We start from the raw sequence: 72,089 nt of genomic DNA, 5'->3' as shown, positions 1-72,089 counted from the left end.
TCCATTTCCGTATTTGTAGTGTTAGTCCCTGGTAAGACAATAAACTTCCTTATAAGCAAATTTAGAAGCAATTATTTAATTCAAGCTTGCAGAATTTTCTTGAGTCCAGCACGAGTTGTTGCCACATCTAATAATAGCAAAGTAAAGGTTGCAATGCTTACTAGAGATGATTTCTTGAGGAAGAAAAATAAGTCTTACTTAACAATAGAAACCTCTTTTGTCTTGCTGCCCAAGTCATCAATTTTATATAGGGGAAGTAGTTAAAATTAACTAATTATGACAATTCCAGGGTAAATTAATTTCTTAGAAATTTTTCAGAGAATAATACTTTCTGCCTCAAAAGTATGCATTTATTATGTATCAAATAAAAATTTAAATTTAGAGAACATTGAAGAAATATGAGATCAGAGAAATCAAAGATTATTATTAAATTACATTTCTTTTGGTATCTCCTGAGATTTCTCAATTATGCATTACTTTTATTCATTCATTTATTCATCAAATACAATCTTTATCTAAAACCTTCTATGACCAAGACTGGGTGAGGAACTGGAGACATAGCTATTAAAAAATAGTATTTATATTTATAAATGATGAAACAAAAAGAAAAAATAGAAGGTGAATCTGTAGGTAAAAAGAGACAATAGACTACCAGCCAATCTCAATGTGTGAACCTTGTTTGTATCCTGATTCAAGAAAAGACATTAAAAAAATTCTTTGAAAGAGATAATTAAAAATCTGAATTCTGCCTGGATAGTTGATGATATTAAAGAGGTATTATTCATTCTTAGGTGTAATAATGACATTGTGGTTATGTTATAAAAAGGAGTCATTTCAGAAACAGACTGAAATATTTACAAATAAAATCATATGTTGTCTGGGACTTACTTCAGAATAATGTGTGAGTGTAGGGAATGGGCAGGGTTGCAGTAGGGACAGGATTGGCCATGGGTTGATGGTTACTGAGGCTGAGCGATGGCATGTGAGGTTTTATTATTTTATTGTTTACTTTCATCTATTTTCAAAAAGTTAAAAAAATCAGCCCTCCCTTTGCTGAAAAAAGAAAAAAAGAAAAGAAAAACTACAGGTTTTGTCCCTGCCTCCTGGAGCTTTCAGTTTTAGAGAGAAAGCAACACCTACTGAGAAACTAAAAGATGATATGTGTTGTAAAATGAGAGTTCAGGGTGACATTGCAATTGAGCAAGCTATCTTGAGGTAGAGAGAGAAGGTAGTCAAAGATTTCGTTGACAGTTTAGTTAAAACTAAAATTGATAGCGCCATTGTACTCCAGTCTGTCACAGACTGAGATATTATCTCTTAAAAAAAAAAAAATGGCCAGGCTCACTTTGGGAGGCCGAGGCAGGTGGATCACTTGAGGCCAGGAGTTCAAGATCAGCCTGACCAGCACAGTGAAATTCCATCTCTACTAAAAATAGAAAAAATTAGATGGGCGTGGCGGCACACACTTGTAATCCCAACTATTCGGGAGGCTGAGGCACGAGAATCATTTGAATCTGGGAGGTGGTTGTTGCAGTGAGCCGAGATCGTGCCACTGCACTCTAGTCTGGGCGACAAAGCGAGAATCTGTCTCAAAAAAAAAAAAAAGCCTACAAACTAAAATTGAGAGATGGGTGGACTTGTGGGAGAGAGAAGATAGGGGCATATGCCAAGCAGAAAGCAGCATGTTCAAACGTCTGAAGTGTATGTACATGTATGTAGTTTACATCCTATATAAGTCAAAATTGGATGTAAAGTTTAAAAGTCAGCTGAATATTTTGTTTACATATGTCATAGCGTTTATCTGAAGCTGAGAAGGGTATATCCACATTGTTCTTTGCCATGTCATCTCCAATTACATGCAAGTAAATTCAACAAGAATTGTTCTCTGTATGAGGGACGTAAAGTTGAATAACTCATGGTCACTTAAGAACCTTATAGTCCAATGGTAGAGACAGATATATTTGTCTATACCTTAGCAAAGTAAAACATGAAAAGATCTGTACTAATGGAATGAGCTGGATACTGTGGGTGTATTTAGGAGGAGTGGTTAGTTATGCCTTATTAGAACAACAAAAGGCTCAGAGAGGAGCATACCACTAGAGCTGGGTTTTAAAAGTTAAGTAGGACTTGATTAGGTAGAGAAGGGGAAAGAGAGGGCATTCTAAGCAGAAGGAACAACGTGAGCACAGACTCAGACTCAAAAGTACATATTGTATCCAAGGACCTGCAGGTAAATGATGTGGTTAGAACATAGGCTTAAAATACAATTAAAAATGGGCTGGCGCGGTGGCTCACGCCTGTAATCCCAGAACTTTCGGAGGCCGAGGTGGGCAGATCACAAGGTCAGGAGTTCGAGATCAGCCTGGCCAACACGGTGGCCAACATTGTGAAACACTGTCTCTACTAAAAATACAAAAATTAGCCGGGCATGGTGGCACGTGCCTGTAGTCCCAGCTACTCAGGAGGCTGAGGCAGGGGAATCGCTTGAACCTGGGAGGCGGAGGTTGAGTGAGCCGAGATCGCACCACTGCACTCCAGCCTGGGCAACAGAGAGAGACTTCGTCTAAAAAAAAAAAAAAAAATACATAAGTAAATACAATTTAAAACATCTGTTCAGTGCTGTGATGTCATTTGCATGTTTATATTTTTCTTTTCTTTTTTTTTTTTTTTTTTGAGACAGAGCCTCGCTCTGTCGCCCAGGCTGGAGTGCAGTGGCATGATCTCGGCTCACTGCAAGCTCCGCCTCCCGGGTTCACGCCATTCTCCTGCCTCAGGCTCCCGAGTAGCTGGGACTACAGGCGCCCACCACCATGCCCTGCTAATTTTTTTGTATTTTTTTTAGTAGAGACGGGGTTTCACCGCGTTAGCCAGGATGGTCTCCATCTCCTGAACTCGTGATCTGCCCACCTCGGCCTCCCAAAGTTCTGCGATTACAGGCGTGAGCCACCGCGCCCGGCCATGTTTATATTTTCCAAATGCTTCGCAAAGAAATAAATGCTTCCTGGTTTCCATCACAGGCATTTCAGGAAAGGAACTGTCTAACTGGATGACTACAGATAATACAAAGCAGTGAATAAAAATAGAAGGCAGTTCAGAATATGTTTCAGCTCTCTATTCGCTAAGAAATTGATGACAGGTACAACTGAGTTAACATCAAATCATCAAACCAAGCTTTTCGTAAGTGAATTCAGCCATCTTCATGGTGCCTGGGCTTCCTTGCCGGCTCCTGTCTTCCTGTTCACCTCTGGATTTGGTAGTTCCTTTAGACTTGGTCCTGATCCTTTTTCTCTTCTCATGTTACTTTTTTTTCCATGGCTTTGAATATATACTTATGACTCCATATTTAGCGCCAACTCAAACCTCTCTTCTCAACCTCAGATCCAAATACCCAAATGCTTTCAAGGCATTCTTACTTAAATGCCGCACAAATGTAAGATGTCTACAGTTGTACTTGTTCTTTTCCATCAATCCTGCCTCACCTCCAGTCTTCCACATCTTAATGATGCCACCTTCTACTCGGATATTCAAGCCAGAACCTGGATATTATCCCTGACTCCATCTCCCTCATGTTACACATTCAAACTCTCACTGAGACCATTTGGTTCTACCTAAAATGTTGTCTTGAATCTCTCCATTTCTGCCTTCTTTATTGCTGCCACCCTAGTATAAACTACCATCCTCTGTTGCAACAACTTTCCAAATGGTCATCTATCTTCCACTATTGCCTATGACAATGCATTCTCTACCTTAGAAGATGAAGATTGGGTAATTCCCCTGATTAGAATCCTTTAGTGACTTCCCTCTACTCTTTGATCAAATGCAAAATCCTAACTAAGGCTAGCAGCTTCCTGAAATATCTCTCCCTATCTCTCCATCATTTCAAATCATTTGTTGCCTGTGTTATTGTCCTATTGGTTTTCAGGTTCTTAAATGTGTCCAGAACCAGCTCACAACCTTCATGCTTGTTTTTTTGTCTTTCCAGAAAGTTATTTTCCCCTGTCTCTTGGATGGTTCTCTCTTTTTAGGGGAAGCTTTTGCTGGGACTTAGAAAGTAAAAATCTGTTCCATCACTCATCAGGCTGGATTAATAAACATTGATAAAACTAGCTGCAAAGTTTACGGGAAACTAGTTATCCCAAGGACATGCGATAAAGCTTCATAATAACCCCATTCTTTGAGTGATTACTGTTTTCTTACTTGCTAAGAAACTTTGTTCTTTAAAATTATATGCTATTAGAAAAGAAACTTTGTCGTTTGAAATTATATTATTATAACATAAAACATCATAGTGTCTTGGAGACTCTAAAACACTTTGAGACAGAGAATCAGCCTCCATTTCCATTCCAGCCACAGAGCTTAAGAAAAGGGCTTCTGGACACAATAATCCATATCTGTCTTAACTTTCTAGTTTTCAAGAAAGCAGAACCCTGGATCCTGCCCAGACCTGATGTTGACTCCTGATTTGCTTTGAGTTCATCAAAAGCCACTTAAATGGTTTCATTTAAATCTCACCCAAACTCTACTCTTCCCCCAAATCCTATAATGATTATCTTTTCCTTGTTTGGTGAGTGAGATGCCTCACAGTTCTGTGTGTGATCTCCCTCACTGCAATGAATCCATAAATATGACTTTGTCAGACTCTAAGTTGTTTCCTTGCGCTTGTAGACTGATTGAGGTAGGACATGTGACTCTTCTTCAAAAAGCCTTCTCTAAAGTTCCCATGACAAAATAGGTCCTCCTAATTCGTTGTATCATCAGCACCTTCTACTTTTCTCTCATAGTATGTTATATCCTTCAAGACCCCAAAGCAATTCGATACTTTAGTCAAAATATTTGGTTAAAAATATTAATCAGTTATATCTGCTCCGCTTTGTCGGTAATTGGGTAAAGTTGAAAACAATCTAAATGTCCAATACTTAAAGTTTGAAGCAGGTTAAATATTCCTTACCTCCCATACTACATCTCATGATGTTTGCATGGTGCATAAAAGTTTTGTAAGCCTGTAGTAATTTGAAAGATTAATTTTTGACCAATTTGCAAAAGTTTTTAAGCAAGTTGAAGAACCTTGACAAACAAGCAAAGCAGGCCTGATTAACTGAATTAGAAAGAAAAAAACCTGAAATGGTAAAAAAAATTTATTTAACACATTCTTTTTATTGTTTAGTTTCTTATGTGTATTTTTATGTATTTATTATGGTATTAAAGCAAGGAATATCTTATGACAGGAAAGCAAAAACAATACAAAGGACACAATAATTCCACCTATCTACAAGTAGTAGAATTTAACATCTTTCTTTCCTCAACACATTATCTCCCTCTGAACACAATAATTTTTTTTATTTTTTTATTTTACTTTTTATTTTATTTCATTTTATTTTTTTTGAGACAGAGTCTCGCTCTGTTGCCCAGGCTGGAGTGCAGTGGTGCCATCTCAGCTCACTGCAAGCTCCACCTCCCGGATTCATGCCATTCTCCTGCCTCAGCCTCCCAAGTAGCTGGGACTGCAGGCGCCTTCCACCACGCCTGGCTGGTTTTTTGTATTTTTAGTAGAGACGAGGTTTCACCGTGTTAGCCAGGATGGTCTCGATCTCCTGACCTCATGATCTGTGCGCCTCAGCCTCCCAAAGTGCTGGGATTACGGCATGAGCCACCGTGCCCAGCCCAACCATTTTTTATTTTAAACAGCCTTGTCATTGAAGCTTTAATATTATTAGTTTCTAAGCTCCAAAACCTGAGGGAGGAAAGGGAAGGCTGAAGTCTCGAGAAAGAACGAAGTAGTGAGATGACTGAAATGCAACTTCCTACCTCACTATGTTTGTCTTGGGTTAATTCTAAGGCCTAAAAACTACCAAGTATCCACTCAGTAAATAGCTGTTGAATAAATGAATGAACAGATGTCTCAACAAGCAAAATCGGTTTAATATGTCTATTTAGTGTTCAATTTCTCATAAGGATGTTATTTCCATGTTTAGGATAAAAACTCAAAATAGAATTTTCAGCTCCTTACATTAGCTAAGGTGGGTGTACATTTGTCTCCTGCCTGGTACTTTTCCTTTCCGACAAGTTTCTAGTCTGCTGTATTACACTATCTAAAACAGCCACTCTGAACTCACTAGCACCTTATCACTTTAGACTTTCCTCACCTGCTCTGGCCTGGCACATCTAATATTTTGTTTAATCCTAAGTACTCCAGTTATTGCTCATGTCAAGAACAGATACATTATCACTGGAATTCGGTCTGAGGGAAGAAACTCCACTGAAGCCATCAGTCTAAACATTAAGAATCAAGGAAGGCCTTTATTTATTTCTTTTTCAAATACCAGCCTTCCTTCATCTGCACCCCAAATCATCAAATGTTTTTATCAACTCTCTGTAAAAATTTTGAATTTCTTAAAAAACTGAAACAGAGATGATAAATACAAGTAGCCAGTTTTAAGTACCACTGCTTCTTACTTCAAATAATTTCCTCTAGATCTGCTCTTGTTTGCAAAATATATAGCGGTGGCTCACGCCTGTAATCCCAGCACTTTGGGAGGCCTAGGTGGGTGGATCACGAGGTCAGGAGGTCAAAGCCATCTTGGCTAACACAGTGAAACCCCGTCTCTGCTAAAAATACAAAAAATTAGCTGGGCATGGTGGCACGTGCCTGTAGTCCCAGCTACTTGGGCAGCTGAGGCAGGAGAATCGCTTGAACCTGGGAGGCAAAGGTTGCAGTGAGCCAAGATCGCGCCACTTCACTGCAGCCTGGGCAACAGAGTGAGACTCCATCTCAAAAAATAAATAAATAAAATAAATATATATAAAACATATATTAATATCTGTGCCTAATATACAATGTGGCAATGTTCATTATGAAGTTTTAATACAGAGAACATTTTTTCAGAATTTTTAAGAGAAGAAATTTTTCTTTTAAGAATACCTAAGCCTTATGAACATCTGATGTTCAAATACCCAGCAATGGCTGGTCGTCTTTTGCTTACCTAAACTCCATCTGAACAATGGCAAAGCTCTACTGAACCAACCAACATAAGGAATTGCACATCCCAACATTTCTTTCCATCTTTGTTCTTTTCTGTCAGACTTTCACTCTTTTGCTGATAGTAAGTACCCTTAATCTATTAAAAGAAATACAAAAATCATTTCTGACTTGCCTATTCTCTTTCATTACATGCATATTTACATCACCACTGTATGACACATTATTTCACCTCATAGACCCTGTTTTCTCATCTGTAGAAGTGGTTAATGGTACTTACCTAAAAGGCTGTAAGATGTTTTTAAATAAAGTATGTAAAGCTTTCAGTGCAATACCTTGTATTTGGCAAGTGCATTGTAAATGGGAGTATTATCTACATCAACATCTTCATCAAGGTTACAATACTGCTCTGACTCATTCCTGATTAAGGTCATGCATTACTTAACAAGGATATAGTCTGAAAAATTCATCATGAGGTGATTTCATCGTTGTGCAAACATCATACAGTGCACTTACACAAACATAGATGGTATAGTCTACAACACATCTAGGCTATATATGGCATTGTCTATTGTTCCTAGGCTGCAAACCTGGACCGCCTGTTATTGTACTGAATACTGTAAGCAATTGTAACATAATGGTCAGTATTTGTGTACCTAAATGTAGAAAAGGTACAGTAAAAGTAAACTATAGAAGATATAAAGTGGTACACTTAGGCCAGGCACATTGGCTCACGCCTGTAATCCCAGCACTTTGGGAGGCAGAGGTGGGAGGATCTCTTGAGCCCAAGAGTTCAAGACCAGCCTGGGCAACATGGTGAAACCTTGTCTCTAACAAAAACAAAAACAAAAAATACAAAAATTAGCTGGGTGTGGTGGTGTGTGCCTGTGGTCCCAGCTATTTAGGAGGCTGAGGTGCAAGGATTACTTGAGCCCAGGAGGTGGAGACTACAGTGAGCTTTTTTCTTTTTCGTTTTCTTTTCTTTTTTTTTTTTTTTTTTTAAGACAGAGTCTCACTCTGTTGTTCAGGCTGGAGTGCAGTGGCACGATCTTGGCTCACTGCAACCTCCACCTCCCAGGTTCAAGCAGTTCTCATGCCTCAGCCTCTCAAGCAGCTTAGGACACAAGAGTGCGCCACCATGCCTGGCTAATTTTTGCATTTTTAATACAGACGGAGTTTCACCATGTGGGTCAGACTGGTCTCAAACTCCTAGCCTCAAGTGATCTGCCTGCCTCAGCCTCCCTAAGTGCTGGGATTACAGGTATGAGCCACCGCACACAGCCGATAAGCTTTCTTCTATTTAAAAATTTTTTATTTATTTATTTTTTACTTTCAAACTTTTTTGTTTAAAAATGGAGACACAGCCAGGTGCTATGGTGCAAGCCTATAATCCTGGCTACTCAGAAGGCTGAGGTGGGAGTACTGTCCAAGGTCGGGAGTTCGAGGCTGCAGTGCAATATGATTGCACCTGTGAACAGCCACTGCACTCCAGCGTGGGCCAACATAGTGAGGCCTAGTCTCAAAAACAAAAAGACATAAACACACATTACACATGAGACTAGGCCTACACAGGGCCAGGGTCTTCAATATCACTGTCTTTCACCTCCTTATCTTCTCCCATTGGAAGGTCTTCAGGAGCAGTAACATGCATGGAGCTGCCATCTCCTATGGTAACTATGCCTTCTCTGGAATACCTCCTGAAGGACTGTTTTGCAGTTAACTTTTTTTAAGTATAAAAAAGACACTCTCAAATAATAAGACAAGTATAATATAGCAAGTACATAAACCAGTAACGCAGTCATTTATTATCATTATCAAGAATCATGTACCGTACATATTGTATGTACTATACTTTCATAGGACTGGCAGCACAGTAGGTTTGTTTACACCAGCATCATCACAAATAAGTCAGTAATGCGTTGTACCATGATCAGCTCTGACGTATCTGGGCAATAAAAATTTTTCAGCTCCACTGTAATCTTAAGGAACTACCACTATATATGAAGTTTGTCATTGACCAAAAGATCATTATGTGGTGTGTGACTGTAATATAAAAATAGTTATTGTGATAAAATTATTTTAAGGGAGGGAGACAATGGGTTTGGAAGTAAAATTAGTCATTTTGTTAGTTTTTTAGTGCTGCTGTAACAGATTATGACAAACTTAAACATTAAAATAACACAGATGGGCCAGGAGCTGTGGCTCTCCCACTTATAAGCCCAGCACTTTGGGAGGCTGAGGCAGTAGGATTGCTTGAGCCCAGGAGTTGGAGACCAGGGTGGGCAACATAGTGAGACCCCATCTCTACAAAAAATACAAAACAAAATTAGCCAGGCGTGGTAGCACATGTCTGTAGCTCCACCTACTCAGGAGGCTGAGGCAGGAGGATCATTTGAGCCTGGGAAGGTGAGGCTATAGTGAGCCCAGATCATGCCACTGCACTCTAGCCTGAGCAACAGAGCAAGACCCTGTCCCTAAAAAAATAAAAATAAAAAAACCAACACAGATGTATTATTGCATAGATCTGGAGATCAGAAGTTTCAAATGGGTTGGCAAGGCTGCTTTCCTTCTGGAGGCTCTAGGAGGAGAATCCATTTCCCTGTCTGTCTCAGCTTCTAGAGGCTGCCCACATTCCTTGGATCTAGCCCCCACATCACTCTGACCTCTACTTCACACATCACCTTCTCTCCCTTTGTCTCACATTTCCTTTTTTATAAAGATCCCTGTGATTACATTGGGGACATCAGATAACCCAGGATAATCTCCCAATTTCAAGATCCTTAACTTAATCACATTTGCAAATTCCCTTTTGCCATATAATGTAACAGTGATAGGTTCTGAGGATTTGCATATGGAAATAATGGAGGCCATTATTTAGTTTAACACAGTCATAAAAAAAAGAAACTGGGGCATTTAACCTTCTAGAAACTGAACTGAAATTTCTCCATAATCAATAGAAAACTTTCTATTTTCTCATGTTCCACACTAGAGAAACTTTGCTTTTCTTTGGTGACACCAGTTGATAAAAATAAAACTATTTCTGATTCAATATGTTGTTTTCCCCTTTGATTATCAGTATTTTAACTGAATCATTGACTACAGTTTTATGGCAAATGTGAATTCTGGGTTGAACAAACTAAATTGAGATGCAAGTAACAGTTTGTAACATTGATCCTGTGGGTGAATTATTTCATAGTCCCAACAAATGTACTTATGTTTACCAACTTGCAATACAAGGTCTTTTTAAAAGTAATTAATTTATTTTTATTTTTATTTTTTTAGAGACAGGGTCTCATTCTGTCTTGCAGGCTGTTGTACAGTGGCATGATTATAGCTCACTGTAGCCTCGAAATTCTGGGCTGAAGTGATCCTCCTGCCTCAGCCTCCAAAGTAGCTGAGACTACAGGTATGTGTCACCACACCCAGCTAAATTTTATATATTTCTTCTAGAGACAAGGGTATGTAGCCCAGGTATTTGACCCTCCAAATCTAATGTTGAAATTGGATACCCAATGTTGGAGGTGGGGCCTAATGGAAGGTATTTGGGTCATGGGGCAGATCCCTCATGAATAGATTAATGTCCTCTCTGGGTTGCAGGTGAGTGAGTTTTTTGTCTCTTAGTTCCTGTGAGAGCTAGGTTTTATGGGATTTTTTTTTTTTAGGCTGGTCTCAAACTCTTGGGCTGAAGAGATCCTCCCACCTCAGCCTCCCAAGGTGTTGAGATTACAAGCATGAGCCACCTCACCTGGCCAAGAGCTAGTTGTTAAAAGAGCCTAGCACTACCCCCCTCTTTCTTGTTTCCTCTCTCACCATGTGATCTCCATACACAGTGGCTTGCCTTCCCTTTCTGACATGAGCAGAAGCAGCCTGAGGCCCTCACCAGATGTGGATGCCAGTGCCATGCTTCTTATACAATCTGCAGAATCATAAGCCAAATACACCTCTTTTCTTTATAAATTACCCAGCCTCGGGTATTCCTTTATAGCAACACAAACAGACAAAGACATATGCAATTTGCCATTTTAATCATTTTTAACTATACAATTTGGTGGTATTAATTATATTTACAATGTGCAACCATTACCACCATCTATTACCAAAACCCTTCTGTCACCCCAAATAGAAACTGCACTTATTCAGCAAAAACTCCCACTTTCCTCTCCTTCCAGCCTCTGGTAACCTCTAATCTACCTCCTGTCTCTATGAATTTGCCTATTGTAAATATTTCACATAATGGTGTCATACACTATCCTTTTGTGTCTAGCTTATTTCACTTAGCATAATGTTTTCAAGGTTCATCCATCTTATAGCATGTATCAGTACTCCATTCTTCTTTTCTATGGCTGAATAATATTCCATTGTATGTATATACTGCATCTTGTTTATCCATTTATCTTTTTGTTTGTTTGTTTTTTAAAGACAGGGTTTTACCATGTTGGCCAGGCTAGTCTCGAACTCCTGAACTCAGGTGATCCGCCTACCTTGGCCTTGCAGAGTACTTGGGATTATAGGCATGAGCCATCGTGCCTGGCCTATCCGTTTATCTTTTGATAGACATTTTGGTTGTTTCTACCTTTTGTCTATTGTGAATAATGCTGCTATGAACATTAGTGTACAAGTCACTGTTTAAGTTGTCTTGTTGTTTTCAATTCTTTTGGGTATTGTATTAGGCCATTCTTGCATTGCTATAAAGAAATACCTGAGACTGGGTAAGTTCCAAAGAACAAAGGGTTTAGTTGGCTCAGAGTTCTGCAGGCTATACAGGAAGCATAGCAGCCACTGCTTCCGGGGAGGCTTCAGGAAGCTTCCAATCATGATGGAAGGCAAAGTGGGAGCAGGCATGTCACATGGCAAAATCCAGAGCAAGAGAGGAAGTGGGGAGGTGCTGCACACTTTTAAACAATCAGATCTTGTGAGAATTCACAATCTTGATGACAGCTAGAAATGGTGTTAAGCCATTCATGAGAAACCACTCCCATGATCCAATCACCTCCCACCAGGCCCCAACTCAAACACTGAGGATTAATTACATTTCAACATGAGATTTGCATAGGGACAAACAGTCAAACTATATCAGATATATACTTAAGAGTAGAATTACTGGGTGATAATTCTGTTTTACGTTTTGAGGAATTGCCAAACTATCTTCCTCATCAGTTAAACCATTTACATTCCCACCAGCAATGTACTAGGTTTCCAATTTCTCCACAAGTTCAACAACACTAGTTATTTTTTCTTCTAATTATAGCCATTCTAGTAGGTACAAAGTGGTATCTCATTGTGGTTTTAGCATCTTTTGAGTTGCTTATTGACCATTTACATGTCTTTTTTTTAGAGAAGTGTCTAAGTCTTTTGTCCATTAAAAAAATTGAGTTATTTATCTTTTATTTGTTGAGTTGTAGGATTCTTTATGCATTCAATTCTTTTGAGTATTGTATTAGGCCATTCTTGCATTGCTATAAAGAAATATCTGAGTATATTAGTTTTTTGTTAGATATATGATTTGCAAATATTTTCTCCAATTTTTTGTGTTATCTTTTCACTCTCTTTATAGTGTCACTTGATACACAATTTTGATGAAGTCCAATTTATCAGTTGTTTCATCACTTGTACTTTTGATGTTATATTTAAGAAACCATTGTCAAACCCAAGGTCCTGAAGATTTTTCAATATGTTTTCCTCTAAGAGTTTTATAGCATTTAATATTTAAGTGTTTTATAGCTTTAAATTTAGGTCTTTGATCCATTTTGAGTTAATTTTTGTACATTGTGTAAAAGTATAGGTCCAACTTCATTCTTCTGCTTGTGGATATCTAGTTTCCCCAACACCCTTTGTTGAAGAGATTGTCCTTTTCCCCATTGAGTGGTCCTGGAACTCTTGCTGAAAATTAATTACCCATAGATGTGAGTGTTAGTTCTGGCCTCTCGATTCTATTCCATTGGTCTATATTGTCTATCTCTGTGCCAAGTCCATGCTATTTCAATTACTATAGCTATGTAGTAAATTTTAATATCAGAAAATGTGAGTCCTACAACTTTGTTCCTCTTCAGATTATTTTGGCTATTTTGGGTTCCTCGAAATTTTATATGAATTTTAGAATAGGTTTTTCCATTTCTGCCAAAAGCGCTGTTGGGATTTTAATAGCGTGATTACATTGACTCTACATATCATTTTGCGTAACGTTGTCATTTTAACAATATTAAGTCTTCCAACTTATGAACACAGGATCTCTTCCCATTTATTTAAGTCTACTTTAATTTCTTTCCAGAATGCTTTGTAGTTTTCAGTGTACAAGTCTTCTGCCTTCTTGGTTAAATTGATTTCTAAATATTTTATTCTTTTGGGTACTACTGTAAATAAAAAATTCTTAATTTCCTTTTCAGATTTTTTACTGTTAGTCTATAGAAACACGACTGATTTTTGTGTGTTGATTTTGTATTCTGAAGCTTTGCTAAATTTGTTTATTAGCTTTAAGAGGCTATTTTTTGTATTCTTTAGGGCTTTCTACACTCATATCACTTGCAAATAGAGATAGTTTTACTTCTTCCTTTCTAATTTGGATTTATTTTATTTCTTTTTCTTGCCTAATGGGTCTGGCTAGAACTGCCAATACTATGTTGAATAGAAGTGGCAAACACAGGCATCCATGGCTTCTGATTTTAGTGGAAAAGCTTGAAATTTTTCCCCATTGAGAATGATGTTAGTCTTGAGTTTTTAATACGTGGTCTTTATCATGTTGAGACAGTTCATTTCTATTCCTGGTTTGTTGAACATTTCTATCATAAAGGAGGAATGGATTTTCTCAAATGTTCTTCTACATCAATTGAGATGATCATGAGTTTTTCACTTCTTCATTCTATTACTTGGTGTATTACATTGACTGATTTTCATATGTTAAACCACTCTTACATTTCTGGGATAAATCTCAGTTGGTCATGGTGTAAAATTCTTTTAAGGGCTGCTGAATTTAATTTCCTAGCATTTTGTTGGGGATTTTTGTATCTATAATGCATTCATAGGGGACACTTGGCTATAGTTTTCTTGTATTGTCTGTCTAGCTTTGGTATCAGGGTAATGTTGGCTTCATAGAATGACTCAGAAAGGGTTCTGTTTCTCAACTTTTTTGGGGGAGTTCGAGAAGGATCAGTGTTAATTCGTTTCTAAACGTTTGGTAGAATTCACCAGCGAAGTCATCAGTTCCTGGGCTTTTCTTTGTTAGGAGAGTTTTGGTTGCTGATTCAACCAAAATTGAATATCATTACTTTTTATAGATCTATTCAGATTTATTCTTTCTTCTGGAGTCAATTTTGTTGGTTTGTGTGTTTCTAGGAATTCGTCTATTTCATCTAGGTTATCCAATTTTTTGACATATAGCTATTATACGAATTCTCTTACAATCCTTTTTATTCCTACAAATCAGTAGTAGTGTCTTTTGTTTCTGATTTTAGTAGTTGAGTATTCTTTTTCCTTAATCTAGTTAAAGCTTTGTCAACTTTGTTGATCTCTTCAAAGAACTAATTTTTTGTTTCATTGACTCTATTGTTTTTCTATTCTCTATTTCATTTATTTTTGATTATTTTATTATTTATTTTCTAATCCTTATTATTTCCTTCCTCTTTATGGCTTCAAACTCAATTGAACATAAAGTATTAAGAAATTTGACTTTTTTCTCAAATGTCTAAAATGTAAGAATAAATATGTCTAGAGTCATCAAAGAGCAGCCTGTTTGTCAGATTTACCATTTAATCCATGTAAACAGCTTTCATATAATTCATGATAGAATATTACTATGTGCTTTGGAAGACACTGAGGAAAGACAAAAGGTCATTGGGCAGAACCACCCTAGATTGAATGTTAAGGCCATCTTCTAGTTTGCAGGACTTGTGGTAGACAGACAGAATAATATCCTGGACCTCTTGGGTGTATACAGGACAAACTGAAATAAACTCTCATTTTTAGATCATAATGTCATCATGAAACATATCAATTCGGTCTATTTCTGAAGAAAACAAGCACAATGATAAAGTTTGAATGTTTGTCTCCTCCAAATCTCATGTTGACATTTGATCCCCAATGTTGGAGGTGGGGCCCACTGGGAGGTGTTTTGGTTATGGGGGCAGATCCCTCATGAATGGCTTGGTGCTGTCTTCATGGGATTAAGTTCTCACTCCTACTTCCCATGAGATCTTATTGTTAAAAAGAATCTGATACCTTCCTCCCCTCTCTTGCTCTCTTCCTCCCTGATCATGGGACACACGGGTTCCCCTTTGCCTTCCACCATGATGGAGGCTTCCTGAGGCCCTCAACAGAAGCAGATGCTGGCACCATGCTTCTTGTACAGCCTGCAGAATTGTGTGAGCCAAATAAACCTCTTTTCCTTATATATTACCCAGCCTCAGGTATTTGTTTATAGCAATGAAAAGAGACTAAGACACATGATGAAGACCCTTTGATATCCTATAAATATCGATTTCTCTCCCTGAGAGAAGAGCATGAATTTAAGTGATGCCATTACCGTAATGTGAATTCCACAACTCTTCTCAAAGATGTGGCCCATATGTTCCTAATAATGGCTTTCTAAGAATCTGTTCTGAAGGGGTACCTTCTCTCTGATTTTCATTTGCCTTTCCTGCTTAGCTTACACACTTCACCTTGCCTACCCACCTGTCCTGACCCCAGTAACCTCCATCATCAGACACCTCATCTTACCTACCTACTTCCTACTTTTCCCAGTGCTTCCCATGCTTCATAAACCATGATCATGAGCTAGAGACACAAGGTCATAGCTAAGGAGATGGGATCAGAAAATCACATTTTCTATTATTCTCAATACGTAACCTCAACAAAATCAAGAAAAGCATGAAAGGACATCCTAAGGGGTCAGGTGAGGTTCCAGTGGGGTTAATCGGTCAATAGTTTCTTTATGCCAATTAGGATTTCTGCAGAAAACAATGAAACACTGGTTTAAACAGTAAAAATATTTTAATTCCTTACAGAAGCCCATGGAAGATACACTCCAGGTTTAATTCATCAGCTCAATAGCATCATCAACGACTTAGGTTCTTTCCACTTTCTGCTTGTCATCTCACTGTTTTGGCTTTATTTTCAAGCTAGCTCCTCCCTGGTTGCAAGATAATTGCAGCAGGTTTAGTTATCATATTCGGACATGCTAACGCCCAGGGTAGTGATCCCTTCCTTGCATTTCTCTCATTTTAAGAACAAAGTGTTTAAAAAATTATACTTAAAATTATTGGCATCTCTGTCAATTGAAAGATGTCGATCTCTTTCATTTTTCCTAATCACTAATAACATCTACTAAAAACAAAATGTCTGTGTAAAATAATTTATTCGAATAAAATTAAAGTTGTTGAGTGAGCTCGGCTTTTTAGGAGTGGGAAAGGAGGGGTGCATAGATTAGTGGAAGATGAGAAGCTAATGGGGCTCAAGTCCAGCAAGAGCAGAAGTTTGGAGCCAGGACTTCCTGGCTTCTCAGGGTTTTTTTTAAACTTCCTTACCTGAAATAATTTGTGCTATATAACTTGTCCTGGCTAAACTTTCTTAATCTCAACTGTTTCATTTAATCAACAACAACTACTGCGCCACCTTCATAATATCAATTTTCAGCATTTCATTTACTGAATATCATTTCCTTTCCTTCCAGACTCTTTTACTGTGTCAAATTCAATATTCCTTTGACTCAATAGGATCTCCAATCCAGTGACCCCATTATTTGTTTATTTCTTAGGACAAGAAAAACAAACTTTCCCAGAAACTCCCCAGTAGACTGCTCCTCATATCTCATTGGCTAGAACTGAGTTGCGTGTCTTTTCCTAAAACAAAACCAGCAAGAAAGATAGTTACCAAGATTGGTTTAGACCAAATCAGGATTTTCTCCTGAGGAGAGGATAAAGTGAGCTTCCTGGGAGGCAAATATTTACACATTCCAAAGATTCCAAAGAAAAAAAGAGAATAAATACTGGGTCATTAACTAATAGTAAGTGCTACAGTATTACAGGTAAAATTTATCCTTTTAGCCTTAGCAACAAGTGACACCTTCTGAAGCCATTATTCATTTGTCAGGAATAGAGCAAGTATCAGGAAAAGAAACACTGAAATAACTCTGTTTCCATTTATTGCATTCTAGCACTGGTTCTACCAAATATTTGTTGGATGACTTAAAGCATTTAGCCTCTCTGTCTTGATTGCCACATCCACAGTATGAGATAAATATTATTCTGCATACTTCCTGGGAGAGCTGGGAAGATAAAATGAGAGAGATCATTATACCACATAAAGCAAAGCAATAACACATACATATTTTAGCTTCCCACACTGCCTATCTGTCCTATTTTCATTTATTCATTTATACTTTTCAACAAACAGTTGCTAGTAGTTTGCTTAATGTAAGATATGGGATGAATATTTTCATGACGGGCCCTGCATCTAAGTTATCATTTAGCAGTACCTGCCTTATCTCTTGTACCGAATCAGATTAGACAGCATAGGAAGTAAGAATGAAAAGGTAAGGTGGGATAATAAGGAATGTTGTTTGTGGAAACATAATGATTGCTTCAATTTGAGTGTAAACTGTCCTTTTTACTGAAGCAATTGCAACCAAGCGTGTGAGTTCACAGGTGCCTACATTGCTTTTTTGGCTTAGGTATTGTTTGGGTTTTAATACTGACTGATATATAACACAGACAAAGCAACTCAATCAAAGAAAGATGGGTCTACATACAACAAAACTGAACAAAATCTGAAAGAAAAGTGATTCATACATGGGCTATTGAGACAACATGAAATGGACATTAATCGACTAAGTAAAAAACAGATTTCTTGAAGAATTAATAAAGAACTTTTATTTTGGAAGTTCTCTATTGTTTAAAATTAGCCAGATGTGGTGGCCTGCACCTATAGTCCCAGCTACTCAGGAGGCTGAGGTGGAAGGATCACTTGAGCCCAAGAGGCAGAGGTTGCAGTGAGCTGAGACTGTGCCGCTGCACTACAGACAGCCTCCTGCGTGACAGAGCCAGACCCTGTCTCAAAAGGTGGGGGGGGAGAAAGTTCTCTATTGTTTGAAATAATAAGGAAACATTAAAGGCTCTAAAGTCAGCCAACCAATAGTCCTAAAGATAGAATGGCTCAAAAAGATTGTCCAATTTTGGAAAACTAACATTTCAAAAAGTTGTTTCATTTTTTATGAATCCTAAGATTTCCATAGCCTAGAAAATTAACATTTCAGAAAAATGTTAGTTTTATTTTACCATCTTATTTTAAGATGGTAAAACACAATTGCTATCACTTATGCCTGTTCTGGAAAAATATAGAGAAGAAGAGAGTGTTTGGTTTTTTTAACCAGGATTTGGAAAGCCATTATTTATCTCTGTGATAGAATTAACAATATGTTTTGGATGGAGGATAATTCTGGGGGAAATTATATTTCTGAACAACAATGTTGGTTTGTGCAGGAAAATCATCATAGAACAGGACTAGAAAGTGTATAGCTACAGTTTCCCTCTTTTAAATGGGAATAGCCAAACATATAAAGAATATTGACAGGCTGGGTGCAGTGGCTCATGCCTGTAATCCCAGCACTTTGGGAGGCCGAGGTGGGCAGATCACGAGGTCAGGAGATCGAGACCATCATAGCTAACACGGTGAAACCCCATCTCTACTAAAAAATACAAAAAATTAGCCGGGCGTGGTGGTGGGCACCTGTAGTCCCAGCTACTCGGGAGGCTGAGGCAGGAAAATGGTGTGAATCCGGGAGCAGAGCTTGCAGTGAGCTGAGATCGCACCACTGCACTCCAGCCTGGGTGACAGAGCGAGAGACTCTGTCTCAAAAAAAAAAAAAAAAAAAAAAGGAGTATTGATAATTTAAACCTACTACAATTTTGCATCTAGTTTCTCAAGTAGTTCTGTGGATTTAGAACCAACATTTGCTGGGGGGAAAGAATTACCAACATCAAAGTCCCAGGATGTGTCAGGGCACCTGAAGAGAAGTTTTGTCACTGTAAAATAACTCTCTTGGAAGAGCATGATAGAGACTGTAAACAGCAGGTTACTTCAGTGGTTATGTGTGGTTCAGTGAAGTTCTCTACATTAATTGAAGCACAACTCAAGCAATTCAATGTAGCTCTAATATGCTGGAGAACAATCTAGCAGTTAGCTATCAGTGATGGTGTGGTTCCTTTTAAGCAAAGGTAGCTTGTAGTCTTCAGACTTGTGACCTGTGCAGCCTCCACATTCAAGTGAGGTTAAAGGGACTGCTGTTGGAAAGCGGATCACTCCAGCCCTATCTGTACACATGGACCCCTCTTCTGTTGGCTTCCACTGCAACAAAAAGCAAATAAACACTAAATCAACATCTGGCAATTGTTAAAAGAGGAATGATGCAACAGCAGGGCAGAAAGATAAGAAAGCTCAAACTTTCTTGGCATAGGCACAAAGTTCGTTGCTTAATGTAGTTATAATAAATATCTAGAAAAACTATTTGTCACTTTATTTGATTAAGAGAGACGTGATAATAAGAAACTCTTTAATTCTGCTTAATAAAAGCAACTGATATTTATTTGGGGGCAGGAACTATATAAAGTCTTTATATAAGCTGTTTCGTTTAATCCTCTCAACAGTCTCATGGCTAGGTGTTATTATCCCCACTTTACAATGAAAAAGAATGGTGGCAAAATAATTTAATTTTTTAAATATTTCACAGGTAATAAGAGATGAAGCTGGAATCTGAAAACCAGAAAGTCTAACTTCTGAGACCATGTTCTTAGTATTGTATATGCTTACATAGAGAGACTTGCTGTTTCCCTACAGAATTTAGCTGTTTCCTTTCCTTTGTTGTTTCATCCCCAGAAAACTATCTTAGTAACCTCTTTAAAAGTAAAGTAGATGGCTGTAACTTAAAATACTATATATGACTCCATGTAATCTTTTTTTTTTCTTTTTGAGACGGAGTTTTGCTCTTATTGCCCAGGCTGGAGTGCAATGGCGTGATCTCAGCTTACTGCAACCTCCATCTCCCAAGTTCAAGCAATCTTCCTGCCTCAGCCTCCCAAGTAGCTGGTATTACAGGCATCCACCACCACACCCAGCTAATTTTTTTGTATTTTTAGTAGAGATGGGGTTTCAACATGTTGGCCAGGCTGGTCTCGAACTCCTGACCTCAGGTGATCCACGCACCTCAGCTTCCCAAAGTGCTGAGATTACAGGCATGAGCCACCGCGCCTGGCTGACACCATGCAATCTTAAAAGCTGAATGACTATTTTTGAAGTCCTATGGATAATCTGGCAAAAATAATTGAGCTTATCCTTTAATATAGTGGATTGATTAGAAATGAAGTTCTACTCAAGACCCATTAATGTAGGACCATCAAGTTAAACTTTTTTTCTTTTCCACTCTGAAAAAATACAACAGATAATGTTTGCTTCTAAATAAAATTGCAGAACCACTAGCAATTCATTCTCAGTTGGATCTCCAGAGCTGACCATACAAACTTCTACTTGTTTCTCCCATTCCTCTTAGTTGTCAATCCTTTCCCATTACTTTCCCATTTCTCTCAGTTGCAAATCCAAACCATTTTCACATTTCAAGACTTAATTCCTATCCCCCCATCTTTCAAACTTGTCTCCTATGTTACTGTGGAAACTGAGGCCATCAGGCTTGATTTCTATGAACTCCCTCCTGCCAGATCTACAAATTTATCCCCATGTTCACCCATTCTTCTAACATTCTCTTAGAAGATAAGGTCTCATCTCCTTCTGGCCCAAATCAAATTCTTTACCTGTGTTTTTGGTTCCATCCTCTCCCATCTCTGCAAGGACCTTAAACCATTAATTTTCCTTTCTGCCTCTTGTATTGTGTTAGATTTGTCAAATATATTGCTCCCATACCCACAATTTCTTATGAGGGGAGGCGATTTTCCCATGATCTCTGCAAAGGAATAGCCATGTTTCGCACTATGCAAACTTCTCTGTACTACATGATTGGACCAAGTGGGCACCTATGTCAAAGGGCATCCAATTTACAGAGTGCCCAGATAATTCAGACATGGTCTGGCATGAAATGATGAGCACGGCCTGTGACCTTTTTAAATTTTTTCAAAAGCTGCTTAGTGCTCTAAGAATAAGATATCCATTTTAAGTGAGATGAGTGGGTTTTTATTATTAGAAAAGTTATGAAATGATCTTTGATGCATGTGTTGCCTGGGAAAGTCATTCACTTTAATGTTTAGTGGGAGTAAGTGTAATCCATGTAATTGCTAGAAAGCTAGGCATCTTAGCACAGGAATAATAACACTGAACATTAGTAATAATAAAAATATCATTTATAGCAGCCTATTATATGGATTTTAAATACATCATCTCTGATTGTCATGATAATCCCATGATATAGGTTCTAATATTACCAATTTTCAGATAAAAAAAAAACTAAGGCCCAGAGAACTTGGGTCACTCAATTAATAAGCGGCAGAGCTAATTAGAGTCTGGGTCCAAAGCTTAAGTACTCTTTGTCTTCTTTATACTATATTTGGCTTTTTCCTAGCCAAAAACATGGAGGCATTCCTTACTTTTACTTTATCATTGTTATCTTGGCATAAGATCAAAATAATTAGGAGCTGATATACCTAAGTGTATAAAACAGGATAAAATTAATTGATGAGGAATTAGGATAAGGAAAATAAAATCAAACTAGGGGTAAATTTCATGTATAAAAATGTGTACTGTGCCATACATTTTCTAAGTAGAGTCTCTAAAGATTGCTTCATAAGGAAGAAGTGAATAATAACTTTGGGAACACTTGGTAACCCCTAGGACTCAAAAGATTGGGTGTGAGAAGTTATCATTAATAAGCATATTAGGCAAAATATAGTGAGATGAACCTGGCACAAATGCTCGCTGAATGCACTTAGAAATATTATCAGGCGACTCAGCCTATAGAGCATACGGGTTAGAATGTCTATTTTAAGAAGGAGCGAATATTTACTAAATGCTAATTTGAGCAAAGTTCTACAAAAATATCACTGACCACGAATATTCAGGCATTGACATGCTACAAAATAGCATATCAAAAAGAACATCTGTTGCCCTAAAGATGGTTTCCTGCACAGAACGTCTCCAAATTTTCAGCATTCATAGGCTGGCCCCGTTTCTTCTTGGTTAACATTTAGAGGCACGCCTAAACTTAGAGGCACACCTCTCTAAACCAAGGAGACACTTAAAGAGAAAAGGAGTAAAGATGGTGATGGGCTTACAAAGAGCAATAAAATGGTGTCTTTGAAGGAAAAGCTAACTTACGAAAACGGGGTCTCAATTTCCTTAAATCTGGATCACCGTACGACTTCTGTAATACTTATTATTTCCCTAGCTGGCATATAAACTGGAGTTCAAGTGGGAAAAAACAAGGTATTGTTCAGATTTATGATTTTTGGGGTCAAAGATTCTGAGCAATAACCTATTAAAAAACCCTGCTGCTGATTTGAGTATGTAAGTACATGGGAGGAACGTATGAGGAACGTATGGATCTGGAGTGGTGGTAAATACAGAGCATGTTTGCTTCGCAAAGCAGATTAGCTCATATTTAATAATAGAGTAAATCTGTTGGGCCATGACTCAATGCACCCAAATTCTCTAGATTGCTATGTCTTTACTCGCTAAGCCTTCGGGAACAGGCAGCACAGAACTTTTAGGGTGCTGTCTCACTGATTTCCGCGTTAGCTCTGGTAGTCCAGGTCAAGATTATACCAAAGATTCAGGACTTAAATTCCTGCAGAATGTAAGCCCCTTTCCAAGTTCTCTGCTTTACTGTATCCTGTTTATTTTCAAACTCGAATGGAAAAAAATAAAACAAAACAAAACAAAAACCTTGGGCTTCAAGAGGCATCCTGCCGCAAGGCCCAGCGATGTGAATTTTCAACAACTGTCTCAGGCAGATTTCATGCTGATGGTTCACGCACTATGCTTTGAAAAGCACAGTATCACAGAGTAGGGATGGTGATGTAAGAGTCATCTGTAAAAGCTGTGCTGTTTTGGCAGCCTGGGAGGCTAAGGCTTAGTCTGGGCGACTAAGGTTTTAGTCCGGGCTTTATTCACACCCAAAACAACTAAAAAAGCGGAGGAATCTTTGAGTCAATCCCTGAAGCTCCGGCTAAGAGGAAACTCGCCCACGCTCCAGGGCAGCCACGCCGGCTCCACCTCAGTCACGGCTGTCTCAAGCTTCTCGGGGTTTTCCGCCGGCTCCACCCGAGCCACAAGTCTACAGGGCTCCTCGGAGCTTTCCGCCGGGACGCAAGACCCACCGCCAGGGGATGGTACCTCCTCGAGGACAGCGAAGCGCATCCCGAGGGCCGCCGGCCGGAAGCGCCCTCCAGACCCGCCCCCTGCCCTCCGGAGCCGGAAGCTGGGCATCGGCAGCCGGCTCGGCGCCCTCCACTGACCGCCCCGACAATGCTCCGCGCGCCCCGCTGCCTCTTCCGGACCTCCGTAGCGCCTGCCGCGGCCCTGGCTGCGGCGCTGCTTTCGTCGCTTGCGCGCTGCTCTCATCTAGAGCCGAGGGACCCGGTGGCCTCGTCGCTCAGCCCCTATTTCGGCACCAAGACTCGCTACGAGGATGTCAACCCCGTGCTGTTGTCGGGCCCCGAAGCTCCTTGGCGGGACCCTGAGCTGCTGGAGGGGACCTGCACCCCGGTGCAGCTGGTCGCCCTCATTCGCCACGGCACCCGCTACCCCACGGCCAAACAGATCCGCAAGCTGAGGCAGCTGCATGGGTTGCTGCAGGCCCGCAGGTCCAGGGATGGCGGGGCCGGTAGTACCGGCAGCCGCGACCTGCGTGCAGCGCTGGCCGACTGGCCTTTGTGGTACGCGGACTGGATGGACGGGCAACTAGTAGAGAAGGGACGGCAGGATATGCGACAGCTGGCGCTGCGTCTGGCCTCGCTCTTCCCGGCCCTTTTCAGCCGTGAGAACTGCGGCCGCCTGCGGTTCATCACCAGTTCCAAGCACCGCTGCATGGATAGCAGCGCCGCCTTCCTACAGGGGCTATGGCAGCACTACCACCCCGGCTTGCCGCCGCCCGACGTCGCAGGTGACCTCCCGGGTGGCCCGTGTGCTGTCCCGGTCCTCCCACCCGCCTTGGATCCTCTCCCGCCTCCCCCAGACCCTGGGCTTTTCCGATGCCCCCAGTTCTCTTTCCTCTTTTCCCAAGCCATCATCCCTCGGGCTACGTCCTCCCTGTCGAGGGATATTACAGACTTGGCTATCTCTTTTTCCCCTTACACGTATGTTCATTTATTCATCAGGTGTAAATTCAGCACCTTGTACACGCTGCCTGCTTTAGTAGAGTTGGGGATCCAACAGGAAAGGGGACAGACGAGGTCTCCCGCAATTTTTGCGCTCACGTTCCCAAACTGAATTGCCCCAACCCGTCCCTTCCCCCTTCCCTGGCGTCTAGTTTTACAATTGGGCGCACGTTTTAAAAAAGAGAATCTAGAATTTTCTTCCTCGGGCTATGCTTCCGATACTAGTTTTTCCTTATTTCTTTTTTTTTTTTGTTTTAAACTCATCATCTTTTTCAGATGACAGTTTTAGACATACACCCTGTTTTAGGAACCTGATCTCAAGCCTTTGTGTCCTCCTTTTTTCTTCTGTTTTGTTCATGTTTTTACTGTAGCGTTCCCATCATTGTAGCTGTGGTCCGTGGTCACAAGCAGTAACAACTCATTTATTCCATTAATGACATTTTTTCGAAATTTGAGAAATCATCTAGTAAGACCCCGTTATTTCACAGGTGAAGAACCCGAGCCCAAGAGTATGCCTTCTTAATTGTCATTCTCTAAGGTCTAGAATCCAAGTCTTCTGTTTTCCTAGAATGGTTCTTTTTCTCTTAGAAAATGTTGTAATAGTTACAAATAATAATGATAGCATACACCTCATGCCTGTTGTATGACAGGTATGCCTCACATTTATTTTACAAAATCCTTACAACCACAATCTGGACTTGATAGTATTTTCCCCTTATCTCAAAGATGAGGAAATCGATACACGAACACATTAAATAAGTTGCGCATTTTCATACAGCTAGCTGTGGACCCAGGAAATCTGATTCAGAGCTTGTTCTCTTAGCCATTATGCTATACTCCTTCCATTTGTCCAATAACATACCTAATAAGAATAAAAACATGTAACATTTTTGTATCACAGAGATGAGCAAGCATTAATAGTTTCTTGATCACTTTTAAGGCCAGAATTGAAGTGAGGATTATTGTTTAGCTTCAATGCCCAAGTGAAAAATTAGAAGTAGGCTGGTTTGTAATTTCTTCTGTAGCTGCTGAACAGTGAAACCATCTGTAAGGGATTTCTCCACTGATTCAGTGTCATGTTACTGTGGGTAATTCAGTTAGCTGATTTGTGTCTAATTATTTGTTGAATTGTGTTTTTTTTAAATATATACTTTTTCCATTAACATGAGTGAAAATTCCTCATAAATCTGTTAAATTAACAGAATGTTGAAAGCAGAACATATTTTAATATAACGCAATATCTATAGCGACTTCCTGGGACAAGTGAATTTTTGTTCTCAGATGGCATTGCGAAGACTAGCATTTGACTCTCAGTACAGAGCCAGGGATGAAAATACTACAGTTCAGAATAAGCCCACTCCTGACCGTTTTCAGTGTCAGATAGTAAACCCTTTGCCTAGCCACTTTATTATTCTCTATAGACAATAGTTTTGCCTATTATGTACATCTGGTCTTTTGAGGGAGTCTGCTGAATTAGATTTGTAGTTTTGTATAAACAGAACAATGCCTTTGTTTTTGTTTAAAGACTGGCAATAATTAGATAGTAACAAGGATAAAATACCCAGATGCACTTGGGAAATTATATTTTAGCGGCCACAGAAAAAAGGTGACAAAGTTCGCTTATTTTCCTAGTCAAGATATTTTCTTAAGAATTGCAATCCAGTTGACAAAGTGGGCAGAATTATCCATTTCAAGAGACACACTTAAACATACATATTGATTTTTTTTTTGCATACACATCCAAAGCCCAGATAAAATTATATTCAATTTTGTCACATTTTATATACAAAAATGATATACTTGATGTTCTTTTCATGGTAAATTGTTGGAGAAATGATTGAAAAATGTGTGTTTTGAATATGACTGAAAAAAACGTAAAGGGCACACCAGTAGTTGAAGCATGATTATGAATGCTTCTCCAATACATATTTGTTGCCAAATTGGGGGCATAATGTAATTTATTAAATTTTAAATAGAAAGTTATCTGGGGCTTCAGTTAAAAGATAAACCAAGTCACAGGCCCAGCACAGTGAAGCACAGGAGACCCAAAACATCAGTGCGTTTTGTGCTGCTGTCAGTAGTTTTTGTCCAAAGCAGAATCTTTGTAAAGTAACACAGAGTTGGGAAGGTTAATTGAGAAAATAAAATACTCTGTTTAGACTTTGGCTTAGAGTGAAAAAATAGATTTCATATGTTGAATTCTGTCTCACCTTGTAAGTAGAAACTTTGCTGATTTTTAGTTTGCTTTCTAAAGTTTTCCGTGCCTGACAGAAACAGTACTTATTAATGTATGATGCAGTTTCACTGCGTAGCATCTCTACAGCACATTTAATCTTCAGTCTCTATTTCTTTAGCCTTTTCTAACTATTCTCATGCATTACAGCCATTATAAATGGGGAATAATTTTACCCTATGAGGTTCCTCATCAATATGTGCTTATTTCAGCTGTGCAGATTAGTAAGATGTTAGTGTTCCTTTTTCACACTTAACATTTTCAATAATTTGAAACTGTCATTTATGTCAGTGATTTACAAATATATATAAATTTTTTTCTCTTTCAGATATGGAGTTTGGACCTCCAACAGTTAATGATAAACTAATGAGATTTTTTGATCACTGTGAGAAGTTTTTAACTGAAGTAGAAAAAAATGCTACAGCTCTTTATCACGTGGAAGCCTTCAAAACTGGACCAGAAATGCAGAACATTTTAAAAAAAGTTGCAGCTACTTTGCAAGTGCCAGTAAATGATTTAAATGCAGGTAATATGTCTGTTGTCTTTTATTTGAACTTACAGTTTAAATAATTTTGAACTGTGAAAATGAAAACATAAGGAAACAATCTTTTTAAAAGGCCCATAATTGATTTACATTAAGAAAATAATATGTTCTGGGTCAAAAAAATTGTGTATCTTGTGCTTACTATTTACCGTTTTTAGATTCATATTCTTCTTTGAGTGTTATTTAAATTAATGTACAAGATTCTAGTTATATTCTGGAGTTTTTTCGAGGGCAGAGTACTATAAAGCCTCAACTGTAGGCATTATTTTTAAAACAAATTATCTTTTCTGAATTTCCCCCTCATAAAGTGATACAAATGGAAAAATCATATAAATTCTTTAGCTTTTGTGTAAGAGGGGTAAGTTTTAGAAAGTGAAAAGCAAAGTACTATGATGTTTTTTGAGTTATATGTAGCAATGCTGAGAAGATGAGCAGTCATGTTTATCTAAGTTATTGCAGTGGATGGGCTGACTATGCAACTTACCATCCAAACTGGTGGGACACTTTCGAAAGTGAAAGGGAATGCTATTAATAATTTTGCCAGGAAAGCAGGTGGAAAACCAGGGCACATGGTCACCTAGCAATGGGAGATTAAGAAAATAAGATTTTTTTCTGTTTTGTAGGAATTTATATTCCATAGGGTAGATGTTGACAAAGATACATGCAAAGATTGTAGATTACATTATACTCTGAATTAATTTCCAAAAGACTGGAAGTAGATGTTGGGGAAAAAATAGATTAGAATTTATCAGTTACAGGGCCTGGATGCTATATAAGGATCAAAAAGAAGATACCTAGACTAGCATTTGAAATTGAATTTTTTCTCTCTCTCCAAACTGGCAGTACATTGGCATCGCCTGTGGAGCTTCAAAAATTATTTACTTTATTGGGAAATAATTCAAATATTAAGATAACAAAAAAGGCTAATGTAGTGAACATCCCTATACCCACAACTTGGTTTTACTAAATTTTAACTTTGTGTTTCAGTTACTTGCCTTAAATAAATTGAGGTCTACTGGTCCCGTTCCTGGATCCCATTCTTCTTCCTTTCTCACCAGTGGTAATTGTTGTCATGAATTGAGCATTTATATTATCCCATGCCAGTTTTTATACATAAATGGGATATTGTTTTGCAGATTTTAAAACTTTTAAGAGTGATATCAAAGTTTATACCAGTCCAAAATTCTATTTTTATGCAACTTTTTGTTTTTGATGTAATGTTTGTAATTCTAGTCCTACATTTTAAATGTATGTATTTCATTCTATGTCTATACCAATATCTAGCCATTATTCTGTTAGTAGGCAGTTAGGCTGTTGAAAAAGATTTTTTAAAACTATGTTTAGTCTCTGAATGGGCAAGAATTATGTATTTTACTGATGAAGTAACTGACAGCAACTTCTTTTTGGAAGCAATATTAAGTATAGTGGTTAAAATAATGGATTCTGGAATTGGACTATTTGCATTTGAATCTTGACTCTACTGTCCTATTGAATAACTGTGATTTTTGACAAGTTTATTAATGTCTTTATGCCACAGTTTCCTTTTCTGTAAAATGAATGTGGGAATTATTCTTGTCTTGTAGGATTATTGCAAAGATTATATAAGATTAATTCATACAAAGCATTTAGTAGCAAAACAATAAATACTTTTGCTATTTAAATACCCTTTTGTTTACATAGAGGGGTGATGCTATATGTATGTTCAGTAACTTACTATTTTTACTTAACAATATATTTGTCTCTAGACAAATATAGAACTGTCTCATTCTTTTAAATCCTGTGTTATTTCATGGGACATATGAATGACTCTATTTGTAAGTCAATGCTAGTTAAATTGTTTAACCCATCATCGAATTTTGCTGCTGTAAGAGGCTGTTGCTAATGCAGTCCAAATTCTTTTTATAGAAACCATTTTCCTACTGAAGTTTTTCTTAGTTTTTAATTCTTTCAGGTAATGCTACAGTGAACATTCTTGTAGTCTGTTTTTTACACTTGAGAGTTTATTTGTAAGATAAAATAGGTGAGGCCGAGTGCTGTGGCATAACCTATAATCCCAGCACTTTGGGAGGCCAAAGTGGGTGGATCACTGGAGTCCAGGAGTTCAAGACCAGCCTTGGCAACATAGTGAAACCCTGACTCTATCAAAGACACAAAAGTTAGCCAGTCTCGTAACCTGGTCTCCAAATAAATAAATAGATTTCTAAAAATGTTTTTTAAAGATAAACAGGTGAAATTGCTGGGTTAACACACATGAATATTTTACATCTTGACATATATTTTGAAATTGTTCTCTGAAGGTGTAGTAAAAATTTATATCCACAGTATATGAGAATGCTCATTTTCCCATATCTTCCAACAGTAGATATTATTAGTCATTTTAATTTTCGCCAATTTGATTAATGAAAAATAGTATCTAGCTTTAATTTGCAGTTCTTTGATTACTTCTGAAAGTGAACATCTTTTCATGTTTAGTAGCCAGTTGCATTTCTTCTAAAAATTGCCCCTTATAACTTTGTTCATTTTCGATTGGGTCATTTTTGTTTTCTTATGAATCACAAATGCCTTTTATGTATTATGGATATATTAATTATATCTTTTAATTCTGCCTGACAAAGGATTCACCCTTTGCTTGTTGTATGTTGCTAATATTTTATTTTTTTATTTTTTTTTATTTTTTGAAGACGGAGTCTCGCTCTGTCACCCAGGCTGGAGTGCAGTGGTGCGATCTTGGCTCACTGCAAGCTCTGCCTTCCGGGTTCACGCCATCCTCCTGCCTCAGCCTCCAGAGTAGCTGGGACTACAGGCGCCTGCCACCATGCCCAGCTAATTTTTTCTATTTTTTTAGTAGAGACGGGGTTTCACTGTGTTAGCCAGGATGGTCTCGATCTCCTGACCTTGTGATCCGCCTGCCTCAGCCTCCCAAAGTGCTGGGATTACAGGCGTGAGCCACCGCGCCCGGCCTGTTGCTAATATTTTAATTTCTTGCTTATCTCTTAGGTTTGTTAATGGTGCCTTTGACTGCACAGAGGTTTACATCTTTTACATAGCCATATCTGTCTCTGCATTATGGCTTCTGAGTGTTGTATTTTGTCTAGGAATCCTCCCACCCCAAGATTATTATATTTTCCTATTGTCTTCATTTTTTTGTTGTTTTATTTTTTTCTCAGGGGAGTGGAGGGAAAGGGTCTATTTCGTTTTTTTAAATATTTAAATTTCTTATCCACCTGAAATATTTTTGAGTTTCTGAAAGATTGACCACAAAATCAGAAGGGTCATAACAGATAAGTCAGAGCTATAACTTAAATAAGACAGTGTATCTAACCTCTTTACTTTGTAAGTGGAGAAATTGACACTAAAGAGAACTTACCCAGGATAATTAGTGGTAAAGTCAGGTCTCAGCCTGTCTTCGTCTGATGCTTTTTCTCCCTGTACTCTGAAGAGTTTTTTGGTGAATTTGTTTTTTCCAGTAAACTCTCTTCCGGTTAAAGAATATACCATGTGGACTGACTTTATAGTTTCAGAATTAGAGCTTTGAGTGTAAATAAGCCAGGTCCTTTCATCAAATATACCTGGTACTTACAAGCCACTATATTGTATCAGGTATTGAGATTATAAAACCTTTTCTTTACATAAGCGAAGTTTTGAATGGCTTTTCTGTATATTCCCAATGAAATACATTTTTTTTTTGTATTATATACTGCCTCAGAAATTCTTTAAACTCAGAACTAGTGCTAAATGCGTGTAACGTCAGTTGATTTTTGGTCCCATTTTCCTTTAGGAAAACAGGAAAGGCAGTAAAATTAAAGAAAAATCAAAGCAATGGAGGCAACCACTGCAGTTGACTTTTTTTCTCTCTAGCATTAAATATCACCCACTTCTCATTGATTAGGGAGCAGCAGTGTTTTTATTTACTAACAAAGGCTACTTTTTATAGCCCAAGCATTCATTCCCTTATCCCTTCTCTTCAATACCCATATGTATCTCAAAGTAATGTAATCAGCAAATTAGCAGTGTAAAAATGCTAGATAACTTATTCTGAAATCCACTTCCGAAATCATTTGAGCAGCTAAGTTTGAAAAACTCATGTTGGTACCAACATTTCTCTCTTTAGTGTGTGATTTTTCCCTTTTTGTGCTTCTCCTCCTTGGCTGTCTCTCCTTTCTCCTTCCCCCTCACTTACCTTGCACTTCCTTCCCTCTCTATCTCTGTAGACTTCTCTCTCCTTTTATATCTTCTGTACTTACTGCTGCTTCTTAGTTATAAAATGAATTGTATAATTTAAACTGTTTAATAAATGTACTTTGTTATTTGTAATTTTCAAGTCAGGTACTAAAACCTTTATAACCTTAGCCCCCCCTCCTTGAACCATCTAAAATCAACAAAATCATGTTAAGTTTTATACAGCAAGTCCTTGGGTTATACTTTTTGTTGATATTGCTAGGCAAATATGCTCTTAACAAGTAACTGCCTGAGGCAGGAGGATTGCTTGAGCCCAGGAATCCGAGTTTGCAGTGAGCTGTGATCACCACTGCACTCTAGCCTGGACAACAGAGCAAGACCCTGTCCAGAAAAAAAAAAAAAGGCAGAAAAAAGTTACCAATTACAGAAAATTTCTTAGTTTTATTGGACTGAAATTTATACTTCCTCATGGTTTCTTCCTGATAGTTCAGTTCTGCACCCTTAAATTATACAGAGCAAGTCTCTTAATTCTTTGATAGCCAGGAAGAAACTAAATTATTTCTTCCCCAAACTGAAGATGTCCATTTTATTGAGCTGTACAACACATGGCATTCTACAGATATTTAGCCTTTGAAAAATTGCAGAAAATAATGACCCACAAAATTTTACCTTTTTTTCCCCCCAGATTTAATTCAAGTAGCCTTTTTCACCTGTTCATTTGACCTGGCAATTAAAGGTGTTAAATCTCCTTGGTGTGATGTTTTTGACATAGATGATGCAAAGGTAAGTATTATTTTTGCAGTTTCCTTGCTTTTTTAAAAAAAAATTTTTTGGCTTGCTTGTTTGCATTTGGTTACTTGAAGCAGCTTTTCAGAAAATGAGTAATTAGGGAACATAAACTGTTTTGTGACTAACTCCTAATTTTCCTTAAATAAAGAGATTAGAAGTTCAAATTGGTCCCACCTACTTGTAAATAGTTTAGGTTCAAAAAACTCTGGAAACATTTTTTCCATGATGATTTGATTTCTAAATCAACCCATGTACAGACCTACTTTTAACCCATCATCAAATTTTACTGCTTGGAAGGGATTATAGAGCTGATATAATCCCAGATTACTCTTACGGGAAGCCAAAGCTCAGAGAGAATAAATGGGTTTCCAAAGTCCTAGCAACTATTTTATAACAGTTTTCATGGGAAATTGTGTTCTGTGTTTTACAGTGGACACTCATATGTCCTTCGCCTATATTTACCAGTTAACCTTTTTGCCACATTTCCTTTATCACTCTCTCTACTATATTAGTTTCCTATTGCTGCTCTAACAAGTTACCACAAACTTACTGGCTTAATATAAGTTTATTATCTTATGGTTCTGGAGGTCAGAAGTTCAAATTGAATCTTACAGGGCTGAAATCAAGGTATCAATAGAGCCGTATTCTTTCAGGGGCCTTTAGGAGAACATCTATACCCTGCTTTTTCTGATCTCCAGAGGCTGCTTGCATTTCTTATCACTCAAACTTCTGATGGGCACATCTCCAACTCTAACTGTCCTTCCTGCCTGCCTCTCATAAGGATACTTGTTGATTACACTGGGCCCACCTAGATAGTCCAGGATTTATCTCTCCATCTCGAGATTCATAACTTAATCACACTGGCAGATTCCCTTTTATCAGGTACGGTAACATATTCACAGGATGTCAGGGATTAGAATGTGGACATATGGGAGCCGTTTTTTCTGTCCACTGTGTGTATATAATCCTTTTCGCCCCCACCATCAGGATGCTTCACCCTTAAATACTTGGGCATGCATCTAGGACAAGAACATTCTTTTGTATAACCACAATACAGAATACTATAGTTCATATTTATGTATATCATATATATCACAATATTTTCTAATGTACAGTCAACTTTCAAATTTTCACGTCTTAAGTCTTTTATAGCTGTTTTTTGTTTGCTTTGTTTTGTAAGATTCAGGATCTAATAAGGGATCATTCATTGCATTTGGTTGCATTTCTTTTAGTCTCATTTAACCTGAAAGAGTGCACCAGCCTTTCTTTTGTCCTTCGTACATTGGCGTTTTGGAAGAGTCTAGGCCAGGTTTTTTGCAGAATGTTTTTGGATGTGTCTGATATTTTTTACTTAGGATTAGATTCAGATTAAACACTTTTGACAAGAGCACTGCGTAAGTGATACATCCTTCTCAGTGCATCATATCAGAAGGACTGATGTCCGCTTGTCATGTCATTGATTATTATTACTATTTTTTTGAGACAGTGTCTCTCTCTGTTGCCCAGGCTGGAGTGCAGTGGTGCAATCTCAGCTAACTGAAACCTCTGCCTCCTGGATTCAAGTGATTCTCCCGCCTCAGCCTCTCCAGTAGCTGGGATTACAGGCGTGTGCCACCATGCCCCGGTAATTTTTGTATTTTTAGTAGAGATGGGGTTTCACCATTTTAGCCAGGCTGATCTCGAACTCCTGACCTTAGGTGATCTGCCCGCCTGGGCCCCCCAAAGTGCTAGTATTACAGACATGAGCCACCACTCCTGGCCAGTGATGTTTGATCATTAGATTACAATGGTGCCTGCCTGATTTCCTTATTGTAGAGGTACTTTTTTCCTTGTAAATAAAGAACTTCTTGGCCGGGCGTGGTGGCTCATGCCTGTAATCCCAGCACTTTGGGCGGCCAAGGTGGGTGGATCACCTGAGGTTAGGAGTTCGAGACCAGCCTGGCCAACACAGTGAAACCCCGTCCATACTCAAAATAAAAAAAATTAGCCAAGCGTGGTGGTGCACACCTGTGATCCCAGCTACTCAGGAGGCTGGGGCAGGAGAATTGCTTGAACCCAGGAGGTGGAGGTTGCAGTGAGCCAAGATTGTGCCACTGCATTCCAGCCTGGGTGACAAAGTAAGACTCTGTCTCAGAAAAAAAAAAAGGAAAAAAAAGAACTTCTAATTTAAATGACTGTGACTTGAAAAATTTAAATACATGTTTATTAAATTAATTGAATAAGAGTTTCTTTTTACATGTGAAAAGAAATTAAATTCTTCTTTTAAAAATATAAGGTTGTCTTTTGATTGAGGTATTTTCTGTTATTTACTTCAGCGATTTGATAGAAAATAATTTATCCCTGCTTAGGACTTTCACTGTGAAATAGGTTTATATACTGAAGTATTTACAGGTGAAATAAAATGATACCTGGGATTTGCTTCAAAATAATTCAGTGGTGGTGGTAGGAGCAAAGCTGAAATGGGATTGGTTGAATGTTGATTATTGTTGAAGTTGGATGAGTACACAGAGGTTTGTTATACTACTGTTTTATATTTTTTATGTGTTTAAAGTTCTTCGTTAAGAATTTTTTTTTTTTTTCTTTTTTGAGACAGAGTCTTCCTCTGTCGCCCAGGCTGGAGTGCAGTGGCCCAATCTCAGCTCACTGCAACCTCTGCCTCTTGCGTTCAAGCAGTTCTCCTGCCTCAGCCTCCCCAGTAGCTGGGATTACAGGCATGCGCCATCATGCCCAGCTAATGTTTGTATTTTTAGTAGAGACGGGGTTTCACCATGTTGGCCAGGCTGGTCTCAAACTCCTGAACTCAAGTGATCCGCCCGCCTCACCCTCCCAAAGTGCTGGGTTTACAGGTGTGATCCACCACACCTGGCCAAGAATGTTTTTTACAGTTAAAAATTAATAGACATTTATGAAATTCTGAGATAATTAGATATCCTGGACTTTGTGTACCTTCAGCAAGCATTTTTTGAGTTTCTGTTCTGTGACAAGCACTGGTTTGGAACTAAAGACGCTAACATAAGATAGATATTGTCCTCAAAGAAAGCCACAAGGAATGAAAGACATGTAACTAAACCATTGCAAGACAATAGGATGTCTATACAGTGATAGAAGTATACGCAGATGCTCCTTAAGTTATGGTGGGGTTGCATCCAGATAAACCCATGGTAGATTGAATATCTTAAGTTGGAAGTACATTTACGATTTACAGTAGGTTTATCCAGACATAGCCTCGTTGTAAGTCAAGGAGCGCACTGAAAGTGTATTGCTTTTGAACCATTGTAAAGTCGAAAAATTTTAAGTCAAACCATCATAAGTTGCGGACTGCCCGTAAAAGGCGTAGTGGGGCACAAAGGAGAAAGTTAATTTGTAGGATAGCTTTTTTGCAATTTGTGTCTTCTTTAATAAGTATATCTAGATTTTCTCTCTCCTGGGATTAGTTTTGGTATTTAATATACCTATAAAAGTCATTTATGTTATCCATTATTTGCTGAATTAAGCAAATATATCTTTTGATTTTAAAAAGTGTTTTCCTTCTCTGAAATTATTTCTCCATAATTACTTGTGTATTTTTGCTTTCAATTTTTTCTTTATTACAGTAGTTTATTGTTTACTAATTTATTTTTTCCCTAAGAAACAGTTTAGCTTTATCTGTTTTTGAACTTTATAATGATGGAATTACTCATTGTGTATTTTTTTTCTTTTGGTATCTAGCTCTTGTTCAACATTAAGTTTTTAAGATTTATTTGGGAGCTAAATGGTGGGAACACATGGACAGATAGAGGGGAACAACATACACTGGGGCCTTTCAGAGGGCAGAGGTTGGGAGGAGGGAGAGGATCAGGAAAAATAACTAATGGGCACTAGGATTAATAACTGGGTAATGAAATAATCCATACAACAAACTCCCACGACACAAGTTAAAAAGCTTCCCACTTATAGATTGCTACTTAGAAGGCAGGGATTTGAACTGGGAGGAATTTAAAATGATCTTGATCTGTTGTGTTGTGAAAAGGTTTACAAATTTCAGGTAAATGTACCTCTTCTCAAATGGATTGGGAATTATGAGGTCACAGACATTTCTCAGGATTCTGTAAAACATGTACCTGTAGCAGAGTATTAGAGGAGATTGAAGCAAAGGGGCAAGAGGTAACTTCTTGGGGGTGATTAAGTCACTGTATTATCACAGTGAGGGCAGGTTATACAGTTGTTTATATTTGTCAAAAGTCATCAACCTGTATATTTAAATCATGTGTATGTAAATTACAATTTAATAAAGTTTTAAAAATGAAAAAAGATTTATGAGGTTGCATATAGCTACAATTTTAATTTTCATTACTGTATAATATTCCATTATATGAATATTTTACAGTTTATTCATTATCTTTTTGGTAGACATTGTTTTTAGTTTGGGGCTATTATGAACCTTGTTGCTATGAACATTATTGTATATGTTTATTGGGGTACAGGTATACCTGTTTCTGAAGGTGTATGTCTGGTAGAATTGTCGATTCTCATGCTTCAGCCTCCTGAGTAGCTGGGACCACAGGCATCCACCACCACACCTGGCTAATTTTTGTATTTTTAGTAGAGACGGGGTTTTGCCATGTTGGCCAGGCTGGTCTTGAACTCTTGACCTAAAGGGAGCCACTTGCCTCAGCCTCCCAAACTGCTGGGATTACAGGTGTGAGCCACCGCACACGACTGTTTTTTTTGCTTGTTTGTTTGTTTTGGGACAGAGTCTGGCTCTGTCACCCAGGCTGGAGTACAGAGGCATGATCTTGGCTCACTGCAAGCTCCGCCTCCCGGGTTCAAGCCATTCTGCTGCCTCGACCTCCCGAGCAGCTGGGACTACAGGTGCCCACCACCACACCCGGCTAATTTTTTGTATTTTTAGTAGAGACGGGGTTTCACCGTGTTAGCCAGGATGGTCTCGATCTCCTGACCTCGCGATCCGCCCATCTTGGCCTCCCAAAATGCTGGGATTACAGGTGTGAGCCACCACACCGGGCCCTTTTTTTTTTTTAAATATAAAGTTGTAGTAGTAAGCACGTGAGAATTTTTGAAATCTCCGGTTGCCTTCTTTTTATTTCTAATAGTAGATTTTATTATTTGAATAGATTGAACAGACTTTTATCTAATTCCTTTTTAAATTTCTTAGTGTTTACGTCTCTTTGCTAACTTCTTGATTTAATTGCCTTTGTGTAAGGACAAACTCTCTCAGGCCGTGTTTTTCCTCTACTCTCACACCACCACCACAATCATCAACACAGAAGACTTCTGTGACCAAATGTGTGGGAGCCTTTCCCCTGCATACCAAGCAGGAGACACCAGCTGGGTGTCCTCCAGTTCAGTTCTGACATTGTCTACCTGGAGGTAGTATTAGATCCCACAGGTTGAGGGCTCAGTCCCCAAGTGCCCCATCGGTACTCTTCTGCTCAACTGGCTTCAAGTTGGCGTTCCCATAACCTCTTCTTTGGGTTCAGTTAATTTGCTGTAGCAGCTCACAGAACTCAAAGAAACACTTTTGCTGGTTTATTATAAAGGATGTTACAAAGGATACAGATGAAGAGATGAGCAGGGCGAGATACGGGGGAAGGGGTGTGGAGCTTCCATGTCCTCCCTGGGCATGCCACCCTCCAGGAAGCTCCACATGTTCAGCTATCTGTAAGCTCTCTAAACCCAGTCCTCTTGGGTTTTTATGGAAGTATTCCTTCCCCCCAGGATATGAGGCAGGACCCTTTCAGGGCATGATCTTAAGACCCCCAGAAAGGCAGGAAGATTAGAGTTCTGTCTCCGCACAGGTGAAAGGGAGGCAGGAGAGAGATTCTGTTTCCTGAGGCCTGCCCTGGAGGCCTAACACACCCAGCATTATACCAAAAGACTACAACAAGGGATATGGGAGTTACAAACCAGGAAGTGTGGATGAAAGCCAATATATACATATCGTAATACCACAGGTTAGCCCCTGGTTTTCAAAGAGGGATACTTTACATCAAAAGAATATACACAATTATTAATAATTAATCCAGTCCATCATCTTGTATGAATGTCTTCCAGGACAAGGCCACTCAGGTTTGCCGGCTTCCTTTCAATCCTGTCAGGTTCCAAAACCAGGAGTGGTCTTGGCAAATATATAGCTTCACCCTTTCATGCATCTGTCATACTTGAGCTAAGAGACGGCGTCACCTTTTGCCCTGAGCCTCGTTCAAGGCGTTCATGTAATATTTCATTTCCTTCAATTTATAACCTGTTTATTCATGCCTTTACCCTCAGCTATTCTTTTCTTCTTTAATAAATATCTACACTTCTACCTTTGGAAGGGACACAAGTTGCCATTGTGCTGTGCTAGTCTAGATTGTAGGCAGCAATGCTAGTGTAGCAAGTAGCTCCTCCTCACCCCTTTATGTATTTTTTGTTTTGTTTTTATATATGGCACTGACCCACCCCTGCTCTTAAAACTTACTATGACTTGCACTTAGCTTCTCTAGGAGCTCTTTTGGGAAGAAAGGTTTGTGACTATTGCAGTCATCTTGAACCTCTTTTGGGTTACATATTTTAGTCCCCTAGTTGTGGTTTTAGCTGCAGGTTTTAGTTCTAGATAGAGGTTTTAGTTCTCCACTTCTACATGAGCAAATGATCAAATGATACGTAAGTGGAAAATTTAACCCTCAGATAAAGTCTACTTAATTACCAGCTCCCGGTTCCAGACCTTTCAGCAGAGGTTAATAAGTGTAATCAGTGATAGGTTTCAAACCGTTTTCTACACTTTTATAATCTGTATCATTCTTAGAAATATAAAAGGTATAATGTGTATGTGTGTGTGTGTGTGTGTTGGTAATAAATGGTATTATAGGGTATGTATTATTTTTAATGGGTTCTTATTCAACATTGTGTCTTGGAGATTTTTCCATGTCAGTACATGGAAATCTATAATATAGAACTTTTTGATAACTGCAAAGTATTCTGAAGTATGTGTATACCATAGTTTATTTAACCATCTACCTACTATTGGAATTTAGTTGTTTCTGGGGATTTTTTGGCTTCTATAAGCAGTGCTACTGTAAGTCATTCTTGTACATTCTCCCTGGTGTTCCTCTGTGAATATCACTTTATAAGAAATGGAATTAAATGGATCATAGGGTATGTGTGTTTTCATGGATTTTGCCAATTTGCCCTCTAGAATGTCTATACCAATATACATTCCTTCCAACAGTACCCATTTCCCCATATCCTTGGTACACTTTTATTATTATTTTTTCACCAAACTGATACATGAACCAAAGTAACTCATTTTCTATTTGACTTCTCCCTTCTCAAAATTCTTAAACATTTCTCATCCACCTATGGTATCTTTCTGTGCTTTAATGAATATTCTTCTTCTTTATTCTTCCTTCTAAATGTCAAGGATACATTTAGAAGAAAGAATAAAGAAGAATATTAATATAATGTCATCTTAATATAATGCTAGAAGAAGGGAGAGGTGAGCACATGTCCTTACTCCACTCTCTTGAGCTGTCCTGACCTTGGATGGTTGGCTGTGAGCACTTACTGGCTTGCTCTTGCACACCCTCATCTACATTCCCCCAATCCAAATTTGTGATGCAGCATAAATCTCTGTGGTATGAACCTTTGGGACCAACTCTTAAATGCTGGAAAGGACAAATACTGTATTTTGTGCAGAATGGTAATTAAACACTGTAACCATTTCTTAGAGAATCATTATTAAATCAGGGAATCTGTTATATTTTTGAAAATATATTAGAAATTATTTTTGAATTTTTTTAGGTATTAGAATATTTAAATGATCTGAAACAATATTGGAAAAGAGGATATGGGTATACTATCAACAGTCGATCCAGCTGCACCTTGTTTCAGGATATCTTTCAGCACTTGGACAAAGCAGTTGAACAGAAACAAAGGTAAGAACTTTCTAAAAAATTTGAAGTACATTTTGAGTTACTATTAAACTTCTGGAAAATTTTTTATAATGAGTAATTTTAAAAAATAGTTTTTGCTTGTGTTTTAAAAAATATTTTAATATAATGTGATACAAAAGAATTTGATAACACATATGTAAGTTATAAAACATATGAACCTTCCACTCTACCCAAGAACTAGAATATTAATAATAACTTGCATTTGTTTACTTATGTGTTCCTCAACTATTCCATTTTCCTGCCTCCTCTTGCCCTTCCCTTTCCTCCAAAACTATTCTTTGGAATTTTGTATTTGTCATTCCTTCGCCTCTTTAAAACAGTTTATATTATGAATGTATCGGTGCCCAAAGAATATATTTAGTTTTTCTTGGAATCATACTGCTTATTGTCTTTTGGGACTTGCTTTGTTTCCCCCCGTCAACTTTATGTTTTTAATATTCAACATATTATTGCATATAGCTATAGTTCATTTTCACTGTAGTACAATATTCAGTAATGTGAATATACCATAATTTATACCATCTACTCTTGTCAGTGGGCATTTAGATAGTTCCTATCTTTTGCTATTATAAATAGTGTAATTATGAACTCTATGTGGCTCCTGCTATGAATGTGCAAAATGTTTTTATTTTGAAAGAGAAAAAGCTTTTGTTAACATTTATAATCTTCAATTAAAAATAATTTTTCATGACTTGAACCTTTGATAGAAACTCAATTCCAGGCTAGTTTCAAACTTCTGGGCTCAAGGAATCCTCTCCCGTTGGTCTCCCAAAGTGTTGGGATTACAGGCGTGAGCCACTGCACCCAGCTGAGCACAGAGAACTTTGTAGGTGGCTCACGCCTGTAATCCCAGCACTTTGGGAGGCCGAGGCGGGCAGATCACGAGGTCAGGAGATTGAGACCATCCTGGCTAACACGGTGAAACCCCGTCTCTACTAAAGATACAAAAAATTAGCCGGGCGAGGCGGCGGACGCCTGTAGTCCCAGCTACGCGGGAGGCTGAGGCAGGAGAATGGCATGAACCCCGGGGGGCAGAGCCTGCAGTGAGCCGAGATCACGCCACTGCACTCCAGCCTGGGTGAAAGAGCGAGACTCCTTCTCAAAAAAAAAAGAAGTTTTCCCAAACTGGATTGTGGTGATTACACACTACACACACAGCTGTATACATTTGTTAAGATATCTAACTCTCTAATTAAAACTGATGAATTTCATGGTAGTTATGCTTCAGTAAAACTTAATCTGAGTATTTAACAAAAGTATTAAAAAAACAGAATGAAATGATTTTTTGGTAAAAGTGGAAAAAGTTTTTTTAAAGAAGACTCCATTTTTCTGAATTAGTAAAGTTTTTTTTTTTACAAGGCAACACCAAAATGCTTATGACATAATTACTGAAAATGTTTTAAAATTATTAGATCACTTCCCTGCATTGATGTGCAATATATTGGAAAATAATTGAATTTTTTTAATTAAGGATTTTACAGTGTCATAGGGTCATTATTTTTTAAAACAATTTGAGAAATAATTCACATACAGGCATGTCTCAAAGATACTGCAAGTTCAATTCCAGACCACTGCAAAAAAGTGAATATCACAATGAAGGGAGTCACACAATTTTTTTGGTTTCCCAGTGCATATGAAAGTTATGTTTACACTATAATAAGCGTGCAATAGCATTTTGTCTTAAAAAACAATACATACATACCTTAATTTAAAAATGCTTTATTACTAGGAAATGCCCATGATCATCTGAGCCTTCAGAGAGTTGTAATCTTTTTGCAGGTGAAGGGTCTTGCCTCAGGTGTTGATGGCTGCTGACTGATGAGAATAGTGGTTGCTGAAGGCTGAGGTGGCTGTGGCAATTTATTGTAAAAGAAAATATCAATGAGGTTTGCTGCATCAGTTGACTCTTCCTTTCATGAAAGATGTCTCTGTAACACATGATGCTGTTTAATAGCATTTTACCCACAGTAGAACATATTTTAAAATTGGAGTCAGTCCTCTCAAAGCCTGTCACTGCTTTGTCAACTGTCACAATCCTTTGTTGTCATTTCAACAATATTCATAGTATCTTCACCAGGCGTAGATTTCATCTCAAGAAACCACTTTGTTCATCCATAAGAAGCAACTCCTCATGTGTTCAAGTTTGATCATGATATTGCAGTAATTCAGTCACGTCTTTGGGTACCACTTGTGATTTTCTTGCTATTTCCACCACATCTGCAGCTACTTCCTATCATCCATGAGGGTTGGAATCAGCCTCTTCCAAATTCCTGGTAATGTTGATATTTTGACCTCCTCCTGTGAATTACAAATATTCTTAATGGCATCTAGAGTGGTGAAACCTTTCTGGGAGGTTTCCAGTTTACATTCCTCAGATCCATTAAAGGAATCACTGTCTATGACAGCTATAGCCTTATGACATTTATTTTTTAAATAATATTTCTCTTTTATATGAAATTTCTTTTTTTTTTTTTTTGAGACAGAATCTCATTTTGTCGCCCAGGCTGGAGTGCAGTGGCGTGATCTCGGCTCATTACAAGCTCCACCTCCTGGGTTCACGCCATTCTCCTGCCTCAGCCTCCCGAGTAGCTGGGACTACAGGTGCCCGTCACCACACCCAGCTAATTTTTTTTTTTTTTTTTTTTGTATTTTTAGTAGAGACGGGGTTTCACCTTGTTAGCCAGGATGGTCTCGATCTCCTGACCTTGTGATCCACCCGCCTTGGCCTCCCAAGAAATTTATTTCTTAAATAATTTATTTCTTAAATATTTCTTAAATTTATTTTCTTAATAATAAATTTCTTAAAATTTATAATGAAATCAAAATTACTACTTGATCTGTGGATGCAGAATAGATTTTGTGTTAGCAGACATGAAAACAACATTAATTTCCTTGTACCTCTCCATCAGAGCTCTTGGATGACCAAGTGTATTGTCAATGAGCAGTAATATTTTGAAAGGAATCTTTCTTTCTGAGCAGAAAGTCTCAACAGTAGGCTTCAAAGAGCCAGTAAACCATGCTATGTAAAAACAGATGTGCTGTCATCCAGGCTTTGTTGTTCCATTTATAGAGCACAGGTAGAGTAGATTTAGTATAATTCTTACGGGCCCTAGAATTTTTGGAATGACCAGTGAGCACTGGGTTCAATTCAATCAGGAGCTGCATTATCTACTAACAAGAGAGTCATCCTATCCTTTGAAGCCAGACATTGATGTTCTAGATGGTATCTTCTTCCAAAAGAAGGCTGTTTTGTCTACATTGAAAATCTGCTTAGTATAGTGACCTTCAGTTATCTTAGCCAGATCTTCTAGATCACTTGCAGTTTCTACATCAGGACTTGCTGCTTCAACTTACATTTTTGTGTTATGGAGATAGCTTTTTTCCCTGAACCTCATGAGCTAACCTCTGCCAGCTTCTAACTTTTCTTTTGCAGCTTCCTTACCTGTTAGCTTTTCTAGAATTGAGGAGAGTTAGGGCCTTGCTGTGGATTAGGCTTTGGCTAAGGGGAATGTTGCAGCTGTTTGGATCTTCTACCAGACCGCTGAAACTTTCTTCCTATCAGCAATAACATTCTTCCCCTTTCTTATCATCCATGTGTTCACCAGAGTAGCACTTTTAATTTCCTCCAAGAACTTTTCCTTTGCATTCATAGCTTGGCTAACTGACCCAACGAGACCTAGCTTTTGGCTTGTTTCAGCTTAGGACATGCCTTCCTCACTAAGCTTAATCATATCTAGCTTTTGAGTTAAAGTGAAAGATGTGTGAGTCTTGCTTTCATTTGAACACTTAGAGGCCATGTAGGATTATTAATTGGCGTAATTTCAGTATTGTATCTCAGGGAATAGGGAGACTGGAGGAGAGGAAGGAGGATGGAGAATGGCTGGTCAGTGGAGCAGTCAGAACATATACAACATTTATCAGTTAAATTTACCATCTATATGGGTGGCGTTCATGGCACCCCAAAACAATTACAAAAGTAACATAAAAGATCAGTGATCACAGATCACCATCACAGATGTAATAATAAAAAACTTTGAAATATTGTGTATTACTAAAATGTGATACATTACTAAAATGTGATACACAAAGTGAGCACATGCTGTTGGAAAAATTACATGGATGACCTTGCTTAACTCAGGATTGCCACAAACCTTCCATTTGTGGCAAAATGCAGTATCTACGAAGCATAATAAATCAAAGCACAAGATGAGGTAATGCCTGTATCATATACTGTTTACTTACTTAAAGTGCACAATTCAGTGTTTTAGTATATTCACAGAGTTGCACAACCATCACTACTGTAACTTTAAAACATTTTCATCACCTCAAAAAGAAACTCTATATGCCGTGCCTTAGCAGTCACTCTCCATTCACCCTCACTCTGCCATCCCCTGGCAACCACTAATATATTTTCTGTCTGCATGGATTGGCATATTCTGGACTTTCATATAAATGGAATGATACAATATGTGGTTCTTTGTGACAGGCTTTTATGATTTAGCATCATATTTTTAAGGTTCTTCCATGTTGTACATGTAGCAGTAGCATGTATCATTCTTCTTCATGGCTGAATAATATTTCTTTGTATTACTATACCATGTTTTTGTTCATCTTATTTTCTTTTTTTTGCCTTTTTTAAAATTATACTTTAAGTTCTAGGGTACATGTGCACAACGTGCAGGTTTGTTACATATGTATACATGTGCCATGTTGGTGTGCTGCACCCATTAACTCGTCATTTACATTAGGTATATCTCCTAATGCTATCCCTTCCCCCTCCCCCTACCCCACAACAGGCCCACGCCATGACAGGTGTGTGATGTCCCCCATCCTGTGTCCAAGTGTTCTCATTGTTCAGTTCCCACCTATGAGTGAAAACATGCGGTGCTTGGTTTTCTGTCCTTGCAATAGTTTGCTCAGAATGATGGTTTCCAGCTTCATCCATGTCCCTACAAAGGACATGAACTCATCCTTTTTTATGGCTGCATAGTATTCCATGGTGTATATGTGCCACATTTTCTTAATCCAGTCTATCATTGATGGACATTTGGGTTGGTTCCAAGTCTTTGCTATTGTGAATAGTGCCACAATAAACATACATGTGCATGTCTTTATAGCAGCATGATTTATAATCCTTTGGGTATATACCCAGTAATGGGATGGCTGGGTCAAATGGTATTTCTAGTTCTAGATCCTTGAGGAATTGCCACACTGACTTCCACAATGGTTGAACTAGTTTACAGTCCCACCAACAGTGTAAAAGTGTTGCTATTTCTCCACATCCTCTCCAACACCTGTTGTTTCCTGACTTTTTAATGATGGCCATTCTAACTGGTGTGAGATGGTATCTCATTGTGGTTTTGATTTGCATTTCTCTGATGGCCAGTGATGATGAGCATTTTTTCATGTGTCTGTTGGCTGCATAAATGTCTTCTTTTGAGAAGTGTCTGTTCATATCCTTCACCCACTTTTTGATGGGGTTGTTTGATTTTTTCTTGTAAATTTGTTTAAGTTCTTTGTAGATGATGGATATTAGCCCTTTGTCAGATGGGTAGATTGTAAAAATTTTCTCCCATTCTGTAGGTTTCCTGTTCACTCTGATGGTAGTTTCTTTTGCTGTGCAGAAGCTCTTTAGTTTAATTAGATCCCATTTGTCAATTTTGGCTTTTGTTGCCATTGCTTTTGGTGTTTTAATCGTGAAGTCCTTGCCCATGCCTATGTTCTGAATGGTATTGCCTAGGTTTTCTTCTAGGGTTTTTATGGTTTTAAGTCTAACTTTTAAGTTTTTAATCCATCTTGAGTTAATTTTTGTATAAGGTGTGAGGAAGGGATCCAGTTTCAGCTTTCTACATATGGCTAGCCAGTTTTCCCAGCACCATTTATTAAATAGGGAATCCTTTCCCCATTTCATGTTTTTGTCAGATTTGTCAAAGATCAGATGGTTGTAGATGTGTGGTATTATTGCTGAGGGCTCTGTTCTGTTCCATTGGTCCATATCTTTGTTTTGGTACCAGTACCATGCTGTTTTGGCTACTGTAGTCTTGTAGTATAGTTTGAAGTCAGGTAGCGTGATGCCTCCAGCTTTGTTCTTTTGGCTTAGGATTGTCTTGGCAATGCGGGCTCTTTTTTGGTTCCATACGAACTTTAAAGTAGTTTTTTCCAATTCTGTGAAGAAAGTCATTGGTAGCTTAATGGGCATGGCATTGAATCTATAAATTACCTTGGGCAGTATGACCATTTTCACCATATTGATTCTTCCTATCCATGAGCATGGAATGTTCTTCCATTTGTTTGTGTTCTCTTTTATTTCCTTGAGCAGTGGTTTGTAGTTCTCCTTGAAGAGGTCCTTCACATCCCTACAATTGTGAATGGCAGTTCACTTATGATTTGGCTCTATGTTGAATAGGAGTGGTGAGAGAGGGCATTCCTGTCTTGTGCCAGTTTTCAAAGGGAATGCTTCCAGTTTTTGTCCATTCAGTATGATATTGGTTGTGGGTTTGTCATAAATAGCTTTTATTATTTTGAGATATGTCCCATCAATACCTAGTTTATTGAGAGTTTTTAGCATGAAGGGCTGTTGAATTTTGTCAAAGGCCTTTTCTGCATCTATTGAGATAATCATGTGGTTTTTTTCTTTGGTTCTGTTTATATGATGGATTACGTTAATATCGATTTGCATATATTGAACCAGCTTTGCATCCCAGGGATGAAGCCAGCTTGATCATGGTGGATAAGCTCATCAGGGATATTGGTCTAAAATTCTCTTTTTTTGTTGTGTCTCTGCCAGACTTTGGTATCAGGATGATGCTGGCCTCATCTAATGAGTTAGGGAGGATTCCCTCTTTTTATGTTGACTGGAATAGTTTCAGAAGGAATGGTACCAGCTTGTCTTTGTACCTCTGGTAGAATTTGGCTGTGAATCCATCTGGTCTTGGACTTTTTTTGGTTGGTAGGCTATTAATTATTGCCTCAATTTCAGAGCCTGTTATTGGTCTATTCAGGGATTCAGCTTCTTCCTGCTTTAGTCTTGGGAGGGTGTATGTGTCCAGGAATTTGTCCATTTCTTCTAGATTTTCTAGTTTGTTTGCATAGAGGTGTTTATACTATTTTCTGATGGTAGTTTATATTTCTGTGGGATTGGTGGTGATATCCCCTTTATCATTTTTTATTGTGTCTATTTGATTCTTCTTTCTTCTTTTATTAGTCTTGCTAGCAGTCTATCAATTTTGTTGATCTTTTCAAAAACCCAGCTCCTAGATTCACTGATTTTTTTTGAAGGGTTTTTTGTGTCTCTATCTCCTTCAGTTGTGCTCTGATCTTAGCTATATCTTGCCTTCTGCTAGCTTTTGAATGTGTTTGCTCTTGTTTCTCTAGTTCTTTTAATTGTGATGTTAGGGTGTCAATTTTAGATCTTTCCTGCTTTCTCCTGTGGGCATTTAGTGCTGCAAATTTCCCTGTACACCCTGCTTTAAATGTGTCCCAGAGATTCTGGTATGTTATGTCTTTGTTCTCATTGGTTTCAAAGAACATCTTTATTTCTGCCTTCATTTCGTTATGTACCCAGTAGTCATTCAGGAGCAGGTTGTTCAGTTTCCATGTAGTTGAGCGGTTTTGAGTGAATTTCTTAATCCTGAGTTCTAGTTTGATTGCAGTGTGGTCTGAGAGACAATTTGTTATAATTTCTGTTCTTTTACATTTGCTGAGGAGTGCTTTACTTCCAACTATGTGGTCAATTTTGGAATAAGTGTGATGTGGTGCTGAGAAGAATGTATATTCTGTTGATTTGGGGTGGAGAGTTTTGTAGATGTCTATTAGGTCTGCTTGGTGCAGAGCTGAGTTCAATTCCTGGATATCCTTGTTAACTTTCTGTCTTGTTGATCTGTCTGATGTTGACAGTGGGGTGTTAAAGTCTCCCATTATTATTGTGTGGGAGTCTAAGTCTCTTTGTAGGTCTCTAAGGACTTGCTTTATGAATCTGGGTGCTCCTGTATTGGGTGCATATATATTTAGGATAGTTAGCTCTTCTTGTTGAATTGATCCCTTTACCATTGTGTAATGGCCTTCTTTGTCTCTTTTGATCTTTGTTGGTTTAAAGTCTGTTTTATCAGAGACTAGGATTACAACCCTTGCTTTTTTTGTTTTCCATTTGCTTAGTAGATCTTCCACCATCCCTTTATTTTGAGCCTATGTGTGTCTCTGCACATGAGATGTGTCTCCTGAATACAGCACACTGATGGGTCTTGACTCTTTATCCAATTTGCCAGTCTGTGTCTTTTAATTGGAGCATTTAGCCCATTTACATTTAAGGTTAATATTGTTATATGTGAATTTGATCCTGTCATTATGATGTTAGCTGGTTTTTTTGCTCGTTAGTTGATGCAATTTCTTCCTAGCCTCATGGTCTTTACAATTTGGCATGTTTTTGCAGTGGCTGGTACTGGTTCTTCCTTTCCATGTTTAGTGCTCTTTTAGGGCAGGCCTGGTGGTGACAAAATCTTTCAGCATTTGCTTGTCTGTAAAGGATTTTATTTCTCCTTCACTTATGAAGCTTAGTTTGGCTGGATATGAAATTCTGGGTTGAAAATTCTTTTCTTTAAGAATGTTGAATATTGGCCCCCACTCTGTTCTGGCTTGTAGAGTTTCTGCCAAGAGATCTGCTGTTGGTCTGATGGGCTTCCCTTTGTGGGTAACCCGACCTTTCTCTCTGGCTGCCCTTAACATTTTTTCCTTCATTTCAACTTTGGTGAATCTGACAATTATGTGTCTTGGAGTTGCTCTTCTCGAGGCGTATCTTTGTGGCATTCTCTGTATTTCCTGAATTTGAATGTTGGCCTGCCTTGCTAGGTTGGGGAAGTTCTCCTGGATAATATCCTGAATAATGTTTTCCAGCTTGGTTCCATTCTCCCCATCACTTTCAGGTACACCAATCAGACGTAGATTTGGTCTTTTCACATAGTCCCATATTTCTTGGAGGCTTTGTTCATTTCCTTTTATTCTTTTTTTCTCTGAACTTCTCTTCTTGCTTCATTTCATTCATTTGATCTTCAATCACTGATACCCTTTCTTGCACTTGATTGAATCGGCTACTGAAGCTTGTGCATGCATCATGTAGTTCTCGTGCCATGGTTTTCAGGTCCATCAGGTCATTTAAGGTCTTCTCTAGGCTGTTTATTCTAGTTAGACATTTGTCTAATCTTTTTTCAAGGTTCTTAGCTTCTTTGCAATGGGTTCGAACATCCTCCTTTAGCTCGGAGAAATTATTACCGATCGTCTGAAGCCGCCTTCTCTCAGCTTGTCAAAGTCGTCCTCCATCCAGCTTTGTTCCATTGCTGGCGAGGATCTGCGTTTCTTTGGAGGAGAAGAGGTGCTCTGATTTTTAGAATTTTCAGCTTTTCTGCTCTGGTTTCTCCTCATCTTTGTGGTTTTATCTACCTTTGGTCTTTGATGATGGTGACGTACAGATGGGGTTTTGGTGTGGATATCCTTTCTGTTTGTTAGTTTTCCTTCTAACAGTCAGGACCCTCAGCTGCAGGTCTGTTGGAGTTTGCTGAAGGTCCACTCCAGACCCTGTTTGCCTGGGTATCACCAGCGGAGGCTGCAGAACAGCAAATATTGCAGAATGGCAAATGTTGCTGCCTGATCCTTCCTCTGGAAGCTTCGTCTCAGAGGGGCACCCAGCCATATGAGGTGTCAGTTGGCCCCTACTGGGAGATGCCCCCTAGTTAGGCTACTTGGGGGTCAGGGACCCCCTTGAGGAGGCAGTCTGTCCGTTCTCAGATCTCAAACTCGGTGCTGGGAGAACCACTACTCTCTTCAAAGCTGTCAGACAGGGATGTTTAAGTCTGCAGAAGTTTCTGCTGCATTTTGTTCAGCTATGCCCTGCCCCTAGAGGTGGAGTCTACCTACAGAGGCAGGCAGGCCTCCTTTAGTTGCAGTGGGCTCCACCCAGTTTGAGCTTCCTGGCAGCTTTGTTTACCTACCCAAGCCTCAGCAATGGCAGATGCCCTTCCCCTAGCTTCGTTGCTGCCTTGCAGTTCGATTTCAGGCTGCTGTGCTAGCAGTGAGCGAGGCTCTGTGGGCATGGGACCCTCTGAGCCAGGCGCAGGATATAATCTCCTGGTGTGCCGTTTGCTAAGACCATTGGAAAAGTGCAGTATTAGGGTGGGAGTGTCCTGATTCTCCAGGTACTGTCTGTCATGGCTTCCCTTGGCTAAGAAAGGGAATTCCCCGACCCCTTGCGCTTCCTGGGTGAGGTGATGCCCTGTTCTGCTTTGGCTCATGCTCCGTGGGCTACACCCACTGTCTGACAAGCCCTAGTGAGATGAACCTGCTACCTCAATTGGAAATGCAGAAATCACCTGTCTTCTGCATGGCTCACACTGGGAGCTGTAGACTGGAGCTGTTCCTGTTTGGCCATCTTGGAACCTCCTCCTCATCTTGCTTATTTTCTTATAATTTTCTTATCTCACCTACAAATAAATTACAGAGGGAAAAATGTAACTAATTGAGCACTCCATTTTTGGTAGCTAGTAGCTGATGGTATCTTAATAAACTGAGAAGCTAATGAGGCGAATTTTCATGTGTGGCTTGTAGTAGCAGGTGTAGTTCTGTGGTGTAGAGGCAATATGACATAGTAGGCAGATGCTTGGATTCGGTTTGACTCCTGGTCCTGCTTTATGGATGCTGCAGTTTCCTCACTTTGCAAAAGAGGAATGAAGAATGCCTAGCCCTAATTAGAAAATTCAAAATACTCCAAACTCCAAAACTTTTTGAGTGCGGATGTGATGCAGCAAGTTGAAAATTCCACACCTGACCTCCTGTGATGGGTTGTAGTTGAAACTTTTAAAATTATTTAAAATATTGTATAGAATTACCTTCATGCTATGTGTGTAATGTGTATATGGAACATAAATGAATTTCATGTCTAGACTTGGGTCCCATCCCCAAGATTATATATATGAAAGTATTTCAAAATCTGAGAAAATTTGAAATCCAAAAGATTTATGGTCCCGAACATTTTGGATAAGGAATACTCAACCTATACCTCACCTGACTCATAGAATTGTGATAATCAAGTGAGATAATACTTATTAAAGCACTTAGTATAATATGATATACAGACACAGTATTGGTATTATATGTGATAGTTCTCTGGCCCAAACATGTCCTTAATGTCTTTTTCAGATATTCACACACCCTTCCCCTCCACCACCCTCGCCCCCCTTGGCAATTGTTCAAATAATGAAAACAAGTACTTTGTGAGACTTACTCTTTTCAAACTTTATGGCCTAATCTATTAAACTAACTTCCTTTTCATTGCAAGATGGAAAACATTTTTACTTCTTTTGGATGATTATGCCTCTTCTTGTGGCTTGAAAGGAAAATTCATTCAACAAAGCAGCTACCATGTTTATATGTCAGGCAGCGATGACTGAGGCAGAATCACTGCACTGTGGCTCTTACAGTCTAGAGAAAATAAAAACATTTTATAAAAGCCATGTATAATGATATAACTGTTTGTGTAAGATTGTGAAACAATGTAAGAAGTTGAAAAAGAGAGTTTGACCCTTTAAGACAGGAAATCGTTTTGGCCACTGCCTCTTGTTCTAACTGAAGAAGGAATCAACAAACACTGCTCAGCAGTGAGCGATGATGAAGAAACTGGCAGATGGTTTCCTGGGACTGGTTATATCTGTACTAAAAGACTGATGAGGATTTTAAAAGATGCTTATTTTGCTGAATTAAGATTAAATCTTAAAATAGGAAAGGAGAATAAAGTACAGTTTGAGACTTCTGTCAGGTTTCTCTCCTAAAAACAGATTGACTGGTGCTGTGAGAAGCACTTCTAAAGAAAATCAATATATGCTCAGCAAGGAGCAAGTAAGTTGTTTTTTGTTTGTTTGTTTTTAATTAATGGACTTTTAAAAGTAATTTTAGGTTCACAGCAAAATTGAGTAGAAAGTACAGAGAGTTCCTACTTACTGCTTTTCTCCACACATTGACAGTCAGGCACCAGTGTGGTAGAATAATAAGCTTTTAATAGGATGTTTATCTTTGTGTTTTTCCTGATCTCTTCTACCAAAACATTGGCCTTTTTTTTTTTTTTTGTACATGACTTAAAATCCTTTTTTTAAATTTGGAATTAGAGTTTATAAATGAGTATTTTGACATTCATATTTTCTGACAAAATGACTTTCACTTAATTCCCAAGTTCCCAGGCTATTTTTGCTTTCTCCATCCCACCCCTACCCCTTGTTGGAATGTTGATATGTATACAGATTGGTTTTTTTATATTAACATTAAATCAGGGACATTCTTCAGTGCCACTGAATTTTTTTTTTTCAACATAATTTTAATAGCATGGTTTTACTTCATGGAAAAAATGGAAGATTGCAAACTGTTAAATTTTCAGTTAAATATAACCGGCCCTTGAAATTCAGCTCTTTGCATTTTATTAGGAACTTGACTTTTATTTTCCTTTTTGTACCATCACTATAGTAATGGGATTAAAGTTAAAACCAGCAAATTTAAGCAGATACTTCTATTTAAGCAGCTGTGATTAGAAAAGCAGATTGAATTCACTGAAGAAATGAAGTATCTCCAGATTTTATTTTACTGTCTCCTTCCGCATATGTCTGTTAATATAATCTTTTTAGATTCGAGGAATTCAACAAGTTACTTCATGTTTTCTCAAAGTAAGATTTATTTTGGGTCTATAATTACTTGCCTCATGAGATCTTTCATTTTAAGTTAATTACTATAAAAATATTTTTTACTGTTATTAAATACCTCAACTCTCAGTGTTAACCTTTTTTTCTACCTTTTTTTTGGGTTTCAAATCATTGATATTTTCAGATTTCAGTCTATAAGGTATGGCTTTTTAAAGCTGTCTGTGTAGTCCCATATTTTAACATAAGATGGCAGCATTGAGATAAATGTGTGGTGACACCAGGTGATTTTAGTTATTTGGTCAATTAGCCCATTGTAACAGGGGAAACTTGCAGCTTTAAAATTCTTAGAACTGTATGCCAATTCTAGGTCTTTTTGCCAACTTTTGAAGTCATAGTTCCATGGAGTTTAGCCAGGGGTATCAGGAATCTTTTCAGTGCTAGGAATCTGTTTAATGTTGAAAGATACTGGCTAAATATTTTCTTTTTTTTTTTTTTGGAGGCAGAGTCTCGCTGTATCACCCAGGCTGGAGTGCAGTGACATCATTTCGGCTCACTGCAACCTCCACCTCCCAGGTTCAAGTGATTCTTATGCCTCAGCCTGCCAACTAACTGGGATTACAGGCGCCTGCCACCATGCCCAGCTAATTTTTATATTTTTAGTAGAGAGACAGGGTTTCGCCATGTTGGCCAGGCTGGTCTTGAACTCCTAACCTCAGGTGGTCTGCCTGCCTTGGCCTCCCACAGTGCTGGGATTACAGGATTACAGGGGTGAGCCACAGTGCCCGGCCACATACTGGCTAAATATTAATAAGTAAAAGTTTATATAACTAGCCTGGCTGTACTCTGAATTCATATTCAAATGTCCAGCTGCCTTTTTGACTATCACTAGATTGTAGGTCTACTAAGTAGATATTCATTATTTCTGCACAATTATTTTACCTTTGTACATTTTTTTAAAAACTATTGTTGAATTGTATCCAGTTTTGTAAGAATCACTCTTAAATATATTGTCATATCTGTTCTCGTCATAGTTGGAGAGTATACCTACTCTGTGCTGACCCCAACAGTAGAACCGGGAGGCAAATCTTGTTTCAGTTACTATTTTAAAAAAAGAAACTTCACACACAAAAAACCCCACAACTTTTTAATAACTGTTAAATCAGTAGAATAGGCTGTTTTGTGAAGTAGTAAGTTTCCTATTTTAGAAGTATGCTAGTTGAATCTGGATAACTGTGTCAGAGATTCTTTTTTTTTTTTTTTTTGAGACGGAGTCTCGCTCTGTCGCCCAGGCTGGAGTGCAGTGGCGCAATCTCGGCTCACTGCAAGCTCCGCCTCCCGGGTTCACGCCATTCTCCTGCCTCAGCCTCTCCGAGTAGCTGGGACTACAGGCGCCCGCCACCACGCCTGGCTAATTTTTTTGTGTTTTTTTAGTAGAGATGGGGTTTCACCGTGGTCTCGATCTCCTGACCTCGTGATCCACCCGCCTCGGCCTCCCAAAGTGCTGGGATTACAAGCGTGAGCCACCGCGCCCAGCCTGTGTCAGAGATTCTATAGAAGAAATGCTTCTACCACCTAAGAGGTTAGGAAATTATTTCGTGGTTCCATAACTAAAGGCTCAGTTCATTTCAATTCAGCAGGCAGTTTTTGAGCACATACAATGTGTGGTCATAGTGCTAGGCACTGGGAATGCATAAACATGGATAAGAAGTTATACCTGCTACATCCAAGGGGCTCTCAGTCTAGTAAGGAAGATGTCTTAAGAAAGCAATTTAGTCAAAAGCGAAAGGATGCTTGGGAAAATAAGTCATGTCTGCAGTTCATGGTAGTTGGAAATGGCTTCTGTGTGGATGTAAGATGTAAGGTGAGCCTTAATCATTGACACTGTAGTGTAATGGAATTTGCATTGGCATAGGATTATTAAAATTCAAATCCTTGTTCAGTGTTTCCTAACCAAAACTTTGTCATCTTTAAAATTCAGGTAATACTCATGTTTCAAGATGTTGAGAAGGTTGAGTGGAGTTCTGTGTTCATGTATGTCTGCATACCACACAAATACATGTAAAGACACATTTATCTTTTACCACTATGCTTTACACAATTATTAAGTATTTTATTAATTGTTATTAATACCATCATGACAATCATTCCAGGCAAAATTTGGCTAGTGAAGAATAAGGAAGACATCAAGGAAGAAGAGTATTGAGCAAAGGCCTATGTGGGAATGAAAATGTAAAATGCCCAAGTTAATTTGATGGTTTGAGTTAGACAGTGTTGGGAAATAAGCTGTTAGATAGGGTGTTATCTATGCCAGAGGAAAACGGTATACTTTACCTGTCATCTAGATGCTGATTTAAAAATTTTCCTGGCTGGGCATGGTGGCTCAGACCTGTAATCCCAGCACTGTGGGAGGCCAAGGCAGGAGGATCGCTTGAGCCCAGGAGTTTGAGACCAGCGTGGGCAACAGGGGGAATCCCTACCTGTACAAAAGAAAAAAAAAAAATTAGCCAGGCGTGGTGGCATGTGCCTGTAGTCCCAGCTACTCAGGAGGCTGAGGTGGGAGGATCACCTGAGCCTGGGAGCTTGAGGCTCCGGTGAGCCGTGATCGTGCCACTGTACTCCAGCTTGGGCAACAGAGCAAGACCCTGTCTCTAAATAAATAAATAAATAAAATAAGATTGTTCCTATTTCTGCTTTATTTGTGTTAATTTTAAATAAGTTCCACGTATTCTGAGGTTTACACTTAAACATCTCTCTCCTTAATTAGAACATAGACAAGTAAAATCTATTGTTATTTTTCAAGAATATTTGGACAAATCTATTGAAATAAATCTACAGCGTTTTCCAGGTTATCTTTGATAACCCACTGTGTTCAGGTTATTTGGCTGGCAACAGAGGGTATATACAAAGATGAATGCATTGAAATTGTCTCCAAACTCAAAGTTTAGAGAACACGTATAATAGCACTAAAACAGATAAAAACAAAATTACTGAGAGAGAATTAATTTGAACTCTTTGGGGTTTGGTAAAGGCTTTATGAGGAGTCTTTGAAGTAGGCTACCAAAGACTTTTCTTTCACTAATCTCAGCATATCAGCTCTTAGTAATTGTTTTGGTGTGTTTTTTAATAACTTGAGGCATAATTCTTATAAACTGTACCTATTTAAAGTGTACAGTTTGGTCAGTTTTTACATATATATATATATATATATATATATATATATATATATATATATATATATATATGCCCATGAAACCATCACCATAATCAAGATAAAATATCCATCACATCCAAGTTTCTTTGTGACCCTTTCTAATTCACTTTCTACCCCCATTTTCAGGTAACCACTGATACGCTTTCGTCACTATACATTAAGTTGTATTTTCTAGGATTTTATATAATGGAATCATAGTGAATTTTTTTTTGTTGGGCTTCTTTCACTCAGCATAGTGATTGTAAGATTCATCTGTGTTGCTGATGAATCTAATAGTTCATTCCTTTTTAAGACCAAGTAGTATTCTGTTACATAGATCCACCACCATTTGTTCACCTTTTGATGAACATTTGGTTATTCACAGTTTTAAGGCTATTGCAAATAATGCTTCTGAATATTTGTGATCTTTGTATGTTATGTTTTGATTTCTTGGGAACCTACCTAATTAGATGGAATGGCTGAGTCTTAAGTAGGTGTATTTTTCACTTTTTTTTTTTTTTGAGACAGAGTCTCACTCTGTTGGCCAGGCTGGAGTGCAGTGGCACGATCTTGGCTCACTTCAACCTCTGTCTCACGGGCTCAAGCAGTTCTCCTGGCTCAGCCTCCCAAGAAGCTGGGATTACAGGCATGTGCCACCACACCCAGATAATTTTTGTATTTTTAGTAGAGATGGGGTTTCATCATGTTGGCCAGACTGGTCTCGAACTCCTGACCTCAGATAATCCGCCCACCTCGGCCTCCCAAAGTGCTGGGATTACAGGCATGAGCTGCCGTGCCCGGCCGTATTTTTCACTTTTTAAGAAACTGCCAAACTTTTCCCACCAATGTATGAGAGTTTCAGTTGTTCCACATCCTGCCAACGCTTCATATGGCAGGTCTTTTTAATTTTAACCATTCTAATGGGTGTGTAGTAGTACTTTGTTGTGGTTTTAGTTTGCATTTTCATAATGATTAGTGATACTGAGCATCTTTTCATGTGCTTATTTACATCTGTATATCTACTTTGGTGAAGTCTTTATTTTGTCTGCTTTTTGATTGGGTTATCTTTATTACTGTTCTCAGTGTGTGTGTGTGTGTGTGTGTGTGTGTGTGTGTGTTGTCTAGGTACAAGTCCTTTGTCAGATTTATGCTCTAGAAATATATTCTCTTAGTCTATGGTTTGCCTTTTTTAAAAAATATATATATATTAATGGACTGATTTTGCCCCATTATTGAGGCATTTCACCCTGAGTATTTATATGTACCCTGTGTATTTTGAGGTTTTCCCACTCTGGCTTATGTGAAAACTATTCTGTTTTTTTGTGTGTGTGTTAGCTTTGGGAATTTTTTTTTTCTTTTTTTAGACGGAGTCTCACTCGGTTACCCAGGCCAGAGGACAGTGGTGCAATCATAGCTCACTACAGCCTCAACCTCCCAGGCTCAGGCAATCCTCCCACCTCAGCCTCCCAAGTAGCTGTGACCACATGCATATACCACCATGCCTGGCTAATCCTTAAAAAATTTTTAATACATGGAACTTATTTTTATTTATTTATTTATTTTTATTTTTTTCTTGCTGTGTTGCCCAGGCTGGTCTCCTGGTGGGCTCAAGCAGTCCTTCCCCTCTGCTTCCGGAGTCACTGGGATTGTAGATAGGAGTAATCTGTAATTAGCTCTGCTAATTTTTTTTTTTTTAATCTATTCCTTTTCAATGTTTTTTCTCTGGGATTTGGATAGTTTTCCCATATGCATGTGCTGTTCAATGCCAGCTGAAAATTTGAGGGAGCCCCTGCTGGTCTGCAGCACTCTCTTCTCAGGTAGTCCTGCTGTGAATTCAGCCAGTGTGGCCTCCCTAAATTCTCACTCCCATCTCAGCTGCTCAGGGCGACTTCCCGAGCTGTTTGGGCATCCCCTCCCTGTGCCATAGTCTGGAAACTCGGCAGTAAGCTGGGGCAGCTGTTGGAGTCACCTCCTTTGCCTTCCTTTTCTCATACTATGACTATTGTTGAGTGTCTGAAACTTTGTATGTTTTGTTCAGCTTTCTGGTACTTTAAGGTAGGACAGTAAATCTGGTCCCTGTTACTCCGTCTTGACTGGAAGTGGAAACTGTTTCAGTGTATTTTTGCTTGAGGAAGAAAAATGTCATACTTGAGTCATTTTAGTTCTTGATTTATGTTAAGCTGTTGGATTGATGCTTCTCCAAATACTCACTGGAACTGATGTCTCAATTAGATGTGGAAGACTTAACAACAAATTTTTTTCTGGTAATTTTCTTCCCAAAGCATCTGGCAGTTCATGTTGCTTATTTGTATACTTACATAAATATGGGAATTATATGAGTTGTGTAAAGCTGTATTTGATATTCCTGGATCATGTTTAAAAACATACTTTGCATAACATCAGTTGAGTGTGAAACGTGAATTAAGAGCTTAGAAAGATCTAGCTGAGTACATTTGGGGGGAAAACATGCAATTATTAGTTGTTTTTCTGGTTGAGCTTTTTGAATAACTTGAAGTAGTTGCTTTGTATCCTTTATCTACTTTGAACACACATAGTTATCAACCCTCATTAAAAGACAGGATTTTAGACTTAAACTTTGTTTTTGGTTGAAGACATAATAAAATTTCCTTACCAATTTCTGTAAGTAAAAGGAGGGGTGTAATTTGGAGAACTGCAGTAATCCTCTTAACCATTTTCACGCTGTTATTCCTAAAATAAGAAGGGTTGACCAGATCTCAAACCTAAAACTTTATGATTCTTTATATTTCTATCCAGACATTTATATGGATTACTCATTTGCTTTCATATATTTGTATTAATAGTTTACATTTTCAAGCAAAATATGTATCTTTTCAAGTGGTTTTGTCGCTTTTTGGAAAATGCAACATTCCAAGTTTAATGCGTTTTTATCAGGGAGAGAGCAGTTAAAGGTGTAATTCCTTTTCTTTGGGATAATTCTGCCAAGAGTCCCAAAGAAAGAATAGCCATTACAATGACTGTTGTAGTCATTACAATGTAATGGGGGATGTAAGTTAATTTGAGGACTATGACTAGTTGGATCAGAATGCAGAACATCTGAATTATTCTTAATTTGGTGTTAAATATTCATTCTGCTTAGACATTTTAAATATAGTATTAGGATAAAATTATCAGACATTTGTGGAATATATATGACTTTGGGGACAGAATTATAGACACATTATTCCTCAGGATGTCACATTGTAATATAATATATAGCGCAGGGATTCTTGGGGTATAGAGTCCGAAATCCCAAAACTATATTCAAGTTTTTATGGACCACATGCCTTTCTTTAGTATGAAGTTCCATTTAGATTCTCAGATGGTTTCATGTCCTTTGTGAAAGTTAAGAACCACAGATGCAGTGAGGATTGAGTGATTGCCTTGGCAGCCCTCCTTTAAAAAACATTTACCTCTTCCTGTATTTTTTGCTTGTTTGTTTGTTTTGAGACAGGGTCTTACTCTGACACCCTGGAGTGCAGTGGCATGATCATGGCTTATTGCACCCTCGACTTCCTGGGTTCAAGTGATCCTCATACCTCAGCCTCCCAAGTAGCTGGGACTACAGGCATGCGCCACAGCGCCTGGCTAATTTTGTGGGGTTTTTTTGTAGACACAAGGTCTTTCCATGTTTCCCAGGCTAGTCTCAAACTCCTGGGCTCAAGCAGTTCTCCCATCTGAGCCTCCCAAAGTGCTGGGATTACAGGCATCAGCCACCACGCCCAGCTTATTCTTCTGTTAAAGGAAAAACTTGGTCCTTTCTGTCATGGTATCCTGAACCTCACAACTCTGTTTATTGAATGGTAGTGACAAAGCCACGTGAGACCGTAGATAAAGTAAAATATAGCAATCTTTATGCTCTTAGCAATCTTATGACAAAATATATGCAGGGGTTTTATATACGAAGAACATAATTATGAGTGTCAACCGAGAAGGAATTCATTTCACATTTGTTCTCTTTTTTGCCCTCCTATACCTACATGCCTATGTTTCTCTCTCTTTCTCCTGTCAGTCTCTCTCCTCTCTCTGTTTCTCTCTCTCTCTCTCTCTCTCACACACACACACACACACACACACACACTTTCTTACTCCCTCATTCAGACATATACACATACTCATACCCATTTATTGTTGCCAGTATTTTGGGCTTATTCATAGACCAGCTTTGGTTTGTTGGAGAAGGCTGGAAGTGAAACCAGAAAAGTTGTCATACCATCTTTGTGATTTTGGTGTATTCAGGGAGAAACTGGAGATTTGTTTCCTTCAAATAGTGATTGGGCATATACTAACTGGAGTTCCTAGGAGATGGTTTAAGAACCAGATTGGACTCTTAAGATTAACTCTCAATTGTGACACAGGGCAAAGAGCAGCATGTTCATAGACTTGGAACCAAATCACTTCTTCATAGAAATTAGTGATTTACTTTATACAGTCCTGGCACATACCTTTAATGGCTTCTGGTAAAAATTGGATTATAAATAAATACTTTTGTGAATTTGTTTTTCGGTGTTTAAAAGTTATAAAAACAAACAAACCCTACTGTATGTGTGCACACACACAAACTCCACAGCTGTCTCAGCTTCCACCAGTTGAAGGTATCCAAGCTCCATTTTTGGTGTCTATATATTTGCAATAGAAACATAATATGTTTTTCCATTTGACACTATGCTACTTAACTTTGTCAAAGAAAATAGAAATGTGAGTAAGCCTTATAAATGGGCAAACACAGCTGTTTAAGAAGGATTATATATTAGCTCTTTGGAAGCTCTTTTGGTCATAGATAATTACCTGGAGGCAGTTGTTTTTTTATATACCCGAGTTTGATATTTTGCCAGTAGAGTTTCAAACAATGAAGTAGAAATTCGTTTATATATTGCTTAGTCATTCTTGTTTATAAGAAGAGCATTCTGAAATTCTTAACTATGAATGGGACCTTGATTTGAACCATATAGTTTAAAATGCCTGAAAAATTATTGGCTAAGTCCTCTTGAATTTTATACCTCATGATTTGAGTTAGATGTTTTACTTATTCCTTCTTTGGGAGTTGTTTGGAAAAAACTCAAACCCTGTTTTTCCTCTGCCTTCACACCAACACAACAATAGTCAACACAACTTCTGCATTAGTCTATTCTTGCATTGCTATAAAGAAATACCTGAGGCTGGGGAAGAGACACTTAATTGGCTCACAGTTCTGCAGGTTGTAAAAGCATGGCTCCAGCATGTGCTTCTGATGAGGGCCTCAGGAAGCTTACAGTCATGGTGGAAGAGAAAGGGAGCCAGTGTACCACATGGTGACAGCAGGAGCGAAAGTGAGAGAAGGAAGAGGTCCCAGGCTCCTTTACACAACCAAATCTCATATGAACTAACTGAGCAAGAACTCACTTATCACCAAGAGGATGATGCTAAACCATTTGAGAGGTCCCCCATGTCCCAGTCTCTTCCCACCAGGCCCTACCTTCAACATTGGGAATCACATTTCAACATGAGATTGGGAGGGGACAAACATCCAAACCATATCATTCCAACCCTGGCCCCCCAAATCTCATATCCCCACATTTCAAAATACAATCATGCCTTCACAATAGTTCCCCATGAGTTTCATGTGAACTAACTGAGAAGTCAGTCATCACCAAGGGGATGGCACTAAGCCATTCAAGAGGGATCTGTCCCCATGATTCAGTACCTCCCACTAGGCCCCACCTTCAACATTGGGGATCACTTTTCAGCATGAGATTTGGAGGAGACAGACATCCAAACTATATCAACTTCTGTGACCCAATGTTGGGGGATGGGGGTTCCCCACCAATAAGCAGCAGACACCAGCTAAGTATCCTCTAATTTTGACACTATCTGCCTGGATGTAGCATCAGATCTCACAAGTTGAGGACTCAATCCCCAAGATTGCCCCCTGCCCTTTTCAGACACCAGTCATAAGTCTGGGCCTCTGGAACACCTGACTGACTGGCTTCAAGTTGGGGTTTTCACAGCCCCCTCTTTGGGTTCACTTAATTTTCAGGAGTGGCTCACAGAGCTCAGGAAAACATGTTTACCGGTTTAGTATAAAAGATATTACATAGGATACAAATGACACATAAAATGAGGTATGGGGGAAGGGATGTGGAGCTTCCATGCCCTCCCAGGGCCACACCACCCTCCAGGAACCTCCAGATTTTCAGCTGTCCATAAGCTTTCCAAACCCTGTCCTCTTGGGTTCTTATGGAGGCCTCATTACTTAGACATGATTAATTAAACTGTTGGCCATTGGTGATCAACTTGACCTTCAGCCCCTCTCCCTCTTCCCTGAGGCTGAGGGATGGGCTTGAAAATCCTAACCCTGTAATCATGCCTTTGCCTTTTTGCTGACCAGCCCCATCCTGAAGCTATCAATCAACATGAGCATACAAAAAGACATCACTTTGGAGATTTCAAGGATTTTAGGAGTTTTGTACCAGAAAACAGGAACAAAGACCAAATATATATTATATTTCACAATATCATTGGAACCTTAAGAAAGAAGCCTCTCTCCTTTCTTATGGAGCCTAGAGGAATAAAGATAATAATAAAGATTACTTTATTTATGAATAGTAATACTTTACAAAGTAATCTTTATTCTAGTTTGCCCTTGAACCATTAAAGGTTACTAAGTTGAATTCAGGCTGAGAAAAACAAAATAGCAAAGAAAAACATTTATGTTTGAGATTTTAGTGATTTATATTCTGAGATGTTATGTAATGGAAATACTTTTGAGATAAAGCAAAAAATACTTAACATTCTTTTAGTTGTTGCAACTTATTTAAGAGTGTGCGTAATTCTTACCCTTGAAACCTCAACCTAGACATTTGGTGAATTCTGTTTTTGAAATGGGAAAATCAAGAATAAAGTCAGATTTTAAAAATTGTATAAAACATGTAGTTGCTAAAATGTAATTTTAAGTCCTCTTTAGGGTTTCAGTTTTATGAACCCTATGTCCTCCTTAGGGTTTCATGTTGATAGCATATTATATGAAATATTATGGCAGTTTTTTCTATTTTATAAGCTGTTTTTCTCTGAGATAAAATTTCTCTAAGCGGGATTTTTAATAGTCAAGCTTCCTTTACTTTTTTTTAAAAAAGAGATAAACCAAACCAAGTATATTCTTACCTGTATCCAGTAAAGATTTGTGTACATACATTTAGGAGTGATTTATACATATGTCTTGAAGTGATAATTTGTTTTAGGTGATTATATGTTTTATACATGTTTGTGTTATACTTCACTAGTAGTGATATTGTCAAGCAAAAAAATTATGCAGCATCATAAAACTAACTTTGTTTTCTTTTTTTTTTTTTTTTTTTTTTTTTTTTTTTTTTTTTTTTTTTTTTTTTTTTTTTTTTTTTGAGACGGAGTCTCGCTCTGCCGCCCAGGCTGGAGTGCAGTGGCACAATCTCGGCTCACTGCAAGCTCCGCCTCCCGGGTTCACGCCATTCTCCTGCCTCAGCCTCTCCAAGTAGCTGGGACTACAGGCGCCCGCCACCACGCCCAGCTAATTTTTTGTTTTCTTTTTAAAAAATTTATTCTTAAGAAACCTTACCTGGACATAATACTAATTTAAAATATCTTCTTTTAATATGTCTTGTAATCCAGTGTCTTAGAAATGACCAAACTCATTTTGGTTATATCTAGGAAATCAAAGGTAAAGATGAAGAGATTGATTGGCAATGAGAGGAGGTTCATGAATTGAGAATAGAATGTGTAAGAAACATGAAATAGGTCACATTGAGTCTGGATACAACCTCAGAATCCTTCTCAATGCAGTGTTCCAAATAGCTATTAATTACTGATTGGAGATTTGGCCCAGATACTGGTTTTATGACTAAAAATTGTCATTTATTGACATACTCTCTTTCTTCTAAGCAAGAGTAAAAATTTAGATGCATACACCCTTGTCTTTGTTCATCTGCTTAGAGGCTTACATCATTAGTGATCATGTCGTAGGGCAAAATTGGGATTCAGCCCCAGAGGCCATATGGTTCTTGGCTTCACGGAGGCAAGAATTCAAGAGTGAGCCAAAAGAGTAGAGCGAAAGCAAGTTTATTAAAAAGTAAAGGAATAAAAGGGAGGCTGCCACATAGGCAGAGTAGCCTTGAGGGCTGCTGGTTGGCTATTTTTTATGGTTATTTATTAATCGTATGCTAAACAAGGAGTGGATTATTCATGAGTTTTCTGGGAAAGGGTAGGGAATTGTCGGGACCAAGGGTTCCTTCCCTTTTTAGACCTTATAGGGTAACTTCCAGGAGTTGCCATGGCATCTGTAAACTGTCACGGCACAGATGGGAGTGTCTTTTAGCATGCTCATGTATTCTGATTAGCACATAATGAGCAGTGAGGATCATTGAGGATGAGCAGAGGTCACTGTCATTGCCCTCTTGATTCTGGCTGGTTGTGGCTGGCTTCTTTACCACATCCTGTTTTATCAGCAGGATCCTTGTGACCTGCATCTTGAGAAACACGTTCTGCCGAACTATCTCAATCAGCTTTTTATAGAACTGTGCTTTTCATTGAATATTTTTTTCTTATTGCGTGTTCATTTCAGAAGAAAAACTTGAGAAATGTGGTCTTTGCCTTTGCATTGTTGGAAAAGAATTGATGCCTTATTTAAGAAACAATCAGCTGGGCGTGGTGGCTCACACCTATGATCCCAGCACTTTGGGAGGCCGAGGTGAGAGCATCACTTGGGGCCAGGAGTTCAAGACCAGCTTGGGCAACAAGACCCCATTTCTACAAAAAAAATTAAGAAATAGTTGGGCGTGGTGGTGCACTCCTGTGGTCCTAGTTACTTGGGAGGCCTACGTGGGAACAGCACTTGAGTCCAGGAGGTCAAGGCTGCAGTGAGCCATGATCACACCACTGTATTCCAGCCCGGGTGACAGAGCGAGCTCCTGTATCTTTAAACAAAAACAAGGAAAAAGATATCATTTTTTAAAAATTTTGCGGGATTTTACATGTGCTTTTGCCAAATTGCATGTTGCTGAAGAGTGTTACTAAGCACTGACAACGGAGTCTTCCTTAGTCAGTATGTTGAAATACTGTGTTTCTTCCCACAAATAAGAACTGATTTGATTTTAAATGATTTTTCTTTTTTTTCCAAGACAGATTCTCGCTCTGTCACCCAGGCTAGAGTGCAGTGACATGATCTTGGCTCACTGCGACCACTGCCCCCTGGGTCAAGTGATTCTTCTGCCTTCGCCTCCTGTGTAGCTTGGACTACAGTCATGTGCCACCACACCCAGCTAATTTTTTTGTATATTTGATAGAGATGGGGTTTTACTAGGTTGGCCCACCTGTTCTCAAACCCTTGGCCTCAAGAGATCTGCCCACGACCTAAGTGCTGGGATTACTTGATTTTAAATGATTTTAATCAGCAATGGTTTGAAAATAAATTTAAGTGACTAAGAAGTGACTAAGTTCCTAAATTATTTACTCTACTCCTCATAAACAAGTATTTTCTTATAAAAGGCATTAAGGTTTTTCCAAGTAAAGTTTTTTGGTATAAATTGTTTCCATACAATTTAATTTATGGTATACCCGTGGTTTTGCTTTTGCATTTGGATCTTTAGCACTTTCGGATATCTGATGAATTTTAAAATACGCTCTTCAATGAAATGAGTTTGTTACTTGATACCGTGTTTACCTTTAAAGTGTTAGGTACTAATATTTTAGGAGAACTGACTTGAACTCATCTCCTAGATTCTAAACTAGAATCTAGTGCTGGGTCACTTCACTGCTAGAACTGCTGTGGCTCTTGCTGCCACTGTGGCTGTTTGCTATCACAGATTGATCGATGGCTCTGTGGCAAACACTACCATAGAGCCATCGATCAATATGTGATAGCAAATATGCGAGTATTTTTCTGTAGCTCAAATCCAACAGCTTTGCAAGGGAAGTAGCTTATCTTCATTCGGCAGGAATGAAGCCTTAGAGAGATTGAGTAATCTGCCCTAAAATTTGCTCACAACTAAGTTATGCCCTCTAGTTTTCAAGCTGCTTAGTTTTTCCCTCTCTAAAAGGGTATGATAGAACCTGTATCATAGGGTAAGCAATTACTTTGCTAAGGCTGCAATGAGCAGCATTTCTGTTTTAAGACTTAGTAGGAGTGTATTCATGACCCAGCTCAAACACCACCTCCTCAGCAAAGCGCGTTCAATTCTTCCTTAGACAGAAGGATTTGTTCTCTGGGTTTCTCTAACAGACACATGCGAATCTGCAAGAGCCAGAAATGTCTCGTTTGTGTTTCTTGTTCTTTTATCCCACTATTCTTCTCCTCTCCCCTCCCCCTCCAAGAAGAAGAAACTAGCATGGTGCCTGGCACTTGGCGTGAAATGACAGGGCCTGTCACATCTAACAAATTAACCAAATGGATCCTTTGAAAAGTCTCTTCTTTATTACGTTTTGGAAAGTTGAGTGCGGCTAATTTGCCCAGGGCCTTTTGTATGAATATGAGCATCATCAGCTAGCGGCTTTTTCTTGAGTAGCAACCTACGTTAAGTCACAAAGGGTAAAAGTAGAAAAATAATTATTATAAATGAAATTGTGCTCTTTTTTAATAGTTTTCATTATCACAAACTTAAAATATTTATACTTGGTTATTGTAAAAATATGTAAATTATAAAAATAAAATTATAAGTGTATTATTCCCTATAGGCACATTTCAATTTCTAAGCAAAATCTTGTTCTTGCTTTTAATGGCTCTACTTTTTTTAAACTATTACCCTTGTCTTATTATTGTTTTACTAGTGCATTTAACTAGACCTTTAAGATATTAGGGGTTTTTTTTGATGTGTTTCAAATTTGTATAATACACATTGCTCTATGTAAGAAGATAATCAATACTTATGGACTTTATAGAAAGCACTTTTCCTTTCTATTGAAAATTGTCTGGAATTCTAAAATACAATTTTAAAACAAATTGGATTCATCAAATGGTAGAAGACAGTAATTTATTTTTGATGGGATGGTTTACTGTGAGAATCTAATATATAAACTTCCTTGATTTCCCATAAAACTTCCAATAAGCATTTTTAAGTATAATTTTCCTCAAATTTCTTCTGAAGAATTCATTGATTTTAACATATCACTGACAGTAAGGCAGTAAAAAAAGAGGGGAAGGTGTTTACTGCCTTTTGTATAAACCCAAGGAACCTTGAAATTTACAACTTAAATTTGAGTCACAGTCTTGATTTAATTTCTTCTATAGCTTGGATGCAATTAATAGAACTTTGAACTCATAATTTGTGCATAGCCCTTTTGGTCTCTTTCCTTCCCCCAATTTATAGTTTTCATGTGTGTGTTTTTATTTGTCTTGTATCTGTTCTCCTATTTGCTATTCATTTGATTAACTTTTGAATCTAAGTATGTAAGACTGTCCATACCACTGTCTGTCCTGTGCTCTCCAACACAGTAGCCACCAGCAACATGTGGTGGTTTGGTGCTTAAAAAGCGGCTGGTCTGAGTGAAGCTGTCCATAGTGTAAATTATGCACTGGATCTCAGACACTTGGTAGAAAAAAGAATGTAAAGTTTACTAATGGCATATAAATTACTTGCTGAAATGACAATAGTTTGGATATATTGTCATATCTTGTCCCCAGTTTATTAGTTCTTCCGTGGGGGAAAGAGGAGAGAGTTACTAACAGTAAATTCTTCTGGTTAGACAGTGGAAGTGTTGCTGCTATTGCTGCTATCCTCCCTGACCTGTTTTGTGTGCTAATAGATTCCATGGAGAGCAATAACTGAAAGTTGAATTTAGGATTGCTTCTGGCTTTGAGGTTTCTACCTAATGGCTAAAGGATTTAAAATGTAAACCAGTGTATTTATTTTACTTGTTTTTCTTTTAACTTGTATCCTTATTAAATTTCATTATTTAGATGGTGACAGTAGTGTTAGCTTAGACTTGAATATACTCAGATGTATAAAGGGGCCAGGCAAGTAACAAAGGAATGAATTCATCCTATGTTAGACAATGTGGAATGATACATGTGCTGTGCAACAAGTATGTGCCCTCTCTACAGGGTGGGTAACCTTATTCCTATTTAGCTGATTATGGTCTTATGGGTATATGTGGACTTGTGTTGCCAGATCTTTCAGATTTCTAAGAAGAGCAAAAATCTGGATTTTTAAGAATCTTAAACCTCTCAATTTTTAAATACTGATAAGTAATGTAAGATTTAAAAATACTTATGCTGGTCAAACTAAATATGGCTGTGTTCTGAATGCTACTGCTTGGTAACTTCACACCTAAGAGGTTGCTTCTTGGAAATAAATACAGGTGTTAGGTATTTTAGATGACCTAATTAAAGTACACCAGTTATGAAGAGAGGCTTGGTAAGCTCCTGTTGATGAATGGCTTTTAAGTTTTACACCTTTTAGAGAATATTAATCTGAAAGTAGTGAATAATTGTCTTTTAGTTTGTTTTGAAATACTGTTAACAGTTTCAGTGTATTTTTTGAGTATATATTTCTAGCGTACTCTTTTTATGGAAGTTATTCTGCTCCTTATTTTTTCTTACATGCCTTTCTGTAGTTATTTTAATATGAATTGTTTTCCTGAACATTTAGAAAAAGGTTTGTGTCAGATTGCTTGTCTCTTCTCACAGAGCCCCCATTCTGGTGTGTGTACTGTTCAGAAGTATGATGGGTTGTTTTCTGAGATTTCCTGGTTCTGTTCCCTTCCCCCCACTTTCATCTAGACTTACTTTTTCCTTTTTCTCTTCTGTCCCTCTCCTGCTTGGCTGAAATTCCACTCCCAGCAGTTTCTCCAGTGTGAGCCCTGTGTTTGGAGAGTTCACAGGAGCTCCAGGTTTCTCCAGCCCCAGGCCTCACTGTAGGCCTGCCTTGCACTCACCAAGTCCTGGAGAGGACTAAATACTTCCCAATTTGAGCTGCTATATCCAATTCACACACAGCACTTCCAGTGAATACCTGTGGGCTGTTTGGGATTCTCCTGTTCTCAGATTGCTCAGATGCTCTGTGGCTTCTCTCTGCTTTCTTCAACAGATACTGATAATATCTAGTGCTTGAGGTTGGATGCTCCGTGGAGTGGTTCGTAGAGAACACTTTTCCACCTAGTTATGTTGTAAATGTTTCTCATGGGTTTTTGGATTTGCTATCTGCTTGCTGTGTTTGTGTGTGTTGGGGACAGAGGGAATCAGGAAGGTCTAGAACTGCTGCTTCTATCCTCCCAGAAAATCCAGATGCACTAAATTGATAACCTGATGAGTGGTGGCAAAATTCAGATAGTCATGTTTGAATAGGTTTACAAATTATATTTAAGAAAAATAGTATTTTTTCTATAAAGGTAGGGAAAAGGCTAAGCAGTCATTCACTGCTTCTTATAAAAATTCTTTACCAGAAAAAAAAATCATGGAAAACTTCAAGAAAAAGAATTGATTTAGCTCAGTGTTGAAAGTGGTTTGTATTCCTGGCACTTTATACTCCCACTCCCAACCAGAGACACATTGTTTCAGCCACAATAGGTTACATCACTAACCTTTTGTGGGTTTTGTAAACCATTGAAGGATTACATGAATTACCATGTAATTCTGTTCAGACTTGATAAGACATTTACTGAATATTGCTTGTTCTTATTCCCTAGATATAAATAAAATAATAACACTTTATTCAAAAGAGCTCCATGGAGTAATATTTACTAAGGGCCAGGTTGCTCAGTTTCATGCACAGAAAGGCAATACAGTGTTGAAATACACATCTGTTTCAAGTTCCCGTATCTATAAGACACTTCTCTCTCTTTAAACTTGAAGGAAAATATGTATGCACACTGTTTTATGTGGATTTACAACAGTACAGCGATCCTGAATTTCGGAACTCAGCTTCCAGTATAAAAAGTTTAGTTCTCTGCCACACGGAATTTCAGCTGTATGCTTGAGTAATGTATATAAAGATTTAAAAAAATAGATGGGATCATTTAAACTAAAAAAAGATGGGAAAGTTACTCCTAAGTGTAAATACTATGTTCTATGACATTAATGTATATACCTTATTTTCTGTTAATTTCTGTTTGAAGGTCTCAGCCAATTTCTTCTCCAGTCATCCTCCAATTTGGTCATGCAGAGACCCTTCTTCCACTGCTTTCTCTCATGGGCTACTTCAAAGACAAGGAACCCCTAACAGCTTACAATTACAAGGAACAAATGCATCGGAAGTTCCGAAGCGGTCACATTGTACCTTATGCATCGAACCTGATATTTGTGCTTTACCACTGTGAAAATGCTAAGACTCCTAAAGAACAATTCCGAGTGCAGATGTTATTAAATGAAAAGGTGCTACCTTTGGCTCACTCACAAGAAACTGTTTCATTTTATGAAGATCTGAAGAACCACTACAAGGATATCCTTCAGAGTTGTCAAACCAGTGAAGAATGTGAATTAGCAAGGGCTAACAGTACATCTGATGAACTATGAGTAACTGAAGAACATTTTTAATTCTTTAGGAATCTGCAAGGAGTGATTACATGCTTGTAATAGGTAGGCAATTCCTTGATTACAGGAAGCTTTTATATTACTTGAGTATTTCTGTCTTTTCACAGAAAAACATTGGGTTTCTCTCTGGGTTTGGACATGAGATGTAAGAAAAGATTTTTCACTGGAGCAGCTCTCTTAAGGGGAAACAAATCTATTTAGAGAAACAGCTGGCCCTGCAAATGTTTACAGAAATGAAATTCTTCCTACTTATATAAGAAATCTCACACTGAGATAGAATTGTGATTTCATAATAACACTTGAAAAGTGCTGGAGTAACAAAATATCTCATTTGGACCATCCTTAACTTGATTGAACTGTCTAGGAACTTTACAGATTGTTCTGCAGTTCTCTCTTCTTTTCCTCAGGTAGGACAGCTCTAGCGTTTTTCTTAATCAGGAATATTGTGGTAAGCTAGGAGTATCACTCTGGAAGAAAGCAACATCTCTAGATGAGAATTTGAAACAAGAAACAGACTGTTGTAAAAGGACACCTTCACTGAAGCAAGTCAGAAACTACAATGAAAATAAATATTTTTGGTATTTATTTATAAAATATTTGAACATTTTTTCAATAATTCCTTTTTACTTCTAGGAAGTCTCAAAAGACCACCTTAAATTATTATATGTTTGGACAATTAGCAACAAGTCAGATAGTTAGAATCGAAGTTTTTCAAATCCATTGCTTAGCTAACTTTTTCATTCTGTCACTTGGCTTCTATTTTTATATTTTCCTATTATATGAAATGTATCTTTTGGTTGTTTGATTTTTCTTTCTTTCTTTATAAATAGTTCTGAGTTCTGTCAAATGCCATGAAAGTATTTGCTATAATAAAGAAAATTCTTGTGACTTTACTACCAGGACTTTTCTCTTCTCCGTGTCAAAATACAATCAATAATTGATGGTAAAAGTTTGGAAATTCAAGCAGCTTTGACTCACCTGGCAATTTTTTTTTAATTTTTTTATTATACTTTTAAGTTCTAGGGTACATGTGCACAACATGCAGGTTTGTTACATATGTATGCATGCACCATGTTGGTGTGCTGCACCCATTAACTCGTCATTTACATTAGGTATATCTCCTAATGCTATCCCTCCCCGCTCCCCCCACCCCATGACAGGCCCCGATGTGTGATGTTCCCCTTCCTGTGTCCAAGTGTTCTCATTGTTCAATTCCCACCTATGAGTGAGAACATGCGGTGTTTGGTTTTTTGTTCTTGCGATAGTTTGCTGAGAATGATGGTTTCCAGCTTCATCCATGTCCCTACAAAGGACATGAACTCATCCTTGTTTATGGCTGCGTAGTATTCCATGGTGTATATGTGCCACATTTTCTTAATCCAGTCTATCATTGCTGGACATTTGGGTTGGTTCCAACTCTTTGCTATTGTCACCTGGCAATTTAAAGCAATTTTCTTTGAATAGAAATTTCCTCAAATAATGGATTTGTTAATGCATTTTATTTTAATTCATATATACCTTAAAGGTAATATATTTCAAAGGAAAATCTTAGATTTTTCTTAAAAATATGTGGTTACTCTTATTAAACGACATGCAGCAAAATCCCCTACTGGAGTCTCCTCTTACTAGTTTTACAGTACTTTGCTTTCAAGGAGACAGACCATAGGAAAACCAATACGTGTTAAGGATATCCATGTGTCTATGTACAGATTGTCATATGTGACTTGGATTAGGATATTTTCAAGCCAAACTTCAGTTGATAAAATTGGAAAAATCAGT

At 38.3% G+C, this 72,089-nt stretch overlaps 1 protein-coding gene across 3 annotated transcripts; it reads left to right on the top strand.

Annotated features, from left to right (window-relative positions):
* Positions 1 to 21,299: 21,299 nt before the first annotated feature.
* MINPP1 (multiple inositol-polyphosphate phosphatase 1) lies at positions 21,300 to 71,203 on the top strand. Of its 3 annotated transcripts, none has more exons than XM_055274316.2 (5): positions 21,300 to 24,065; positions 26,841 to 27,038; positions 31,921 to 32,018; positions 39,807 to 39,940; positions 69,896 to 71,203. In XM_055274316.2, the coding sequence occupies exons 1-5, from the start codon at positions 23,429 to 23,431 to the stop codon at positions 70,290 to 70,292; spliced, it is 1,464 nt and encodes a 487-aa protein (XP_055130291.1). In that variant the 5' UTR covers positions 21,300 to 23,428; the 3' UTR covers positions 70,293 to 71,203. The 3 variants fall into 3 exon arrangements, with proteins under 3 accessions (XP_055130291.1, XP_055130292.1, XP_055130293.1); XM_055274318.2 differs by lacking the exon at positions 21,300 to 24,065 and adding an exon at positions 26,337 to 26,743; XM_055274317.2 differs by lacking the exons at positions 31,921 to 32,018; positions 39,807 to 39,940.
* Positions 71,204 to 72,089: the final 886 nt, after the last annotated feature.

This window comes from Symphalangus syndactylus, chromosome 4, assembly GCF_028878055.3.
Source record: "Symphalangus syndactylus isolate Jambi chromosome 4, NHGRI_mSymSyn1-v2.1_pri, whole genome shotgun sequence".
Taxonomy (NCBI): domain Eukaryota; kingdom Metazoa; phylum Chordata; class Mammalia; order Primates; family Hylobatidae; genus Symphalangus; species Symphalangus syndactylus.
This window is presented reverse-complemented; position numbering and strand designations above follow the sequence as displayed.

Bases quoted from the DNA above. Each gene is read 5' to 3' on its own strand.
- MINPP1 (XM_055274316.2), top strand. From the start codon at position 23,429: ATGCTCCGCGCGCCCCGCTGCCTCTTCCGGACCTCCGTAGCGCCTGCC. The intron at 24,066-26,840 runs GTGACCTCCCGG...TTTCTCTTTCAG, and splicing joins GCCGCCGCCCGACGTCGCAG to ATATGGAGTTTGGACCTCCA. The intron at 27,039-31,920 runs GTAATATGTCTG...TTTTCCCCCCAG, and splicing joins AGTAAATGATTTAAATGCAG to ATTTAATTCAAGTAGCCTTT.